Source organism: Lactuca virosa, chromosome 9, assembly GCF_052849685.1.
Source record: "Lactuca virosa cultivar CGN04683 chromosome 9, Lactuca_virosa_CGN04683_v6, whole genome shotgun sequence".
Classification (NCBI taxonomy): Eukaryota; Viridiplantae; Streptophyta; class Magnoliopsida; order Asterales; family Asteraceae; genus Lactuca; species Lactuca virosa.
Window position 1 is genome coordinate 114,183,497 of NC_136434.1, and position 64,377 is coordinate 114,247,873.

The window sequence follows — 64,377 nt, forward strand, 5'->3', positions numbered from 1 at the left end:
CATAAATATAATTTAAAAGTTACATTGTTGAATACAATACATGTCTCAAAATAAATTACAATATGATGATTTAATATGTTTTAAAACTGACGTCTTAGCGTCCCTTCTCCAAAAGCTGATGTTTTACCTGTATTACTGAATCCCTGAGAAATACAAGTAGGTTTGAAAAAGTGTCAACAATTAAGTTGGTAAGTTTATAAGCGTTTTTGTATTAGAATTGTATGCCTTTCTGTATAAAATAACTGAGTTTGTTGGTGAAGTCCTTGTAAGTACATTCCCCGGAACGACCCTAGTTTTGGCCATTAGTAGAGCTATTTATTCCTCCTTGATGCGTGCAAATAGCTACACCTAATTTTATTATTTATAACCTAACTACCTTAACTAACTAATTGCACCTAGGCAGTGTACCTAGTCAAAATTATAGAATAGTTGGGTAAGTCGGGTGTCGATCTCAGGGAACGGTTTTGACTAATTAATTTATCTACTATTAAATTGACCTAATTTTAGAGCAAAGAGGGGGTTTTATCTGATTTTGCAAGACCAGACGAACTTAAATCACAAAATTCAATCAATTAATTAAAAACACTCCTGTCTAGTTTGAATCCACTTCTTCATTTATGTTTAGCTAATATTTATGGATTATCAAAGTTGGTCACCAATTATTATGTAATTAGCAATTCAAGCCCAAATTTACTAATCTTTTTACCAATTCATGAACTACCTTGTATGGTCACACATAAGCAAAACACAGAATTAGTTATTAATTATAAGTGAGTTATGTAAGATTTATCTAAGCAAACACAATTATGGTCATAAATTATGTCCTCTAGCACAGCTAAATTAGTTACTTTTATCACTTATCTAAGATTTTGGTCGATCCTAGCTCTAGCAATTCAATGTTCACTAAATCACTAGGTTTCAAGTTCATGTAATTTAATGTTCACCAACTACACAGAACATGAACTTAAGCAACTAAGAAACTAAAATAACATGCTAGGTAATGATAATCCAACACAAGCAATTTACCAACTAATCAAATTCAATAGTCATTAAGCTAAAACATAATTCAGAAGCTTCATCTAGCTAGACAAGAGCTGCTAGATTCAGCTACTCATAGTAACAAGTAAGCGAAAACAAATCAAATTATCAAACATGTTCATAACTATCAAACTAATTAATTAATTGTGAACCTTTACTCCTTTTGGTGTTGAAAGCCTTTTTCAGAACTCTTTTTCTGCTTAAAATCGTCTTCAGGTAACCTTCCAATCAGCCAAGAAGTCCCCAAGTCGTAATGGGCAAGGAAATTTATAGTTTTCTGATTTCCCAAGTTCACGTCGTGAACCATACGGATTCACGTCGTGAATGCGATCTTTTCATATTCGACAAGGACTCTTTCACCCGGATGCATATCTTCTGGAATACTCTTCTCACGTCGTGAATCATGAACTATTCATGTTGTGAGTACGGTTTTTGCTGAGTTTTTCATCCTTCTTCCCTTCAAGCCTCCAAAGTTCCAAATGTTGTCAGTTTTGGTCCCTTACTTCGAAAATGCCTCTATTTTGGCTGCAAATAACAATTTATCCTTATAAGTACCATTATCCTATGCAAATAACCAAAATATTAATAAAAACGTAAATAAATATTGCCTAAAAATGTGTATAAATATGGCAATATCAAAATACCCCACACTCGTGCTTTGCTTGCCCTCAAGCAAATCTAATTATTTTTAAACTTAAACCTTCATCACCAACATCACATAGAACGATCCAACTCAAACTCAGTCATTATGCCAAGACCTCAACGCATGCATTTGTGTCTAAAATTTTTCCTAAGTAACCCCCCTCAATTCTAAATACTCACAATCCTCATAAACACTCGCCCACTTCTTTCGAACAATGCTCATTTTATGCAACCCTCCGAATCCATCCTCAGAAAGCTTTCTAACCTCAAGGTACTTTTGTAAAGCTACCCAAGCATACATAAACTAAATAATTACAACTTTTAGAAGATACCACAATATGGAGCTCTTGAATTCTTCACTTCTTGATATTTTGATATTTAATTTCTTTGAATTCACCAACTTTTATGTTTTATTTTGATATCTTCAACTTTTGAAACTTCAGAATTTTTGATCTTTGATCTTCATACTTTGATACTTTTATGCTCCAAAAATTCCTCAATTTTTCACTTTTTGGTAATTTCTCTCTCTTTTTTTTACATGTACTCACTTTTTTATATCACTCAAAAACTTACATGCTTAAGTAGGGGCGCTTTACTTCAAACCTTATTGGTTAAGGATATTAATTTTCCTGGATACATTTCAAGTTTAGGCTGCTAAACATATCGCATCCCTCAAACTAAGCAAGGTTGTGTTTTTGTCCCATGATTTCACTAGAATAAGGGAGGCCACAAATGCACTATAACGTATATTGGCTCAACTAAACATTTGGACCTTTATCAGATCATCCCAATGCAACACTAGCAACTTAAGTTCAAATTATTATTACTAGAACTAATATTATATTATTATTTCAAACCCATGAAAATTTTTAAATTCCCTAAGATTTCTAGCAATTTACTAATTTACTTTTTCTACCCCCTACCCCACACTTATTACATACAATACCCTCATTGTATGCATAAAATAAATTAAAAGCAATAAAAGGGAGAAAAAGGAACAGACTCCCCTGGGATAGAAGTGGCAAGATCGAACTCCAAACGTGTAGTTGACATGTGCATCTTGAATATGGAACTTCATCTAAATAGGAACTTGGACTTGAACTCACGAAAGATGTAAGTGAGCCAACAAGCGAAAAAGCAATGAATCGAAACTTCAAACTCCCATCAGAATGGTGTAAGTCTTCAAAATGTATAGAATAATGTGGGAAAGCATACGCCACTTTGTATAGTAGAGGAAACAGCTAGCATGCGCGTCATAAAAACCCCAATTATAGTGAAAATGGGAAAACTCACGACCTGAGTTATATAGGCTCACGACGTGAGGTCGCAGGAATGCGGAATCTGAAATCTATAATAACTCAACTCACAACGTGAATAGTGTATGCTCACGTCGTGAAAACTGGGCGACTGAAAAATGAGACTGCCCATTCTTCTTATTACTTTTGGCATCCCATTCCAATTTCTAAATTGTTAAAGACACTGCTGAATGCAGAATTTCTATGATTCCTTGCTAATCTCATCCTCTCTCTCGACTCACCCCACACTTATTTTTAATTGTGGGTCTCGACTCTTAACTCTAGACTTGTAATGACCCTTGACTAAACGATCACGACTTTTGACTCGACTTTACTTCCTTCCCAAGACTCCTTAGCAAGCTGCAATCAAACAACCAAAAGAAAATAAAAGTAACATAATAATAAACCAACAATTGTTCAACAATCCGTACAAAGTGCTCGAACCAAATAAACTAGAAACTAAAAACTAAAATAAATAAAACCAAACTAGCGATCAATCATCTTCCTCTTCATCCCGAGCTCCACTAGTGCCTGCCCCATCTCCTCCTTGGCCTCGATACTCGCTCATCCTAGGGCAAATTGGGTAATGATACCCTAAATGAGGAGGCTGCTCCACATGGAAATGTTGCACCAAATTCTCCATTGTCCCACCAATCCAGTTCATGCTCAAGGAAAGCTGGTCAAAATACCCTGTCATATCATCCCCAAAGTGTGATGCTACCATGGGTGCTGATTGGCGAACCGACTGTCCTCTTTCCCCTTGTCCTCTCACATTTCTTCTCATCGGCCTTGGTTGTGGCTGCTCCTCGGGTTGTGCACCAGGCTGCTCACCACCATCACCCTCATCATCAGTATGAACAATCCCCCAATGGGTCCCATAATTCTGAACAACCCTCATTGTCTCCAAGTATCCCATTGTGAACTCGTTACCCTCCATGCAAGTCAACGAGCGGGTAATGGCGGAAACGATTAAGCCATAAGAATGGGCCAGTCGAGTGATAAAATGGCCCCCACATATAGGGTTTCCGGGGCGGGAACTCGTAGCAGAATCCGCTAAGTAGCGGGCCAGAAAATAAGGAATGTTGCAACACACGCCCGGCTGTAAAATGCATCATAAATAGAACAGATTTTGCTTCGTGACCTTATCCCCATGGCGTTTATGATTGATCAAGAAAGTGATGAATCGGCCTATCAAACGGTGAATGAGGGATCTTATGCTGCTTTCAGGTGATACTCCAGAATTGAATATTTCGGATGCAATGTTGTTCCATAATTCGATCCCCGAAGCCCCACTTTCAAGTCTCGAGCCGCCTCTCTAAAAAACATAGCAAATTCTGGAGTCATAGCTTCCTGGACCGTGTATAACCCCATCCTCCAGGAAAACTAAATCAAGCTGCACTCACGATATTCACCCCCGAGTCTAAAAACTAAGGCTTGCGGGAATGTAGGGTCGCAGACATTCTCATGGAATACCACCGTAGCAAAGAATTCCACACACAATTCCTTATATACCCTTTTCTTGGATACCGAATAGATTAAGCCAACCCTTGCAAGTGAACGAAAACCCATTTCCCAAAAATATTTTTGTGAAAAATGGAGACAGCCTATCAAAGATTCCGACCTCCCTCAACCTTGTCCAATTGATTGTTGGGGCAACAGCAAATTCCCTGTTGTACAACCACCCTAGCCTATTATTGCAACGTGTGAAAATGTCTCGTGGCAAGGTGGTTGGAAAAGCATAAAATGGGTGTAAACATGCCACCCCTGTTAGAACTTCTCTTCTGGGAGCCATTTCTGGAATGGTAAATTACGTAAGCACAAGAGGATTAAAGAACGTACGTCGGCCGAAATCGAACAAGGGGGGACCAGTCGCCTCTTTCACTTCGTGGGAATAAAGAAATGTTTGGTCAAAGAGGGTTCTGTGTCTTTTAATCCGTGGTCCCGAGTATTTCAGGATTCACGTCGTGAATCCTAAAAGGTTCACGTCGTGAATTCAGTATGGGCTTAAAAACTGGGCTATTCAATCTATACCAAAATTGGACTGGACTAAAAATAATGGGCCATTTAATTTAATAGAAAATGGGCTAATTATGGATTAATGATATATTGTCCGTTTCAATCTGGACTCACGTCGTGAATCATAATGATTCACGTCGTGAATACTGTCTGATTATAAACTCCAAATTTGTCTATTAACTAAATTTTTTTTAATTATTACCATTTAATTTTTAGGGACCCCCACACTCAGTGTTATATCATGTATAGAGTGATTTGGATGATATGATCGACTTCCCGAAAACTAAAAAAAATGCAAAAACTAAAGAGAAAAAGAAAAACGCAAACCAAACTCGGGTTGCCTCCCGAGAAGCGCTTCTTTTTGAGGAGTCTTGAGCTGGACTCCGTGCCTCCTATGTTGATTCGTCAGAAAAGTCCACCACCAGGATCTTCTACTCCTTGAAACGCCTCTTGTAAGCTTGCACTCGACGAATATACGCCTTTTTAGAATTCTCTTTTTTAGCCTTGACTTCATTTCCATCGAGCTTGCGTTTGATACCTTGAGTCTTCAATTTTTCATCATTTTTAAGCTTCATAATATCCTCCTCCTCCTTCACCACTGGGCTAGTTACCTTTGATGTAACCTCCTCTTCATCACTAGACGTGTCATCACTTTCCTTACTCACCCAAGATGTCGGTGTTTTATAAGCAAACACTTCGAATACAAGTGGAACAGAAGCTCTTGGCTTGGTGCGCTTGATTTGCTGAATTGTTTTAATTTCTTCTTCCATAAGGTTCTCCAATTCTGCAAGCTCATTATCATCTTCAATATTGAACACTTCACCTTCAACATCATATCCTTGAAAACCATCTTGTAGTCCAAAAGTTTCTTCTTCATCACCAACCCTCAACGTGAGCTTGGATTCTCGAATATCGACAAGATACCTAGCAGTATTTAGTAAAGGGCGACCAAGAATGATGGGGACATTCACATCCTCTTTCATATCCATCACTACAAAGTCAACTGGGAAAATGAATTTCCCAATTTTAACTAGGATGTCTTCTACTATCCCTCTTGGGTGAGTCACTGAACGATTTGCCATGTGGATTGTCATTTTTGTAGCCTTCATCTTCTGAATATTTAACTTTTGGTAAAATGAAAAAGGCATCAAATTAATGCTAGCCCCAGAATCGGCTAAAACATATGTCTTCAAATTATTACCAAACTCACATGGAAGAGTGAGGCGTCCAGGATCTCCCATCTTCTTAGGTATCTCTCCCAATACAGCCCTTGAGCTTTGCTCACTAAGGATCACCTTAGAATTCTTCTTCAATTCTTGGCGAGTGTCTATTAGATCTTGGAGGAACTTCGCGTATTCTAGAACTTTTGATAATGAATTAATAAAAGGAGTATTAATGGGAATACCCTTTATTTGTTGAATAAACTCCAGATGTTCCCTTTCCAGTGGACTAAGATGTGCTCGAGACGGGAATGGTAAAGGTGGTTTATAAGCTGGAACGGATTCTGACTTCTTCTGTTCAGACCGAGCCCACGACGTGAGCATAGCGGGCTCACCACGTGAACTTGGTATTCCAGCAGATTCTTCGTTTTCGAGTTTTGTCTTCTTAGGCTTTGGTTCAGATGGCTTTGGCTCCACTTCTAAAGCTTCTAGGAATTCAGAAATCACCTCTTCTTCAGTATTAATGGCCATGATGTGAGATTGGGTCTTCTTTTCAGGAATTTGTGGAGACAATCTTGTATTTACCAAAGTAGTAAGTTGACCAAATTGAACTTCAAGGTTATCGATGGAAGCTTGCTGATTTTTTAATAATGATTGTTGGTCAATCATCATAGCATGATAATTCTTCATCATAGTTCTTTGATCCTCCATTGCAGTATCAGTAGCATCATTCCTTTTTTCTGAAGCTTCCATAAACTTTATTAACATGGTCTCCAGATCAACTTTCTTCTCAGCTGGTGGTTGCTCTCTTTGGTAGAAGCCCCGACCAGTTTGCCTAAATTTCTCTTCTTTTTGCTTCTTGCATTCATCGTAAGGCAGCCACTCCTTCTTTGGTTTTCTCCAATCTTCATCGTATTTGTCCCCACTTGAATAGAAAACTTGAGCTTTCTTGTTTCCATATTCATCCATATTGCAATCGTTTGTCAAATGTGGGCAACTACATCTCTCGCAACCAACTCGAATTGCATGAATTGATTGATCCATTTGGGTCAATCTCCTATCCATAGTGTTAAGCATTGCCATCACAGCAGCCATCTCTTCAGTTTGTGTACCTCCATTGCCTTTTATTCCATCACGCCTTGGGTTATGATATTCACGAGAGTGCTTTGCAAATTCTTCAACCAACACCTTGATTTGATTTGGATTTTTCTTTGTAAGCGGTCCTTGCGAATCAAGAAGTTGACGCGTCATGACATTTACTCCATCGTAAAATATAGATACTTCTTGTTGGATGTTGAGGTCGTGATGAGGATAATTCCTTAACAAGCCCTTGTAACGCTCCCATGCCTCGTATAATGACTCCCCTGGTTGTTGCTCAAAGTTGGCTATCGCCTTCTTGAGTTTAGCTATCTTGGATGGTGGGCAAAACTGATCTAAAAACTGTTCACGCATTTGAGCCCAAGTAGTTATTGTGCCAGGTGGAAGTGCCTTCACCCAGTCTTTTGCAGCTCCTTTGAAAGTAACTGGTAGCATCCTCAGCAAGACAGTATTTCTCTCAACATTTGGAACATTAAAGTAATCAGCAATGTCATTCACTTTGTCACACCCCCGGCCAAGGCGGAACACGCCGGGAGCGGGACTAAGTTCATGGATCACAGATAAACTGAATATATAGCACAAGTACAACGATAAACAAAACTGCATTTGTATTCCATCATTAAGTTTGAATACAGGGTTCTTACAGATAATAATAGTACAGTAGTTGCCTTAAACAGGTAAGCAGATAACAAAAACAAGCTAGCTAGGTCGTCTACAGTCCACGGCTAACCTTCTGTCTGAACGCCTGTCTGATGATCCCCTAAGAATACATGTAAGTTTGAAAATCAACACAAAGGTTGGTGAGTATCATAGGTTTTCTGCTAACGCAGTAATACTTTTAATAAGTCTAAAAAGTATTATCTTTGTATGTATAACAACAGTTAAAACAGTGTTTGCAATGAGTCTTTAAAAGCCAAAATGTATAGTTTGTATAAGTAAACTCATACGTAAAACTGTGTTTGTAATGAATCTTTGAAAGCCAAAACGTTATGTTCCATAAGTAATTACATACTTAAAACTGTGTTTGTAATGAATCTTTGAAGCCAAAATGTTATGTTCCATAAGTAATTACATACTTAAAACTGTGTTTGAAAGCAACCAAATACATGGTTGTACGGGTAACGAATAAAGCTTTCTGCCAAGGTTGTACTTAACAACCGCAGATACGGATAAACAAACATACGGATATACGGATACAGTTATCTGCCAAGGTTGAACTTAACAACCGCAGATACGGATAAACAACAAGCATATTTGATAAGCATACACGTAAAGTGTACGATACTTGTTTAAACAGTTGACAAAACTTAGTATAGTGTACACAAGCACATGTATGAGCCTAAGATACAAGTTCTATAACTTGTATAAATGCATAAACCTATATATTTATGTCATAAACAGACATACGGATATACGGATAAAGTTATCTGCCAAGGTTGAACTTAACAACCGCAGATACGGATAAACAGGTAATTGACAAGTATATTTGATAAGCATACACGTAAAGTGTACGATACTTGTTTAAACAGTTGATAAAACTTTGAGTACAAGCACATAAATGAGCCTAAGATACGAGCTCTATAACTCGTAAAAATATATGAACTTATATATTTTTGTGTATGTATGAGGTATGATGAAACTACCAAGTTGATGACTGGCTATACAGTCATAGCACAATTTTTAGTTGGAACGTATATGTTATTTTTATTAGTTGTATTATCTTTAACAACATAACATATGTAGCTATTGAGGTTTAAAACGATTTTGTTTACTTAACATGTAAGCGTTTAAACAATTATTTCTAAAACTGGTAAGTATTTACACAAAACAATGATATTTTTTTTGTGTATTTCGTATGATAAATATTACTTAATACACGTACTATCATGTACAGACGAGGGCCAGACATGAAACACCGAGGGCAGGACCATTTTGGCATTATAGCACTTCTGAAATCCAGCAACCCATTCGGCCCTTCAAACCAGATTCCCCGTACCGTAAATAGTAGCGTAATAAATACTATTTCCGTGTGATTTATATTGCATAAAAAACGATGGTGTTGTTTGTTTAAACAAAGTATTTATAAAATAGATATATACTAGATATACAAGTACTAAAACAGGATTTTAAATAAATAAATAAAGTTTGAGATTATTTTGTAACAAATTACGAAAACAGGATCGAAAGTATTTGAAATGAATTTGAGAAATTGTTTTGAATGTTTACTGATAAAAATAAACGTGTGCATGGGTTTCTTTTTGCTTTGTATACTTACTTAACAACCAAAAATGTAAATAATATTCATGGGAAGCTTGAAAGAATTAAATTGGAATCAAAGTTTATAGGGCTGATTTGCGAAAACCAACACAAGTCAGAGGTTTGTTTTAAATAAAATCAATGGAGGTTTGAGGAGGAGTCTCCTCCTCGCGGTCACGTACGCAGTTATACAACAAACGAAAAGAAAAAAAAAATTGGGTCTCGTCTAGGTTGATTTACTAACAACGAAAAGAAGCACAAAAATAAAATCGAGGGGCGATTGAAATGATACCTACTGCGGTAGCAAAGCGGTGGTGGTGGCTGGTCGGACTTCCACAGTAGCGGCGGCAGTGAGAGGTGGCGGAGCTGCTTCTGGCAGCTTTGTTGCCTCCATTTTCTTCCTTTCTGTTGGCTAGCAACGACGAGGGAAATAGGTAGCAATAGTAGGGAGTTTTTGGAGGAGCTTGGCAGTCGTGTATAAGAGAAATAGGGTTTTTTGGGTGGTTTTAGTGGTTTAGGGTGGTGGTGTTAGGATGGTTAAAGGTGTAAATCGGGAGAGCTCTTGGAGAGAGTCTAGAGAGAGAGAGAGAGAGAGATTGGGATAGAAAGGGATAGAAGAGGAATGGACATTGGTGTGTTGAAGGAGGAACCCAAGCCTCCTATTTATAGTAAAAGCATACACACATGCATTTTGAAGCCATACCTTGTACTTGGAAATGGAGGAGTGCAAGTAAGACGGTGAGGAGAAGTTGAAGAGAATGTCACGTGGGTTTGATCAAATGGGGAAGCAAGAGGCGAAATGAGCTGGCCATTTCCTTGTATGCAAGTTATGTGGGGTCTCACAAAGTAATCTAATTCTTTAACTTGTCCAAAACATTCATAATTGATGAATCGAGATTCCGACATCGGATTGCGTTTTAAAAAATTTCTTATGAAAAAGGGTAATTCAAGGATTCCAGAAACCCGAACGGATTAATTTTTGGAGTTACGGAACTCCGGGAAATTGCGTTTGAAGTTTTGCGTTTAAACGGCTCGCGGTATCCGTTTTCGCGACTTTTGTGAATATTTTCGTAACAATTATTTTGAGTGTGAAATTAAATAATAGACTATAACCTGAATCCGAAAACGCTCTCGGAAATCCCGTCGGCAAAGTGTAAGTGCCTCAACGGATCGATTCGGTTTTACGCGATTAAATAAAAATAATGTTTTACTGTCTGTTTTTCTTAAAATTGTCGTATCTTTTGCATACGAACTCCGTTTTGAACGTTCTTTATATTTTCGGAAACAGGGAAACATGTACTATAATATTTTAATGTTTGTTTTTCTCAAAACTGCTTAATGCAAAATTTTAGTTTTTCAGATGCATTGATTAGCGTTGTCGTTTAAGCGGTTTAATTATGTTGACAATTTACACACTCGAAAGCAATGTATCATATGACATCATATAATAATTGGAATAAAATTATTTGTTTTACTTTAGATGCATTAAAAATCAGTAATTCGGATAAACAAGAGATTCACGGATAGAATGTCGGTTATAATAATAGCCCTAAATTTCGGGTTGTCACACACTTCATCTAAATGTTTGAAAGCATCCTCGTGATCTTTTCCATAGAAGGGAATATCTTAAGTGCAGTAAGGATCAAAGGATGTGTCCCTTTAACTCGAATGTGGCATTGGCAGGAATTGTAGGGTGTACTAAACCCGACCCCACATCATCTCGAATGCGCTTTTTGTAGTCCCCCATGGCCATCTCATCAATGTTCGCCATTTCGTTCTCCGGCTCATTCTCGGGTTCACTCGTATAAAGTCCAAATTATGTTTTTGATTCGTACTCGGACTCGTGTGGATTAGGAATTTGATCGAAGACTTCAAACTTGCTCTTTGAGGCTGAACTCGATTCTCCCGTTTTCTTTCCTGACTTCCTTGAAAAGGCTGATTTCAGTTCTTATAAAGGCGACTTCTTATTATTCTTTTTGTGTAGCGTAGACTCCGGATCTTCAAGCGGTGGCACCAAAGGTGTGTCGGATCCTCTGGTCATCAACTCCTGCAAAACAGACAAAATGAAAAAACGTAAAACTGAACAAAAACTAAATAAAAATTTCCTACAGACTGGCCACCACGTCGTGGTAAAGACTACCACCTCGTGTTGTCGCAGAAAAACTAACAGAAAAGAAAATCGTAGAAAATCTAAAAATTACTGAACTCGCGTCGTGAACTTAAGGTTCACGTCGTGAGCCTAGTACTGAAAAAAACTAAGCTAAAAAGTAACTTTTTGCAGGTTTTACCCCACAAAAAGGATCAATCAACCTAAAGCAAATACATCAAACAAATCAAATAATTCGTTCCCCGTCAACGGCGCCAAAAAACTTGGTGCGTGCAAATAGGTACACTTAATTTTATTATTTATAACCTAACTACCTTAACTAACTAATTACACCTAGGCAGTGTACCTAGTCAAAATTATAGAATAGTTGGGTAAGTCAGGTGTCGATCTCAGGGAACGGTTTTGACTAATTAATTTATCTACTATTAAATTGACCTAATTTTAGAGCAAAGAGGGGGTTTTATATGATTTTGCAAGACCAGACGAACTTAAATCACAAAATTCAATCAATTAATTAAAAACACTCCTGTCTAGTTTGAATCCACTTCTTCATTTATGTTTAGCTAATATTTATGGATTATCAAAGTTGGTCACCAATTATTATGTAATTAGCAATTCAAGCCCAAATTTACTAATCTTTTTACCAATTCATGAACTACCTTGTATGGTCACACATAAGCAAAACACAGAATTAGTTATTAATTATAAGTGAGTTATGTAAGATTTATCTAAGCAAACACAATTATGGTCATAAATTATGTCCTCTAGCACAGCTAAATTAGTTACTTTTATCACTTATCTAAGATTTTGGTCGATCCTAGCTCTAGCAATTCCATGTTCACTAAATCACTAGGTTTCAAGTTCATGTAATTTAATGTTCACCAACTACACAGAACATGAACTTAAGCAACTAAGAAACTAAAATAACATGCTAGGTAATGATAATCAAACACAAGCAATTTACCAACTAATCAAATTCAATAGTCATTAAGCTAAAACATAATTCAGAAGCTTCATCTAGCTAGACAAGAGCTGCTAGATTCAGCTACTCATAGTAACAAGTAAGCGAAAACAAATCAAATTATCAAACATGTTCATAACTATCAAACTAATTAATTAATTGTGAACCTTTACTCCTTTTGGTGTTGAAAGCCTTTTTCAGAACTCTTTTTCTGCTTAACATCGTCTTCAGGTAACCTTCCAATCAGCCAAGAAGTCCCCAAGTCGTAATGGGCAAGGAAATTTATAGTTTTCTGATTTCCCGAGTTCACATCGTGGACCATACGGATTCACGTCGTGAATGCGATCTTTTCGTATTCGACAAGGACTCTTTCACCAGGATGCATATCTTCTGGAATACTCTTCTCACGTCGTGAATCATGAACTATTCACGTCGTGAGTACGTTTTTTGCTGAGTTTTTCATCCTTCTTCCCTTCAAGCCTCCAAAGTTCCAAATGTTGTCAGTTCTGGTCCCTTACTTCGAAAATGCCTCTATTTTGGCTGCAAATAACAGTTTATCCTTATAAGTACCATTATCCTATGCAAATAACCAAAATATTAATAAAAACGTAAATAAATATTGCCTAAAAATGTGTATAAATATGGCAATATCACTCCTCCTGATCCGTTGTTACTCTTTTAAGCCATTGCTGCGGTTACGGCAACTGTTACAGCAGCCTGAAAGGTAGCATTATCCATTGATGGAGGTGGTGGTGGTGGTGGAGGTGGTGCTCCTGTAGTATTGACGCGTCGTGGATTCCTCCTTGACGGCATGATTCTGCCATAAGTTAAAAGACGAATTATTGATAAGTCTTCAGAAATGGTTATAGAGAGTTCTAGTACTATATGCTTTATGTTCTGAACATTATTGAATTTGTAAGTTAATTGCCAAGATGAAAACTTACAAAATAAGCACATGATTTCTTAGTATTTTTAGACATTAACGACAATACCCAATGAATTAATAATGCGTGTCAATCTCATTGATATTAATATTAGATACAACGATCAGGAAAATTTGACCTTACATATGTCTAGGGTATATCAATGAAAGCGGGAAAAATTTGACAGCATTTAGACCCCCGAATTGTGTACACACAATCCGACGGGTTTACATTCATAAAAGAAAGAGTAGCACCAACGCTCACTCGATAAGTCTAATCTATAACATAGTGCAAGCAGTACGCGTTCTACTCCGAACGAGTGGTACGCTGCGGACCATGGTATGTGATCGTGGAAGTCTGAGCTCGGGCTACTTGACGTTCAGCCTCGATGACGCGCCTTTCCATTGCGGCTTGGCTTTTACGGAACCCCTCACTTCGTCCCTAGCAACAGTAATGTCTTTCTGAAGGGAAAAGGTGTGCTCTATTGTTCGCTCATGCTCTTCGTCCAGACGACGAAGACGTACTGCAGCGGTGGCGCCAATGTCCAAGAGTCGGTCGGCGTTCACTCTTGCTTGCTCGCCTTGGTTGGCGATGCGACGAATCATGACAGGGAGTGCCCTGTCAGCTGAACCTCAGTTGTTGAGGTTATAAAAGCCTTGTCCGATGCCGTAAGGTGGGCGTTGTCCTTGTTCCCTGCTCCATCGTTTCAAATCCATAGCCTAGCGGGGCGCCGGGCCCTGAAAGTTTCGTCGGGGAATTTGCTGCTCCCTGGGGAGGATTGTAGACCTCTGGTTCCGAGTCAGTGCTCCCACCATCTCCTTCCTCTTCTGAATTCTCGTCTGGGTCTTCCTCGGGATCCTCTTCGGAATCCTCTTCTGGCTCTTCCTCGGGAATCTCTTCGGAATCCTCTTCTGGCTCTTCCTCGGGAATCTCTTCGGGATCTTCTTCTGGGTCCTCCTCGATCCAACCTCTATTTCCATGGTTAGGGTAGTAGGGATCCCCGGGAATGTGAAATCCTGCCATTTCGTCTGATCGAGAATAGAGGTAAGAGAATTATATATAAAACTTGAGAGTAAAAAGATAATTTTTGATAAGCATAATTCTATTTATTTGACGATTCCTAGTTCTAACTAAATATCGAGGTTCGCGCGATTATTACAGTTCTTATAGTACTATAAAATACTCCTATAGTATTTCAAATTTGTAAGTTTGATTCTAGTATTTTCTTTGGTAAGTTTTTGACTTGTTGTTCACTATTACTATTTCTCGACATACGTTGGTCACATCTTGGATAAATATAGTTGATCAGGCTATATTCATCATCGATCTGATTACATACCCCGAGGCCTAATCGTAGTGTCCAACTTGTCTTAATACTTTTGTATAGTTTTGACTATGATACTAGACCGATGTATGCATGTACTTATACTTTTATAAAACTAGCATTTTTTTTTATCAAAAGTATAGTTTGTAAAAACGTTTTGTCAGAGGGTTTTAGTCCCTTTGCATTTATAGTTTGTATATCTTATGTGGTTCGATATACTTAGTTCACTATAAAGAATGCTCTGATACCAATCGGTCACACCCCAAACCAGAATGGCGGAAACATTCGGGGGTGGATGACTTCATGTAGTATCATAACAGTTGAATATTTGTAAAGAAAGTAAACACGACCATCATAAATATAATTTAAAAGTTACATTGTTGAATACAATACATGCCTCAAAATAAATTACAATATGATGATTTAATAAGTTTTAAAACTGACGTCTTAGCGTCCCTTCTCCAAAAGCTGATGTTTTACCTGTATTACTGAATCCATGAGAAATACAAGTAGTTTTCAAAAAGTGTCAACAATTAAGTTGGTGAGTTCATAAGCGTTTTGTATTAGAATTGTATGCCTTTTGTATAAAATAACTGAGTTTGCTTCTAGAAAATCCAATATTTTCCATAAATATGTGGTAGTTTGAAAAGTTCCAAAGACTGAAATGCATAAGTATTTTTCATACCTAAAATAGTGTAAGTAGGTTTATATATGTATATATAATCACTAATGCGCTTGATAGCCTCGTAAATCAAAATTTTTTGATACTACATGTGAGTTTTATAACCATGCTATTGACCCAGACTGCCTGTAACAACGTTCTTTAGGCGTTGAAGTGTTATGACGTTTGTCACCCTAGACCTGCCGGTCTAACTGTAGCTAACAGTTTAGGTGCGGGATTGTCAATCCCGTATAGATCTATATACAAGTATCACGCTCTCCCTACAAGAGATTATGGTTTATAATACAGGACTTGAAATGCGTACTTGAAAGTACGGTGAAGTCAAATGTCTCACCAAATTTAGTATCAATATATTTACGGAATGAAAAGTCCATTTTCCTTGTAAATGCAAGTATTTCCTCTTTATAGTGTTTATAGTATGTAAAATGTCATGAATAACTCGTAAACTATACCTATTATAGTTTTTGAAAATGTGTTTCATTAAAATGATAAAACTTGGTGTATTACTAACTTCGCATGTAAATTGTGACATTAGTGGTAATATTGTTTAACATTTATAAACAAAAATGTAGACGAAGCATTTGAAATCCTATGTAACGATAACTTCACTTGTATTCCCCCCCCCCCCCCAAAGTATAGTAAAACCGTGAAAATAAAGGGGTATGAACTCACTTGGAAAGTGTGGTGATTTGAAGAAAACGAGATTTTTCTTGGGAGCACTTCGACCGGAAAGTGGTAAATTTTTCGGGAATCTCGGAGCTTCGGACCTTCGTCAGAACTTGGATACGGAACCGGGGCGTCGGAGTATCTTCGAAAGGCTCGAAAGTGAGAAAATGGGAGAGAAATGGTGTAAATTAGCAAAAGAAGCTGGAACTCTCGCATCTTATTTATAGGGGTGGAGGCTGGTCTCGTATCTGGGTGTACTCCGAAGAACGCGGGGAGTTCCTCGTACGTTGGGCGTACTTCGCGTACGTTGCGCGTACGTCAGCGATGATGTCACCCTTGGACGCCGGACTTCGGATGGGACGGGCTAGAAGGCATAGGGGAGACGTGGTCGATCCGAGGCCCTGCATTTGCGTACGCTGGGCGTACCCTCGTACGCGGGGCGTATCCCTTTGGATAAGCCTCGAAGTGTGTGCCCAAATCTTTGAAATCCGTAACTTTCGCATACGAGCTCCGTTTTTGATGTTCTTTATATCCACGCGTAGGTGAGATTATACTGTACAACTTACGTTTAGACTCCATCGGCTAATTTCGACTTTATTTTTAATATTATATTTTTAACAGGCCGGGACAGGAAAAGTCTGTTAAAAATTCATAACTTCTTCATCCGACTTCCGTTTTCATGTGTCTTTTTATCGTTGTACTACTATTGTCGAGATCTTCAATTCCCGTTTAGGTTGCGCCGGCTAAACTCTAGTCAACAGTCCAAAATTGACCAGACTCCGCCTATCACATGGATAATATTTCTAATCAATACTCCCCTCACACTCAGTTACACTATTCGTTGATCTCTCTTACACTCTTAATCCCTTAAATGGGTAAAATACCATTTTACCCTCCCTGACTTTTACTACTCAATTGACCAGACCATACAGTCAACAGAAGTCAAACTCTAGTCAACAGTCCAAAATTGACCAGACTCGCCGAGTGCACTTGTGCGACTCATCGAGTCCCATCGTTTCTCAGTAACCTCAGGAAGGTCCAGCTCGTCGAGTTAACCCCTAACTTGGACAAGAAATGCCAATATCATGCCTTATATACACAAAAAGGAGCCCTAATATCCCAAAAATGTCATCTACTTAATTAGAAGGAAAGGTTCGAACTTGATACCTTTAACAGAAGCTCCTGGACGAGTATTAGCAGATCCAATGCCCCTCCTTTACTCCTTGCTTGAAAACTCTCTTCTCCCTTCCACAAATGCACCAAAGATCTCAAAGTTAGCTCTCTCTCTCTCTCTCTCTCTCTCTCTCTCTCTCTTTCACTCACTCTATGAGCTCCACGGTCGTTTAGGGTTTCTCAGGGAAGTGTGGCCGCCAAAGGGAGGCTATAAGTGCCTTTATATAGGCCTCATGCCCGCTAAATTAGGGTTTCCCTCAACAGTGCTGACTCGGCGAGTCGGCTCACAGACTCGTCAAGTCCATTCATTAATACACGTCACAAGTCACGACCCTACTCAACGAGTTGAGGCGCCAACTCGTCGAGTCTCTCCAGGATTCTCAAATTAAATAATGAAAATAATATACCTGGAAAACCGGATGTTACAACTGAAATACCCACAGGTCCCCAACCATTGGGCTAGATTACCCTCGGCCCAACCGGTCATCGAACTGGAATACCAATATATCATGGGTCCACTCAGTTATCGGACTGGAATACCCTCGGGTCCATAGCCATCAGATTGGAATACCCCCAGTCTATTTACTCACGCACATAACAGTAAAGTCTCAACCCAAAACCATAACATGTCGACATATACATAACAAAATAACACATAACCAGTCAATAGACAAACAAGCAGATCTATAGATCATTACCACATAACAACATCCTATATACCAGGGCACATATCTAACATATCACCACATCATAGCAACATCTGGTATACCAGGATACATAACCTAGTGGGCCGACATTGGTGCCTTCGACCCACAAGTACAGTGAAGAAAACTCACCTCACAGTCCGACGAATCGCCGAACAATACTCTGCTCCAAAATACCCTTTAAGTCAAACGTGGTCAACCTCAGGTCAAGGTCAAAGTTAATGAACCTTAACGACAAATATCCATCCTCACGTCGTGACCAGGCCTTGGTCACGTCGTGATAGTCCACTAGGTCTGAATCTAATTCGACTCGACCCAACCTAGCCAACTTAGTCAAAGAAATCACCTGAGCTGACATCACGACATGAGCACTCATTCTCACGTCGTGAGCTCCAAGGATCCTAACAGGAAACGAGGGATTATTCAAACCTCACGTTGTAAGATCTTAGGTCTCACATCGTGAGCATAGTCTGAACCTAAAAGTCACCATTTTAAGTCCTTGCTCCATTAATTCATCGGATCCATCTCATCCAAAAGTTAAAGGGGACTCCTATAGTCCATAAAAATGCTTCCTTTATAGCCGTGCTTGCATCATGCATGAACCAACCCATTCTAGGTCAAAAGTGAAGAAATATGCTTCCAACTTTCATGCATGCCTCTTATACCTCACCAACTTCCAGATCTGAACAATATGATGATTAAGGAACTCTTAGAGTCCATAAAGTTGCTAAATTTATGGATTTACTTCACTAAAGCATGTTTAAACATAAAGAAAGGTGGACAAAATCCTAGATCCACCCATGAAATGTAATAAAGTTTGGATCTTTGATACTTAAAAAGGTCCAACAACAAGAAGAGGTGATGATAATGTTGCTACTTGTCCACTACACCACTAGATTACTCTTTTCCTCTTCTTCTCTCCTTCTTCAAGCTATAAATGGCACCAAAATGGTTAAGAACTTCAAGGATGATAAATCTCAGGGTTCTTAGGGGCTTAGAGTGTGAGAGAGGCATAGGGTGAACAACCCTAGCCCCCTATTTTCTTAAAATACCGAAAATTAGGGTTTTTGGTCCTCAGACTGATCTCACGTCGTGAGCATTGGATTTGCTCACGTCGTGAGCCTCAAAATGACGCACAAGCCAAAATACTCCTCACAACGTGAGTAAGCATTCCTCACGTAGTGAGAAATGCCAAAATCAAAAACTTTTAACTCCATAGAAATAATGTGCACCTGACCCGAGTGTTACAATCCTCCTCGGACAAGTTGTCTCCCGGGTTAATAAAAGCTTTAACGCACGGTTCCTTTCTTTTATCGCACAATTCCTTTCTTTTATCTTTCCCAATTCCAAAAAACCCTCAAGCTTATCGTCCAACCCTTTGATGCCACTTTTTATCTCCTCCACTTCAGTTGATGAAATTTGTGCTCCTTTCAGGTTTCTTTTTGCTTTGTCTCATCCCATAGGAAGAGTTGGGACTTCATATGGCTCATCACTGTTGAGGTCAATATCTCCGATACGTGCATCAGAAGATTGACTGTGGGTTAACTCCAAAGTTTTGCTTCTTTTGGACATCCCCGCGTGATTATCAGGACTTTTCAGATCTATCCATTTTCGATTGCCTTTCACAAAACCCCAAAAATACTCACTGGAAAAAGCTCTTCCGACTTTCGCCTTGTAAATTTGACGAACTTTAGCCATGACATCCACCTCAGTTACACCGCTTTGGGGGTTGCAGATTGCGTTCAGGTAGATACCGTTGAACTCCATTGCTGCTCGGTTGGCGGTCATCCATTTCGAGTAAAGTGAATCGAGATTGCGGTACTTCCTCTTCACGCGTTGACAAAAATTAAGCCAAACTTTTGCTTTGAAGGTTATTGAGTCTTGGTTGTTTCTGTGGATCGGGTCCTCGACACATCTACCCATGATTGAGCCAGTGCCCTCTATTCATCATCCATCCACCCTCTACATTGATCCCTCCTTTTTTTCTTTTTTTGTGCTTTTGGTTTGACTTCGGGCTCTTGAAAAGATTCTTAAACGGGATCTTCAATGGGGCATTCATCGGAAGAATTGGTTGACTCGTTGGGTAGGCAGTGTGGTTGGGATTGAAAGTTAGTTTGTGGTTGAGGTTGAGAAAATAATTGAGTTTCTTGAACCTTTTCAAACAGATCTAGATCCACATTCGGATGAGGTGTTGGTTTAGATTGGTTGTGGTAAAATCTCACTGGTTGAGAAGAGAACGGATTAAATGGAAACATTTGCGGAGCCATTGTAGGAAAGTAATAGCTAGTGAGAGAGTGAATTGGTTGATCAAATGATGGTCGATAACATGGCGATGATGGAAGGTTTGGGGATGGAATGTTTGATGATTGAGTGTTTGGAGGTGGAAGGTTTGAAGCTTTCATTTTGTTGGTTCTTGGGGTTTTCTTTGTTTGAGATGAAGACATTTTTCTTTGGTAAATTGAAAGAATTTGTGAGAGAGATAATATTTTGTGTGCGTTAATTGTTGAGTGTGGTTTGATTTATATTAGTTGAATGGTAGTTGACGATATATATATATAATTAAAAACGTTTTTTTTGTTTAATTATTCGAGGGAGTTGGTGAAAATTAAAAGTAGAATTAAATTGGATGGTAAATGCAATTGAATGATAAGGCAGGTGGAATATTCGGTCAAATGAAATTGAATTACAATCCACTCCAACATTGTTCAACCAATAACAAGCCCTGCATCTCTTTTCTTTCTTCTCACGAAGAAATCGACGATTAAGTATTAGTCCCCCCCCCCCCCCCCCACCCCCACCGCTAGGGGTGGTGTTCCAACCCCATAGCGACCATAGCGAGTCTCTAACGAGTCCCACTTCGTTCAGTCTTAGGCCATAATTATTTTTAGATGAAATTTGAGACATATCACAAAGTTACGATGAAGACTCCACCGTAAGAAAATTCTGACAAGTTTAGAAGTTATTATTTATTTTTATATATTATGAAAAAAGAGGACGAACATATGTTTTTATGTCCTTTTTCTTCTAAAAAACATTATTTTTTTAATATATGTCTACTTTTGCGTAACCATAAATGACAAAAAAAATATTTTTCAACAAAACAAATACCACATTAGTCCCATCTTTACAATCATTATTTTTGTCCATCTGTGTATCTCTCCATCTGCTTGATTTTACATTTATGTATTGGATTTAATCTGACTCAAGCCGGAGAAACTTATTCAATGATCAATGCTAATTTGGTTTGGGTTCCGAATCTTTACTTATTTTAATATCCGTTAGTTAAATATTACGAAGTAGGATAGGTTCATGATAGAGGGTTGAAAAAAAAATTATCATTGTTGATTCCTAAGATGAGTCCATGAAAGTAAGTCCATACATGTTAAAGTTGTAATTTTTTTGGAAAGATAACTTCCCTAATGAGAGTTTCCGAGCCAACTTTCATGCACCGATTAATACCCCCGCTGCAAACACGAGGCTATGTCTCATGTCCCGGAGTTACTGTATGCAAACCTCCATGACCACATGGGCTAAGTAGTGCCAAAATTTGAACATGGGTCAATAAATTATTCATCATATCTTCCACACACCCCAAATGGTCAAATTGTACTTTGTTAACTATACTACAAATGTTTTAAGTGAACATTGTAGTTTGTTAACATATAACAATCAACTTTGACGATAGATCATAGTAACATTGAGTTTGTTAATTTTCTTAAACTTTGCTTCTAGCTTTATAAATCACATTTATATGTTGGCATTCTAGAGTCACAAACTATATAAATCAGGGGCGGATTTACTTTGTTGCATGGACTACCCTTCAATTTTTTCAGTCAAATGTAAATTTAGTGAAAATTCATCAAAAGCTGTTACAAATCCGTCACAAATCCATAATTCCGTCACAAATCCATCATGAATCCGTTGGCAATCCATCACAAAGTCTGATAATTGTGAATTTAATGTAAATTTTTCGGTTTATTGACAATTTTGTGATGAAGACTGTCTTCAGAAATGATTTTTTTCTACTAATGCAACCCCTAAAATATTTATACAACCCCTGATTTTTCTTTATGAATCCGCCGCTGATATAAACCGTATGTGAGTTGATTATGTTTAGTAATGTTTCTAACTTTCCTCATTTTAGTAGACTTTAGAAAATATTTTGTGAAAGAAAAAATTGTAGATAATATTACTAGCGATTATAATTCATTTCACATGTATATCCACAAATTAAATACGATTTACAAAAAACAATAATGTGCTTTGAAAGTGAGTTGGGCTAATACAACATAACTGGCCCACATTCGCCTGTGTTTGGGCGTAGCCCAATTAACAAACAAACAAAATGTATTAAAAATTAAAAATTCTTTAATAAACAAAAACCCTAAACCCTGTCCTTATAAAATACACAATTCGCCGCTCTGCTTTCCCATCCACCCCATAAACCCTAGAAATTTTCTCTAACCCAAAAAACGCCTTCAGCTTGGAAGTATGAGGGCACCAATGAGAGGAGGTATGTTCTTCTACATCCAATTCAGTTATTTATCTTTATTTTTCAGTTAACTAATTTGTTGCTGTTTGATTTACAGGACGTGGAGGTGGAGGTTTCAGTGGAGGACGTGGTGGTGGAGGTTTCAGCGGCGGTCGTAGTGGAGGCCGTGGAGATGGAAGCGGTAGAGGAGGAAGGGGAAGAGGAGGATTTGGTGGAGGAAGAGGTGGTGATATGGCTCGCGGAGGTGGAAGAGGTGGCGGCAGAGGCCGTGGTGGAGGTCGTGGTGGAAGAGGCGGTGGAATGAAAGGAGGAAGCAAGGTTGTAGTTGAGCCACATAGACACGAAGGTGTGTTTATTGCTAAGGGCAAAGAAGATGCTCTTTGCACCAAAAACATGGTGCCTGGGGAAGCTGTGTACAATGAAAAGAGGATCTCCGTTCAGGTATTACAATAGAGCACTACCGACGATTTAAACTGTTCAATTTAGCGCATATATTCTTCATTTTGACATGCATCAATTTCTTCTCATCAGAACGAAGATGGGACAAAGGTTGAATACAGAGTATGGAATCCATTTAGATCAAAGTTGGCTGCTGCTGTTCTTGGTGGAGTTGACAACATCTGGATGGTATGTTTACTTCATAATCCATTTATCTGATATCTATGATGCTATTATTGTATTAACAGTTATCTTTTTATTTGGTTTAGAAACCTGGATCAAAGGTGCTATACTTGGGAGCTGCATCAGGAACCACCGTCTCTCATGTCTCTGATCTTGTTGGACCTGTAAGTAATTTTCGATTTACTTCGAGTCATTTCATATAGCAACAGTCACCATTATTGTGTTATTTACTTGTTTTTGTTCTATCAACAGACTGGAGTTGTGTATGCCGTTGAGTTTTCTCACAGAAGTGGTAGAGATTTGGTGAACATGGCTAAGAAGCGCACGAATGTGATTCCTATTATTGAGGATGCAAGGCATCCAGCCAAGTACAGGATGCTTGTTGGCATGGTTGATGTCATATTTTCTGATGTTGCTCAACCTGATCAGGTTTGCTTTTACATCTATTAAAACCTCATTAATGCGACTTTTGGTCTATGTTTATTAAAAATGAAATCTTTTCAAGTTGCATCACATTAATCTTTAACTTTCCTGACAAAATTTACTTTTTTCAGTTAATAGTTTATCTACCGAGTTTTTTTGTGTCTTCCTTAGCATTTCGTTCGTAAATTTGAAATATTTTTCTGTTTGCTTTCTATTTCTCCACTTTTTAAAGATTTTTCAACATGTTAAAATGTATTTTTTTTTCAGTTAGTTTTTAAAGAGTTTTGTTTTGTTTTCCTTTTTGAGTTGCAATGTAGCATATGATGAGCTTACTCGGATTCCCCTTCAGGACATCTTGGATGATGCAAAACCGAGTTTCTGATGCATCTATTGATTTCTAGATTTATATTTTGAATGTTTTTTTGTAGTTCACTTTAAAGATCAGTTTGTAGACTTTCTGTTTATTTTGAAATTAGTTCCTTAAAAGGAAGTCAATTTTGACTTTAAAGTGCATGATGAATTAACTCGGATTCCCCTTCAAGACGTCATGAGTGATGCAAAATCGAGTTTCTGATGCTTCCATGATGAAATATTAATTTTAATTTCTTCATATTTTCTGCCTAAGTTTTATGATTGGTAACGAATTCTGTAACTCTGATTATCCTCGTGCTTATTATTTATTCACACATCGCTACTTATTTATTCATGTCCTTTTTGTAAATACAGGCAAGAATTCTAGCACTGAATGCTTCTTATTTCTTGAAATCTGGAGGCTATTTTGTTATCTCTATCAAGGTTTGTTTTCTATATATATTTTTTGTTATTTCAACTTAATTTAGTTTTTGAGTAAGTAGTTAATTAATTTGGTGGTTGATGTAAAATGGTGTAGGCAAACTGCATTGACTCAACAGTTCCTGCTGAAGCTGTGTTTGCTTCTGAAGTGAAGAAGCTTCAAGCTGAGCAGTTTAAGCCAATGGAGCAGGTGACACTTGAGCCATTTGAGAGAGACCATGCTTGTGTTGTTGGAGCCTATCGTGTCCCAAAGAAACAAAAGACTGCAGCATAATAGATTAATGTTTTCTTGTTTACACCAAATGTAATGAAACTCTATGGGGTTTGTGATTTTAGGTTTGTGGATTTGGTTTCGTTTTTGTGAGTTTAATAGTGTATCAGAATAGTGGATTTAATTTTTGTCTCTACTATGTTCTTTGTGCTGAGAATGATGGAAATCTTGTTATGCCAAGCCACCTTTATCATTTTATTGTTGTCATCAACTCCCATTGAAATTTTCTTTCTAATGGCGTCGACTCCCATCACAAAGTTTAAAGAATGAGAGTCAAAATCTAAATTCAAGTCTCTACTTTGTAATAATAGGAATGTCAACAATGTTGTTTCTGAAACAATTGGGTAAATATTTGACCTTGAAGCGATTAGTTAAAAGCTTTTAGACATGACTTTGAACATGCAACTAATAAAGAGTAATAGGCCAGAAGTCTCTAAGGGAGATAGGATCACCAACTTTTGGGATTAAAGGGATGAACGGAGATTTATGATTATCTTTATTGTTTTAAGGATCTGAATGGCCTTTTTATTACAACAAGCCAAATCGAATCTTGATTTCCAAGTCCAAGAAAGGGCTGTAGATAAAGGAGCTTTCGGTATAACGAAATGGTTTTGAAGAGAGAGAGAGAGCGAGCTAACTGGATTTGGTCTAGTGAAGGACGGTTTATATAATAGGGATAGAGAATATACATTACAGCCTCATCTAAGCTTAGGTACTAAACTTCTAAAATATGTCGTTTTAACATGCTAAATATACCCGATTTGGTTTCACTTGGTAAATATATCATCTTCCATAACATTTCTTTCTTTCATTATCGTTTTACCATCTCTGTTTTCTTTCCTCAATTATCGTTTATGATTTCATCCAAGTGAACATTACTAAACCTTAAACTTAAACCCTAAACCCTAAATTTAAACCATAAACCCTAAACCCTAAACCTTAAATCTAAACCCTAAACCCTAAACCCTAAACCTAAACACTAAACCCTAAATCTAAACCCTAAACCCTAAACCTAAACACTAAACCCTAAATCTGAACCCTAAACACTAAACCCTATTGTGTCGATCTTGAATTTACATCTTGAAGTATTAATCGTGAATCCATTAACCGTAATCTTTATATAGTAAAACAATGTATTTTCAAGAGGTTTAGTACCTAAACTTAGGTGGGGCTGTAATGTATATTCCCTTTTCCCTTATATAATTTGGTAGGGAAGAATCTCCAAATTCCATCTTTTACCTAATTGGATCAGACTCCAAACCCCAAGTACTTCAGTTCTTTAGGGTGTTGGATTCTTTGTTGTCATATAAATAAAAGGATTAGAGAAATTCTTAACCTTGTAGGGAAATTTGGTAATTTTAAACTCAGTTTTTGTCCGGTTCAATCCTAGTATGTTCAGTCTCGTTCCATTATGTACTATTACCCAACGCACACTATCTTATGGATTTCAGGCCTTTTCATCTTGACAATAATGATAAATCTTGATCTTTAAGTTATATTGAAAATATTATTTTTAACAATTACATAGAGAACAAGTACATAGAAACCAAATAAGTAATATTTTTAATGGGAACTGATTCGTACACAACAAATTTTTTCCATACACAACTATTTGTGCATGAAAGTATTGTATTGTACAACTCCATAAAGCATGAATTGTTGTGTATGGATAAAAATTGTTGTGTACGAATCACTTCCCATTTTCAATGATTAAATAAAACATGATGCACATTGTTCTTTACATGGTACCATTCTTATCATCAAGTAAGAAATAAGAAAATATATACATCATTTGGATTTGATCTAAAACTTTAGATAGATAATTCTGGATAGATAGATATATATAGTAATCATGGATTTGGATATTGTACTATACGATTTGTATCTTATTCATTTGAATTAATTATTTTTTATTGTCACACCGATATATAATTATAACAAGTTTTTTCTAATTTTTTCTATTTAACATTCTAATTAATAGCAAGATTATGACACTTGACAAAATCAACATTTCTTTTTGACAATTAAACTCAAGAATAGTTGTCTATCATAAATTTTACCTAAAGTAAATAAAAAAAAATCTTGTTCATCTGTTAATTAAAAATAAATAAGCTGTTGCGAGTTTTTGACATTTATAAAAGTAGGCCCAAAAGCCCATCAAGTATGTAGCCAATTTCAGTATCTCCTAAATCTTGCCAGACGACGACATCAATCATAGGGTTTAGGGTTTACGTGAACTTCAACTAGTCGACGACATCAATTATTCACCTCTCTCTCTCTCTCTCTCTCTCTCTCTCTCTCTCTTTTTGAAAACAAAATGGGAAAGAAGCGAAAGCACAGTGAAGTGGTGGTGCCGGAGGCGAAGAAGGATGAAACGGCGCCGGAGAGGCCTAAAAGGACTCTTTTGGGTTGGAAAGACAAGCCGGAAAACCCACAAGACTCTACAACTAATACAGTTTTTAGAAACAGAGAGAAAGTTCTTGTCACTTGCTCTCGTCGCATAAATTACAGGTTAGCTGTTTCTCGATTTCTTCATTTTATATTGTATTACTCATCTTCTTTTTTATTTGATTGATCGGTGTGAATTACTTTAGATATCGCCATTTGATGTTGAATTTGGTATCGATTTTGCCTCATTGCAAGAAAGATAACAAAGTTGAGTCCAAGGCTACCAAAGGAGCAACCCTGAATGAGCTTGTTGAACTTAAGAGCTGTTCATCTTGTCTCTTCTTTGAGGTTAGTTTTTTCCTCTTCGTGTTATCTTTGTTAATGGATCACGCTGTGCCTGTTTTTTTAACCTCAAAAACTGTCATAAGCTGAGCAATCTTGCAATTCATCCTTAAAACCATGGTAGATTTAAGTTTTTGATTGAAGGTTCTTTTAATCCTACATTCATTATTCCAGACATACAATACATTAACAAAACTAAAGTAATTGAAGCAATCTATTTCTATCATCACAAGAAACAGAAGTTTACAAGTGTTTGATTGACGCCTTCATTTTCAGTGTAGGAAACACAAAGACTTATACTTGTGGATGTCCAAATGCCCAAATGGTCCATCTGTGAAGTTTTTAGTGAATGCAGGTAATTTTGTTCCCAAAAGTTCTCATTGATTCCATTATGTATCTTGGTTCTTAATCGATTAAGTTGAAGATATGGTTATATTTATTTGACTTGTGAATGTTTTATAATAGTTCACACAATGGAAGAGTTAAAACTTACTGGAAATCATCTGAAAGGGTCTCGACCTCTTCTCACATTTTCATCAAATTTTGATAAAGACCCTCATTGGAAACTTGTGAAAGAAATGATCACACAGGTATGCACTCCTTTTCTTCCTATTAAACAAATACTTCCCACAATATTTCTTTTTATTTTGGTGCTCATTTATAAATTGTTAAACAGATATTTGGAACTCCTAAAGAGCACAGAAAGTCAAAGCCCTACCATGACCATGTCTTTGTGTTCTCAATTGTTGATGACCACATTTGGTTCCGTAATTACCAGGTTTGCTTTTTTTTTTTGTAATAAATAAAGATTTTATGTAATTATTTAAAATGCAATTTAAAAGTAATGTTTTTTTTTTGTTAAATCTTATGTAACAGATATCATGTCCTCATACTGGAGCAGATAAAATTGATCGTGGAGGGTTGGAAAAGATGACACTTATTGAGGTTTGTAGTAATGTATTTTTATTTTTTATAAATATTGTAAGAAATTTAATAGGTAAGATTAAAGATTTATAAATAATTGTTACAGGTTGGTCCAAGATTTTGTTTGAATCCAATAAAGATATTTGGTGGTAGTTTTGGAGGTCCAACTCTATATGAGAATCCATTCTATGTTTCACCAAATCAGGTGATTATTTATTTATTTGGTTGGATATTATTAAAGAAAGCATATTTATGTTTTAATAATGCTAATATTAAAATAAATTTATGATGAATAGATACGATCTTTGGAGAAGAGACAAAAAGCTGGGAAGTATGCAATGAAGGTTAAAGCAAAGACAAGAAGAAAAATGCATGAGATGAGTAATCCACTTGAGACTGATGAGTTTGTAGACATGTGGAAGGAATGATTGATTATTAATTATTATGTATTTTTAATTTTGATATGTAGGATTTAATGTTTTAAAGAGTCATGTTGTTGAATTTTGTTATAAGAGAAAACTTGTGGATTCTGCTTTTTGGATGCATGTTTTTGTACACTTACAGTTTTTAGGTGTAGTTAGATTATCTTTAAAAAATAAAAAGTATGTAAGCTATTGTTTGTTTCTTTCTAGGCTTATTGAATGACCATTATATCCTTGTGCGTTTCAAAAGAAACAAATTTCATAATATAGATCAATTATAATTTTAATGTGAGGGGAGGGCAAATAAATAGGTAAAGGGTTATTGTCTTAATACATTATTAAGCCATACATGTTTTTTGGCTTAACCAAATAAGTCCAGATTATTATTAAGTAAAAAGGAAAGAAACAACCATGTAATGTATAGCTAGCTGTTTAGATTAAGGGCTTAACCTATTAACTTACGCCCATTAAGTCAGAGATGTCGATTTTATTATTAAATATTTTCTAAACATTGACAAAACACTTTTAATGGAATTATCAGGTTTGTGGTGCAAAAGAAAAGGGTAAGTAGACAGATTTCCTTCTTCAGATGCAGATGCCTGCTTTAAAGTCTCTGCATTATTTTATATTTTGTTTAATTTGTATGAAAGATATTTGATATTACGTGTGTGTTTATACTATAGCATAGCATATTCATTTGACACATGTCATCCATCAAACAAGAATACCTCCCTCATAATTGCATAGAGGAACTTTTCAGAATAGTTCAAAGAGGTATGTATACCTTCATTTTTGTTTAAATCCCATGAACTTCTTGTCTGATATGTGCAAAAGACATGAATACCCTTCTTGTTAGTAAAAAAATTATGTTGTTCTTTTAGATCATTTGGTAATTGGTATGATCAAGCAGTTTGACATCTCAATACAATAAACACTTGGTAAGTTGATCGGGAGCATTGTAACTTAGTGAGCTTTTTACAGGGGTAAAACCGTAAAAATCCCTCTTGACGTGTGCTGAAACATAGATGCAAAAGGTATTTATCTTGATCTCATTATTGATTCTATATGGTGTTTGTCTGTGATTTTTTGAGCTTTTGAACACGTTTAATTCTTTATAAATTTGCTTTATATTTGTGTAACCATGTTGTTTAATGAAAGTTTTATGATTTGTTAATGTCTAATGTTTTTTTTATTAATCGTGTTACAAGGCTGGATTGAAAGACAAAACTTTGTTTAGAGAAAACGGATGTGTTTGTTTTTGGCATTAATTGATGAATAAGAGACTTAGATTGTGTGTGTCATAATATTTCGTTAACTCTTGTGTTTGATGATAATGGTAAGGTTTAGAAAAAAATGTGGGTGGGTGTGCGGTGGGGGTGGTGGTGGGGGTGGGGTTATGTAATGTGCTTGATTTCCATTCTAATCCAATAGCATAATATTAATCACTAGAAATGAAGATGATGAAGCTATATTGACCTTTTAAGCACTTGTATTGTTTGTATGTGGAATTATAACTCCAACATAAAACCTTGATGAAGAAATGGGTTAGTTATCAAGTTTTTAAACCATCTTTGGGGTGAAAAAACATAATATCTAATTAGATGACTTGAGGTGGTGGATGCTTAGGAGTTAAGACATGTGATGGGATGATATATGGTTACTTGTTGGTAACCGACTCTATTAATGAAATAACGAGTAATTGGTTATAGGGATGAAAATGGGGTGGGGTTGACTATCTATGTCGAGTGTCTAACATCGTCCCCATCCCCACCCGTGAAGAATGCAGGGAATCAAATCTCCTCCCCTTTAGATGCGGGATTGACCATCATTCCTAACCTATCCCTAGCCTGTCCCCGATCTATGAACATAACAAACTCAACTGATGCAAAAAAGAAAAATCCAAGTTTAATAAACGATCAAAACTAGAGGCCATAATCAAACTCTTTTTACAACACTCGTAAAGTTTAACAAACATCAAAAAGAGATGTGACGATTTGGTATACCGACCGTCGAATGAAGTGACGACCGACAAACTCTTGGAATTCGGAACGTAATTTGATATATGGACTTTGTCTCTGATGGTCTAATATATATCAATTCATGTTTAATGGACTTAATTCAAGTTCATAAAATTATATATATATATATATATATATATATATATATATATATATATATATATATATATATATATATATAAAAGTTCAATTGAGAAAAAAATAAAGGTCGAGAATGAAAGGATCATTCTCACCCAATCATTTATTTTTGCCGCAAAAGGCTTCCTCGTACCGACGCGACGAATGATAAGTAATATTCATATATGAATATAAACACCACCTCCCTTCCGCCACAACCACTGCCGCCAACCACCACCAACAACCATCGTCGTATTCATATATGAATATTCACGTGTTCATATACTTATTCATACATGAATATATGTATTCATATATGAATACACTTATTCATGTGTGTGTGTGTGTCTATATATATATATATATATATATATATATATATATATATATATATATATATATATATATATATATATATATATGTCACAACTAGCATTTTGGCTAAGAAATTTTGTCCTCATGTAAGCGATAACTATTGTGAGACTTATGCTAACACATTAAAAGTGTACATTATGGTTCCTAATGAACCATGTAAAGTTAGAATGCAAATCTCTCCAAGTATGTGAAATATCTCCCAAATCTCTCCAAGTATGTGAAATCTTTCCCAAATCTCTCCAAGTATGTGAAATCTCTCCCAAATCTCTCTAAGTATATGAAATCTCTCCCAAATCTCTCAAAGAATATGAAATATCTCCCAAATCTCTCCAAGTATGTGAAATCTCTCTCAAATCTCTCCAATAATATGAAATCTCTCACAAATCTCTCCAAGTATGTGAAATCTCTCCCAAATCTCTCTATGTACCTCCCTCAGTCGAAAACAACCCAAAACCGAAGGAGAAAACCCCAAAGGACCCTCTTGGTCCGGAACCCTCTTGGTCCGGAATGCCCTAGTCACTTCGGAACTCCTCTTGTATCGGACAATCTCGCATACTCCAGAAGGTTTGACTCCGGAAGGACCTCACTTAGGACATTGCTTCGGAATTTCTAGTCGGTCCGGACTGCTGGCTTCGCTCCTGAATTCGCGCCTGACTCCGAATCCGAGGGAAGTGCTCCGGAACTTAGCAAGCAGCTTCGGAACTCGCCCAATACCTTCGGAACCCACCTTGTACCCACTTCGGACCCTCGCAGGCTTGACCCTCCACTCCGGAATTTGAGATATGGCTCCGAAATTCACCTTTTGGCTCCAGATTTTGGACCATTTCAGACTTTTTCGTCATTTTAAGACATTTTGACGTCGGGAATTCCTCTAAACTCGTATTTTTCATGTCTTAAACCCCTTAAACCCCCATTTTATGCCAAAATTATTATTTAAACATATTATATAAAATAATACCCAAGATTTTTAAAGGGATTCTAAGAGATAAGAGAGTTGACTCGATGATGCGACATTTCAACAAGTTCCAAGAAAATCGCGGATAAACATGCAATATCCTCCAGATATCCAAGCACACATCAAATCAACCCCCTTTCCTTTATTCAAAGGAAGAACTCTATCTTACTGATCCTCACTTTTACTCCATTTTCACTCCCTGGAGATTTCATCATTCTTGAAGAGTCCTTTCCTCACCCACTTAACAAACTCTTCAAGAACAAGTGGATGCTCCCAAGTACATTCAAGTTTCAATCTGATTTCTTTCAAAGAAATTTCCAAAATTCTTGTAAGTATCTCTTAATTTGCTAAGTGATCCTTCACATTATTCTGTTAATATCACCATATTTACACATAAAATTATGTGTTAATATTCTTAGGAAATCCTCAAGCTCAAAGAGTTTATCAAACTCTCCAAGGGTAGAACTTGGAAACTCCTCATCAATTAGCTAAATCACCCACCAAAACAAACCAATGTGAGCTTCATACCCCCACTTTTTTTCGAGATTTCTATTGTTTTTGGGGGGAGAATACAAGTCAAAGTCTTGTGCAAATCATGATTATTTGCTTATTGTGTATGCATGCCATCTTACATGTGTTTAAGTATGAAAACTCTTATAAATAGTCCAAAAACTCGAGATTTTGGTTAAGTCTCAAGAGTTTGGATTAAATATCTCACAAATCATGTTTGAAACAAGAACTAGTATGTTACCAAGTATAAGTCACGAATTTTATAACAACAACTATAAGGATTTGCTTCAAGATTTACTTAAACAAGTTGTGGGACAAAATATTTTGAAAGTGATTAAATTATGGAAATAATAATATTTTGGATCACTTTTAGCCAAACATAAATACAAGGGTTATCTTGGAATATTATGTCATACTCATGACTTTTTACCAGATCAACCAAACTATTTGTGATTATTTATGAATATTTAATATAAATAATTTTATCAAGAAAAGTATACGAAAACAGAGTTTTCATGACAAAATAAATTGCATGTCATAAACTGTTGTCGTAAAACCTTCAGGAACATAAGTAATGTTCTATATGTCATAAAATAGAAAATGCGTGTCATAACCTGCAGTTATAAATTTACTCAAATTATAACTTGAGAAAAATACTCAAATTATAACTTGACACTTTTTCTCTTGACTAATATGGGTCTGAGCCGACAATTTATAGAAAAGAAAGACCATTTTTGCCAATCCCGATAATGTTGGGTCATTTTGATAAACGTTCAAAATGGCTTATTTTTTAATAAACGAAATGAAACGAACACGAGCACCCAGTTAACAAGCACAATAAACGATATGGAACGAGAACGATATTTCTATTCAATGAGTACGAATTTCATTATTTATCTAACAAATAATGGATTTCAAACGAATACTCAAAAGGTTGTTAATATTCTAGTCAGACAAACCTCAAAAGTACATAAATATAAAAATATTAGTGTACGTCTAAAGTCCTGTAAGGAGTTATAGCCAGAGTCTCCTGGAGGGAGAGCGGGAATTTGTGTATAGATCTATACGGGGTTGACACCCCGTACCTTCGCTGTTCGCTACAGCCAGACCGGCCAGTCTAGGGTGACAAATGTCTTTTCCAAAAACAAGGGCACCTGAGAAACGCCAAAACAGGTTTCCGTCATATTAGTATGGTTATAACGACTCACTAAAATAAGTTATGTTATCTAGAAATTTATGCAAGGAAAAACCTCATAAATAAATTTTGGCACATTGTGTTGACTGTCCTACACATGATAAGTGATGGTCCGCATTTGTCGCGTTGACTGTCCTTTTTCATCGCGTAGAATGTCCACAATTGCCATGTTGATTCTTTCATCTAACAAGTATGGAGTCCTAATACTGCTATCTTACAAATCAGAAAACGTAGGACTTTATGGAAAATATTTGTAAACGATTTTTGAAAACGATAAACTAACACACACATATGCAAGTTTACACAGTTGGAAACAGAACTTACGAATATTTTATAGCAGAAAATATAGGATTTTCTGGAGAAAACAATTCTATACGATTTCGATAACGATAAACTAGAACGCACACTCGATTTTACTCGATAAGAAAAACAAGATTTACAACTATATTCTCTTTTGAAAATAGGGGCTTTTTTGGAAACGGTTGACTATTACTACATAAAAGAACTATTCTCGAACACAGTTCGCCTTTACAAATTACACTAATTTTCATAATCACTCCTTATAAGGATGAACAAAAGTAACGACATGCACACATATATCCATGATTTCAAAGCAAGGCTTTAAACGATTTCATAGAAAATATCGGATTTTCTAAAAGTACAATGAGAACGATTCTAAACAAGTGTAAAACTATCTTATACAAAAATGCTTATGAACTCACCAACTTTTTAGTTGACGCTTTTCAAAACGACTTGTATTCTCAGGGATCTAGTAAGCAGGTAACAAGGGACGTGGATGCATGACTATTTAGCTGTAGTTTGGAATTTTCTGCTTATGTCTCTTTTGTGTAATTCGAAGGACAAATACAACATGTAAACAATGTAAGTTTGTTATCTCAATGTATGATGTTTGGATTGCTCTGTTTCTTTTATATTCAATTGTTATGATACTGCACAATGTAGTCCCGCCTCCGGACGTTTCCGCCGTCTGGTCCGGGGGTGTGACAATATATATATATATATATGATATGTTTCGTTGGACCAATACACTAGAACGTTTAAGTGACAGATTTGAAATGAGTGGCACAGATTCATTCCCTTGTTCTCAATTTTTTTTCTCAATTGAAGTTTAAACCCTCCCCCCCCCCCTCTCTCTCTCTCTCTATATATATATATATATATATATATATATATATATATATATATATAGAGAGAGAGAGAGAGAGAGAGAGAGAGATAGAGAGAGAGAGCTAGGTTCAAATGTTTCTAGCAACTATTGTGTTTCTAAATGCACCAATTACAATTTAGCAAATAATTAAATAATTAATTAAATCAAAATGGGTATTTCTGGTTTTTTGCACTTGCAATTAAGGAAACAAAATAAATATATGTTGACCTAATATCTCTTATTTATAACCATCTCTAATCAATTCTATTCCATGCGTGTATGATCTGTACTCAAAACCCTAGGCGAGTGCTCCGATCATGAATTTGTTGATATTGCTAGGTTGCGGCTGGTGAAGATCGAAGAAAGCTTGGCGAATCAACTTGAAGAGGTCGCTATGTCCGATAAATCTTCTTGAAGCCTTTGGGAAGCTTCGTATGTTGGTTTTTCTTAAGATATCCTCGAATCAACTTCAGGTTAGTCTAATAATTTCATCACCATATCATATTTTTTTCATTTAATTGATTTATGTACTTCAGTGATCTACAAAAAGAATTTCAACCCCGAAAACAAGCATTGTAGAGGAGAAACAGAAATTAGGGCTTGATTCTGGATATTCATGTTGTTGTTTATGCTGCTGTTCCAGGGATATGTGGTTGATAAATGATAATCATTAACATTGCCATCATCTTCAACTTCTCCCGATGTTGAATTGAAAATCATAACCAAGCGTAGGGAACCATTTGGGTTATTTCTCCCTTTGCCTCTATCTTTTCTTGATTAAAATAGTGAAGTTGGAAATCCATGTCAGGTGGTGATGGTGAAATTAGCAAATTTCAGGAAATAAGTTGTTTCTGTAAGTCCTTTATACCTCTCTCTCCTTTTGCAATTTTGATTCTTATGATTAGATAATTACCACAAATTTTTGATTATGGGTGTATCTGACAGCAATTCTTCCGGAATGGAAGATCAAGTTCTAATTCTGTCGGAAAGGAAGATCAAGTTCTAATTTTGTCATAATGGAATCTCGATTTTATGGCATGGAATCTCAAATTACTCGTTAGTACTTAAAGGTATACACTTTTTTATTGTAAATTTAGTCACATTCATGTATTTATTAATTACATATGTTGTATGTTTCATCAAATTGAGTATAAAGATATGGGCATCTGATTTTGCCCGCCAATTGTTTGCTAAAATGCTTGAATCAAATATTTCAGCCAATTTTTTTTTTGTAATCTTTGAACTATCATATCTCTCTCATACTAGCTTGGAATGATTTGAAATTTTTTTATGCATGTTCTCCTTTATGTTAGCTAAAAGTTAGGTTTTGAAGCCATTTTAATTGGATTAACATTGGCTAAGTTACAGTCCTTCGAACATTGGATGTTACAGCTATATTTTTAGCACTTCTACTTTGTTCAGAAAATTTTTGTGATCTTTGTACTGTCATATCTCCCACATTCTTGCTTGTAATTAGATTAAGTCGATTATTTTGATCTAGTGACTCGGGGAATACTTGATCAAGTGACTCGAGTATTACATTCTGTTAGAATAAATTAAAAGTCTTTAATGTCTAACACATTCTATTAGAATTTATAGTTTTATTCTTTTAGAATATACTAAAAGTTTTAATATTTTAAAGTTGATTATGTTTTCCTTGTAGATATAGATTTTGAAGAGGCTGTCATTGATATGGAAAAAGAAGAAAACATGGAGAACGAGAGTATTCTAGCAGAATGTATTATGCTAAAATGTATAAAGTGTTTCTTAACAATAATATTCTTTCAGAATGGATTAGTGTTTTTGTTAGATTTTGATGTTTTTATTTTTATTTTTTTAACTATTCATAGTTTTAATCTTTAAGAATAAATGTAAGTCTTATTTTTTACGAATTAATGTAATTATTGATTCTTAAAAAATAAAATTTGTATTCTTTAGAAAATGTTATTCTTGATAGAATGTTGTATAATTCTTGAAGCATGTTGATTATAAAAACTATATTGAATGAACCATATTCTGAAAGAATAAAATCGAAAATATATTTACTAGTTTATGTTTGACTCTCTGTCATTCTGACAGAATAATATCGGTTAGTATTAGAAATTATAATAGAATTAAATTTGAATTAATTTAAAAATATCATATTTAAAAAAAGGAAATTAATTATCCTTTAAAATCCGCAAATTTCTTTTTTTTAATATAGGTTAATTGACCAAAACACCCGTTCTGCTGAAATTTGTGTGATTATATGGTATATGTTACTCTATTGTAATATCGTAGACCTTCAGATCATGATCATTGATTTTATTCATCCATTGGTCTAGAATTATGCTTACGGGCACACAATAGATGTAAGAAACAAAATAACATAGCTATATATATATATATATATATATATATATATATATATATATATATATATATATATATATATATATATATAATGTCATCAAAGTAAGGGCGGGCGGGTTGGGGATTGGTATACTCAACCCCGACCCCATACCCAATATCCGTTTTTGAAAGAAATACATGTCCCTGATTGGGACGAGTCAACCGGATTCCCAACTGGGTGAGGTGAAATTTTAATGTCTAATTGGTTAAAGTTGAATTTATTTTGATAAAAAAAAATCTAAAACGAAAAAAATACAAAGATATAAGGTCTTATATTAAATAAATCCAATTTACTTGTTGGTAATATGCTTTGTTCATAAACTAAAAAGAAATATATAAAAATTAGATTTTGTTTAAAATATAAGTATTTCTATAAATAAAAAAAAAAAAAAAAAAAAAAAAAAAAAAAAAAAAACTAGGCTTTGTATTAAACCCTTGTTAAGATCCTTTATTTACATGAACGGACAAAATTTTGTGGGAAAATAAATTGATGTAAATAATTGCCACTCCAGGGGCAAAACAGTAAAAAGAAAGAAAAAATATGACCGTTGTGAGGGAGTCTTCCCCCTCGTTTATATACCGAAGGTTTCGATAAAATATTTACAAAAAAATCGTTTTCCATCAAAGAAATTTTGCAGTTCAAAGCACAAAATCTTCACTCTCTTTCGCTCGATCGCTATACTAATCTGTAAGTATTCTTCTTCCAAGAAACCCCTAATTTAGTCTGTCTGTATGTTAGTAGTTGAATTACAGATATCGATTTGTTCGTTTAATAACTGATTTCGATTTTTCGTGTTTAGTTTCTATTTTTCGTTGATTAAAATATCTATCTGCAGCGCATTATCGCATTTATTAGTGTCGAAAACGTCTGTAGTTTCTCGTAGGTGAATTCGGAAACGGAACTTCAAAATTTCAATGAATCTGACCTATCAATAAATCCTCTTTGTTAGGGTTTCAAATCATTTGAAATCGCATTTATTCTGCGTGTTTTACATTCTCGAATTTGATTCACCAATTTCCCCATAAACGATTTATCAATCCGTGTTTTCTTCATCAATGCCTGAAATCTGTTTTTGCCGACTGCAGGAAATCAAATCGAGATTACAAAAGATGGCGATGAATGTTATTCAAGATCAGAATTTCAGTGTTCACTTCAACGGTATGTTTCCTGATAAAATATTTACAATCTTTTTACTTTTTCCAGTTTTTGATTGTAATCTAATATCCATTTTTGATATGATTGTTCCTTTCAGGTGTTAAGACTGTTCAAAAGAACAGAGTAGGGGGTCTTGGAGGAAGGAAAGCACTTAACGACATCTCAAACTCTGGAAAACCACCTGCACTCAACACATCAAGAAAACAAAATCCCAAGAATGTGATTCCAATTGGGGAAGATCTCGGTGTCTCCAAGAAGACTCAAGTTAGTGGCAGGAAAGCACTGGGTGACCTTACAAACACGGTCAAACCATTGACTCAGCAGCAACAATCTTCAAAGAAAAAGAATCAGGGAAAGAACTCAATAGCTGTTGCAGAAGAACGATTCCTTCATAACCATGATGAATGTGTGAAATCACAGAAGAAATCTTTGGATTTGGATTTTGATCAGTTCTTGAAGAACATTGGGCTACATGAAGGTATTGTCATAATTTTCACTTTTTTTCATCTATTTTCAATTGCAAGTAATTAGCTAATAACCTGTTTATATGAATTATAGATGTTTGTTGTGAATCTGTGAAACGCAATCAAGTAGCAAGAAAACCAAGGGATGAAAATGTGTTTGTTGAGATGGAAATGGAGGAGATACTTGAGCCGATAATAGAAGATGATGCATTTGGAGAAAGATCCCCAATTTTTGGAAGCCCTAATTCTCCAAGAATGTGGTCATACATGAAGAAGGATTATGATGAGTTTCCTAGCTTCATCTTGACAGAGACACCAAGAGGAAGAGGGTCAAAGTAAAATGGGATTTTGTGGTTAATAGTTTTTGTAATAGTTGTTATGCAGTCAAGCTTTTGACTTGTATTGTAGTGAAACATATTAGGATTTATGTTTCTTATGTTTTGGGCAACTCGGTGGTGATTAATGGATAATAATTCTTGGTTACTTGAAATGGCATGTTATTTAAAGACTATTTTGTATATGAAATGGCATGGGTAAACTCACAAATAGGATTCTAAAAAATATTGCAAAACTCTATGTCTAATACTAACTTAGACCCTTAGATAATTGTAAATTTGTGACTCTACATGTGCAACACTAGATTTTCTTCCTTTACACTCACTCCGACCTTTATTAAAATTTACAACATCAATTATCTTTTTCAAACGTCTTGCACAATTAAATTCATAATGTGTGCACAACACCTAACATGAAAGTATGATGGCCTTAGAAAAGCGAATCAATTTCAGTTTTAAGAAAATCAACCATCACATCGTTGGAAGAAGCATTATCCAAAGTAATTGAAAACATTTTTTTTATAATTCCCCAATCCTTCAAAAGGCTAAAAACATGATTACTCGTAGCAACACCGGTGTGTGATAGAGGCAAAAAAAATGAAATTAAGGATTAGTTTTTGCAAGCACCAAGAACTATCAATGAAATGGGTTGCCAAAGATAGATAGCAACCAATCCATCGGTGGTTATAGATGCCAACAGTCCGATGTTATTTCTAGTGGCTAATACACTTTTTACACTTATAATATGTTTCACCATTTCCATCAGGTTTGAGAAAGTCAAAGTGGGGCAACACCTTTCATAAGCTTTTTATGTGTGAATTGTCATAAAATATAAAAACTAGAAGCTAAAAGTTCTTCTAAAAGCTATCAAAAATCATTGAAATTAGTTTTTAGATTATGAATTTTTCATATAAAATAAAAACTTCAAGTTTGTACTTTCAAACGAAGATTAATTCGAGTTTTTTTCTTAAAAGGCAGAAGCTAAAAGCTCTTAAAAACTCTCAAAAACATGTTGCCAAACATACCTTTAGTTTCGAGTCATTACAAAACTCATTGTTTGACATGAAGTTAACATGTATTTATGCCATTTAGGATCGTTTAAAGGGTCAAGACCATTTTCTTATAATATTGAATAAATTACAAGATAACGTTTTTATCAAGTATTTTGAATGATCACATCTCAAACATGCCTTAAAAGCGACATAAGCCCTAAGGATCGGTGCAATTCACATTATCAAATGTAAAAGACATCTAATAAACTGTTTACTCCCTCCATCAATCAACCTATGAAAATCTTCGACATTAATTTCAATAGATACTCATCTTACGTTAACATAATTTCGAATAACAAACAAAATAAGGGAATGTGCAAAAACACCACATAATTTGACTAGTCTTAAACCTAATGTGAATTGTCATTTTTGCCCAGTGTGAAAGCAAGCTCCTAATTTGTACTACAAATCCCCTCTTGAATCTAAATGTTTCCAGTCTGACTACTAATTTACCAAAACGTCACACCATTTCTATATTAAAGGGTCTCTTGCATTTCACTTCTTCCATTCAACAACCTCAAATACACACACGCACACACACATTTTCAAGAAACAAATGGAAACAAATATTCGATCTTTAGAGCATACACGTACAAACAAGATGATTCAACTCACAATAAAGGTAATGGTGATCACCATCTTCTTAGGGTACATAATGATATGGGTGATGATGCCTACAAACACATTTTGGCTACATTGGTTACCTCGTATCCATTCTGCCACTAATTCATCCTATTTCGGTCAACAACAAGGTTCGTGTAAACCTAGTAATTGATAGATACCATTAAAGTAATTATCTTAATTTGCTTCAAATATATATATATATATATATATATATATATATATATATATATATATATATATATATATATATATATATATATATCTTATATTTTCAGGTGGAAATATTGTAATATACACAACCCCAATCCTCATAATTGCAATTATGTCATGTATATACCTTCACCTTCAAAACAAGCTTTCACACCATCAAAGTACACCCAACAACTTATGGGGACAACTAGCAATTGTGAGAGGTCCTCTTGGGATCATTAGTTGGACAGAAGTGTCATTTCTCATCATGTTTGTGGCACTTTTGGTTTGGTCTTTCTCGGCTTACTTACATGCCATGTTTGCCAATATCACTACACAATCCGCATCTAAAATGGGCGAAAAAGTGTAAGAAAATTCAAAATCTCACATCCATTTAGAGTTAATGATTTATAAGGGTTGTCGTTTTGATTGTACACAATAGATCCTTAAAGTTAACATTCTTGTATAGAATGTTAAACCAGTAATAACGGTGAGTTTAAGGTTCTATCGTATACAATTAAAACAACAATTTCCAAAAGCATAGTTTCTTACGTATATTTATAAATTTTAAAAACTATCATTCATAAATAATTACCATTATTTTAAATTAAATATAATATCTTTAACCAGGTGGGAAGTGAAGTTAGACAGCATAGCATTGATGCTAGGACTTATTGGCAACATATGTCTCTCCCTTTTATTTTTTCCAGTGACTAGAGGGTCACCGGTGCTCCGGCTACTTGGTCTCACATCAGAATCCACCATCAAGTATCACATATGGATCGGAAATCTCACTATGATGTTCTTCATTGCTCATGGTTTATGTTACATCGTCTTTTGGGGTACAACACACCAAATTTCACAGGTAAGACAATCAAAACCCCAACCCCTAAACCTTAAACCCTAAACAATCAACTGAAAATTGTGTGTTGATGTAGATGATGAAATGGGAGAAGATCGGGATATCGAATGTGGCGGGAGAAGTCGGTTTATTTATAGGAATTGTCATTTGGTTAACAAGCGTATCGCGTATCAGAAGAAATATATTTGAGCTCTTTTTTTACTCACACCACCTTTATATTCTTTTTGTAGTGTTTTTTATACTCCATGTTGGATTTTCTTATATTTGGATCAGTCTCCCGGGTTTTTACCTCTTTCTGATAGATCGAATCCTACGTCTCCTACAATCCCAACAAAAAGTCCGTTTAGTTTCAGCGCGAGTTTTACCATGCCAAGTTGTAGAATTAAACTTCTCCAAAACACGAGGTAAATCGAAATATTTTAATAAATTTTAACATATAAGTTGATTAAATTCTTCTTTTTTTTCAGGGCTTAAATATAATCCAACGAGTTTAATTTTTGTGAATGTACCTAGTATATCAAAACTACAATGGCATCCATTTACAGTGACTTCGAGTAGTAATTTTGATGATGAAAAGTTAAGTGTTGTTATTAAAAGTAAAGGAAGTTGGTCACAAAAGCTTTATGAAAAGCTTTCAATGCCTTCACCAATGGATCATCTTCAAGTCTCGGTGGAAGGGCCATATGGACCTATTTCAACCAATTTTCAACAGTAAGCAAACCATCAACTATTAACCAATTTCTATATAAAATGATCAAAATCGAGAAACTTCCAAAACTTTTATGATTTATTTAACAATAAAAAAATTTAAAAATTAACACAGGTATGACAAGCTTGTGATGTTTAGTGGTGGAAGTGGGATCACTCCATTTATCTCCATAATTCGTGAGCTTCTTCACATGGAAAACAACAACAACAACAACAACACACCACAAATTCTCCTTATCCCATCTTTCAAAAAATCTGAAGATCTTGCGATGCTACAACTTATCCTTCCTATTTCACCCACTACACTTGATATATCTCGCTTGAAATTACAAATCTGCCCTTATGTAACACAAGAAATAGGGCACACAACTGAAGAACAACACCTTCACAGAACAATATGGTTCAAACCGAATCCCCTTGATGCACCGATTTCTCCAATTTTAGGGCAAAATAACTGGATTTGGTTGGGAATGATAATTGTGTTCTCTTTTATCATTTCCCTTGTGTTTATCGCGCTTTTCACAAGATTTTATATATACCCGATTGATAAGGGTACAAATATGATATATTCGTATTCTATAAGGTCGGTTTGTAGTATGGTGTTTATATGTACAGCTATATCTATAACTGTATCTATCGCTTTTCTGTGGAACAAGAGAAGGAATTTGAAAGAAATGGGGCAGATTCAAATTACGGATTTACCCTCGCCATTGGCGTCTCCAGGTTTGAGTTCTTGGTGTTATAATGAGGATAGAGAGATGGAAAGTCTTCCTTATGAATCTTTAATCGGGGCTTCTACTAATGTTAACTATGGAGAAAGACCAGATTTCAAGAGTAAGAAAACTAACTAAAATTATTAATTTATCACTATGAGTTAATTTTATAATCTTTTATTTTATAATGCAGAAATACTTACAAAATGTGAAGGATCTAGAATTGGAGTTCTTGTAAGTGGTCCAAAGATGATGAGGGATGACGTGGCAGCGATTTGCTCATCTGAGTTGTCAAAAAAATTCGTTTTTCAGTCTATCAGCTTTACCTGGTGAAAGAAATGGGAATATTTCTTTATAAATTATATAACATTATGTAAAAAAAAGTTTTAGAATATAATGAAATATACCTTTCTTTCTTGAATTGAAGTTTGCATTGTGTGTGTAAAGAAGAAAAGTAGAAGTATTTTAAGAAAATAAAGTTCTGCCTTGTGTGATTAATTTTCTCAATTTCACATATTACAATAAGAACAGAAACTCAGAAGACAATACGAAAATTTGTCCTAAATACCCCTACCAAGTTCTAAAAGTACTCAAAAAAAAAAAAAGTTATAGTAAAGAAAACAAGAGGATCAACAATTAAGAAAAGAAAAAAAAGTCTCTTATATACCAACTAATAATCCCCTTGTGAATCAGAAGCAATCATTCCACTCCATCTCCAACTGGATCTTTGAAGTACCTATTTTCATTACGAGTGTATCTGAACCCATTATCTTTATGATAATACCGAAAACGCCCTCCGTATTTTTCATCATATTGACCACTTCCTTGTGGTGGATACCTTCCTGAACGTGAAAAAGTAGGGTAAAAATGATCATTTGATGACTTCATTCTTCCAAGATTATTCCTATCTCTTGATTCACCATTGATGTTGCTATTGTATTTATCAGTCTTATGAATATGAATATGATCTGGGCTTTCTCTTTCTCTTTCTCTTTCTCTTTTTGTATCCACTTTGCTTTTCTTCTGAAAATTCCATGCAATTGGAGACTCTGACCTTGATCTTGACCTAGATCGTCTTCTAGATCTTGAAAGATGGGGCCCACGGGTGAAATTTGGAGAAAAGGAAGAGACTTTTCTTTCTTGATCATGACCATTGTAGTCTTCACCTCTTCTTGAACCTTGTTGATGAAACCCTAATCCACCTTTAACTCTATCACGACTATAAACACCATATGATTCATTTCTTTCTGGTTTTGTGTTAAATGTCTTGTAAGAACTGGATCTTTGATTGTAACCTCCAATCACATGTTTTGGCCTGTTATTAGAGTACCTGTGATTCTGAGTGTTTCTTGAATCCCAACCATGGTAAGATACTCCATCTCTTCCCGTTGACTTTTCTTGACCAAAATCCCTCTTACCCCTTGAATAAGAATCTTGAAAGTTTTCAGATCTGAATTCAAGAAAAAAAAGAATTAGAAGATAGAAAAAATTATGAAATACTGGATTTTGTTATTTGTAAAGAACATAAAGTTTACCTGTTTCTATGAACACCAAAAGACGAAGTTCTACACTTTTCTTCTGATTTGGAAGGTTCCGGAAGCTGATTTGATATACTTGGGATGTTTTTCTTATCATCTTGTTCGATTTCATTGTTGGGGAGTGATTCAATGACTTCATTGTTAACTGATTCAATAGCATCAAAGTTATCTTCATATATGTTATCTGATTCATAGTCTACACACTCCATTTCTTCCACTTCATTCTTTTGCCACGTGTCTCTTAACTCACCATCTTCAACAGGAGAATCATAGCCTCCTCCTGCTTTGACTTTGTTTGACCCACAGCAATCACTGAGACGATCTTCTGAAGAAACCTTATCATCTTGACATGATCCACCTTGTACTACTTCAGAAACAGCCTGAATACCTTCAGACTTGTCTATTGCATCTGATTTCACCTGTTGAGAATTTCTAGTTTCATTCTGTGAATCATCATCTTTTAGATACCCTTTTTCAGAATGAGGATCAACAAGAATATCACAACAGGGTTCTTCCCATTCATCCATTACAGTGTTCAAATCCCAATGCAACCTAACATCTTTTGAAGGAACAGATGTTTTATCACCCTCACTATTCCCATTATCGTTTGTAATAATAACTGGGAATGTGTTATCTTGAACTGATGAATCATCTGAGTCAACAGGGGCAATATCGTCTTTTACAATTACACCTTCGGTGTATGATTCAACAATTTTTGTTGTTGTGTGTTCTTCGACTGCAGAAGACTCCATGGGAGTAGGGGTGTCATAAACAGAGGTATGGCATGCAGCAGCTGCAAGAAGTTCTATACCAAAGAAGTCATTAAGATCAGGAATCTGTTTCTCTATCAGTTTTGACTTCATTGAATGACACTCTTGTTTCTCATGATGAGGAGAGGGAGGATGAGGTTGAGTTGACCTATTAGCCCTTTCATTGCTGAGAGATGGAGACTGAAGCATAAGAATTCTTTTCTTTATAGGAACATCAACTACTTCTTCACCAAAGTGTTGACCAAGAATGGCTACACCAGACTACAAGAACACAAACAAGAGTAAAAATCATGTTGCTTTATAAAGATATATGAACAACAAGTAAATAAATATAAAATACCTTCTCATAATCAAAAGCTACAGATTCCTGCATTTTAATGGCTGAACTGCTTGCTGCTGGCTTCCTTGGGCGCCTCATCATGCTCCTATGGCCCTTTTTAACAGCATTCCATGTAAGATCTGAGTTGATAAACTTCACAAGTTCCAGGTCCATTGTAGTTGAAACAGGTTTTGTACCACTATCAGCTTCTGTTACATGGAGACGACTTGTTATTAAACAAGATTCAACCTTGTTATAAGTCACAAGATATTATTCAGAACAAATCAATCTACCCAACATCAAGGACCCACATATGTAAAATTACTACTTCAGCTTTAATCATGGTGTCTAAAGGAGATGGTTGTGTGTATAGAGTATTGACCAGATTTATTAAAGCTATTGGAGGATGATGCATCAAGAACATTATCGGAACTCCAGAAGAGAAGTTAGAAAGTAAATCCTTCATTCAGTTCTTACGAGATCCGTTCATGTGCAAGATATCCCATGAGGTGTTTTGACAAGGTTTAAATATGATTAGGTCTGGAAACCATATGTGCACGCCAATCAAAGAAGTAGAATTGACGTCAATATGATGTTTCGTTAATGGAAGATAGAGGACGATTTTTTTTATGTGTGATTACAGCCATCCATTAAGTTCTTTATAGATCTGGGAGACTGGCCCAAAAATCCAGAGGAGTTGGAGTTTTCTTAATCCGATCCTCAAAACACGATTCGATGGGTCAGATTCTTCTACGAACAAGTGATGAAACGTCGCAGATCAGATCGAGGAAGTAAATCAAAGTCAAAACGACGTTCATATATGAGACAAAATCACAAGTTTTTTGTAGTTCATCGTGGATCCGTGCCCTATGTAGAAACAAGCGTTCCTTCGGGAACCCCCTTTAGCTGCTTTCGATGTTAGGATATTTAAATCGTAACGCACATCTTTAGGTTCTCCAGTTCATCGAATCATCAAGTAAACGACGCATCTTCGGTAAACACATCCGGAGACGAACATACGTATCAGATCTAATCACTGGAGGTCCGTCAGATGTTTATGTACATCGATCAGACAGCCGCGAATCCTCTTCGTTCATTGGGAAATAAACCTAAAAACACTGAAAATTACAATACTTATGTGTTCTTTCAGTACCTGTGTTCAATGTTTGAGCTGCCTTCAGATCAAAACCCCAAATTAAAAACGTCTTCTTTTCTTCTGATTTGAACAAATAACACTCCGTCGATCTTCAAGTACATCCAGTTAAGAGAACCCTCGAACTGGTAAACGATGGCAGAAGACGATCTATATATCTCTTAATTCAAACAATCGTGAAAATCCTTGAAGTGGTACGCGAAGACAAACGATTCATGGTGATGTTAGATCAAACAACCGTTCGATTTGCTTCAATCAAACGCCAAAATCAGCCGATCGAACGTCGTTTTCTTCAACCGGCGATTAAGTTTAATACTCGAGAGATCCGAACCTTTGAAAACTTGTGAGGTTGATAATTGGCAGGCTGCGGAGTTGATTGGAGAAATCGACGTATTTATGGGCGGAGGTGTTGGCCAGATACCCTTGAATTTATCGTGAATATCGAAAAAATTGAGCAACCTCCAACATCTACTAGAACAGGTCTTATGTTGTATTTCATATGGGTATTTATAAACTGATTTATGTTAGTATTAAATAATTTAAATTAAATTGGATAGTTATTTTTTAAAATTATACATATTATTCATCTAATTGTATGTCATCAAAAAAAAAAAAAATTTAAAATTTATAATGTAGTTTGTAACTACAATTCGACTTTTTTGACCATCTAATGAGTGAATATGTATAGAATGTTGGTAAAAGAATGGTAAATAATTTATTTTTATTTTTATTTTTTGGAATAGTTGGAATGTAAATTGGGCAAAATGCCATAAAACCCTTTATATTTGTAAGTTTTTGTTTATCTTACATAAAGTCCTATTTTTGGTTTATTAATGTATCAAATTTGCATTTTTTTTTATTTTATCTTTTTTGCAAATTTATCAGGTAAAACTAGGGGTGATCATTGTGCGGTTTGGTGCGGTTTTAGGGCCAAACCGAACCGCAAACCGCAAGGTGCGATTTTTGAATTCTAGAAACCGTTGTGTGCGGTTTTTCAATGGTTTGGTTTTGCGGTTTTTGAGTGCGGTTTCGGTTTGTACCGGTTCGGTGTCGGTTTTAAACCGAGTCAATCATATGGTGCAGTTTTTTTATGTTCACCGATATGATTTTTTAACCGTAGTGTTCATGTGAATATTTATGATTGTATGACATGGTGTCATTTCGTTTCCTCACATTTAGAAGCTGTAATTTTGAGTTTTTTATTGTTAATAAGCTTGCGGTGCGGTTCGGTTTTGGTGGTCCGATTTCTAGATAAAAACCGCACCGCACCAATAAATTCGGTTTTTCAAAAAAATAAAATCCGCACCATCGGTTTTTGCATCGGTTTCGGTTTTCCGGTGGCGGTTTATTGCGGTTTTTACGGTTTTTCTTTTATCGGTTTGGTTTTTGCTCACCCCTAGGTAAAACTGAAAATTTATATCAAACTTAAGAGTTTTAATAAACCAGAAAACCAAACTTAAAAGACTTTTATAAATTAGAAAAAGATAAAATTGAACATTCTTGTCAAACGTAAGAGATTTAATAGCCCAAATGGTAAAATTAAAAAACAAATTGCAAACATCAAGTTTTAATGAACCTAAGTTCTACAAAAGGGTAAAAACCAACAAGAACTTGCAAACTTAAAGGTTTTTATGTCATATCCCATGTGAATTAAGTAAAACTTATCTTTGGTTAACAAACTTAATTATTATATATATATTAAAGTTGTGGAAGAAAAGAATAGTGAAGTTGGGATACTTTGTCCAGGTTTGGTCCCTTGATTTATATATCCGGTCCCTGTACTTCTTTAACTGATTTATTCATGTCCTTTTGTTTGTGTTCCATTCAACTTCCCATTTTTTTGGCAGAATTGGTCCCTGTATTATTGTTGGAAGTTAGGAATACTAAATTTGGATGTTTTTTTGGCAACTTTGCTCATTATTCTTTACCCATTTTGACACTTTTGGTCCTTGCAATCAATATTTTTACACTTTTTTGGAACCTTTTAATATTTAAAGTTTGGCCACAAAACTTTAACGGTTTGACAACTTTGATCCCTTTTCTAAAAAGTTGCTAATTCCTACCCCTTTAATTCTTTAGCCATTTTCACACTTCTGGTCCTTGCAGTCAAAACTTTTATATTTTTTGTCCAGGGCAAAGCCCAGACTTTTCATCCTTGCACTTTCTATGTCTGTCATATTTATCAATTCGGAAACAACATTGAAAGCTTCTGGCCCCCGCATAACGGGGGTAACCTTTCTAGTAGAATTATAATCATAAAAAGGATTATTGAATTATATGTTTTAATGAATTCGACATTCTTTGGCCAAGAACAAATATTTTATATTTAATTTTATATTTTTTATTAAAAAAGATGTTTTCACAACTCCCTTTTATTTTATTTACTATTTATCAAATCAAAACACATTATAATCATCTCACACATCCAACCATATATATTAATCCTACCATATTTTACCACCTCACTCACCGTGTCACACCCACTCATTTTTATTTTTATCACTATTTATGTCAGACTTAAATATTTTAATGAACCAGAAAATCAAACTTAAGGGTTTTCATGAACCAGAAAAATGATAAAATCGAATATTTCTATCAAACCAGAGGGTATTTTTTTTATGCAAACATCGGGTTTTAATGGTAAAACCGACAAAAACTTGTAGACATGTCATTATCCCATGTAAATCAAATAAAACGTATGTTTGGTTAACAAAATTAATAGAATTATAATTATAAAAAGGATTATCAAATTATATGTTTTAATGAATTCGACATTCTTCGGCTAAGAACAAATATTTTACACTCAATTTTTTATTTTTTATTAAAAAATGTTTTCTTAACTCCTTTTTATTTTAGTCACTATTTATCAAATCAAAACAGATTATAATCATCTCACACATATAACCATACACACCCATCCCACGATACCTTACCACCCACGATACCTTGTCACACCCACCCTCACATCCATACACCCCAACCCTTACCGCTGGCCTACCTACCTACACACATATCTCATCTGCCCATATCCCATCCATCCTACCTCATTAACTCACTCCACCTTACCACCTCAATCGCCTTATCCACTTATCATACCTCCGGAATATGCACATGCCTACCAACACACCTACACAAACCCATAGCATGCATACCCATTATGTTACTCCCACCTACACCCTCACCATACTTAAACCTACCTCCATACCTCCTCGCATATGCCAACCCACTTCCCCCCCCCCCCCTCCACACACACAGACATATATACCCCCTCCACCCCCTTCCAAACTCCTAATTAAGTGACCATAAATCTAGCCCCCAAATTAAGATGTGTATTAATTGTTTTTATCTGGTATAATTATATATTTTTGTTTTTTAAAGCTATATTTTTTGCAAATTCAATAAAAAAAACCATAGGTTTGCACGGATAAGAGTTCAATAAATATTTTTTTTTTCCTTTTTTTATTAATAATAGTAATAAGTTTAAAAAATAATAATAAATAGTATTTTGGTCATATTATTTAATTTAATTTTTAGTTTTTTTTTGACAAATTTGAAAACCAAACATAAAAATATATTACATTTTTATGTCAACCAAACGTATAATTGATTCTAATTAATTCGGATTTTAATTTCTTATACATATTTCATTCCTTCAAATATTATGCCGCCACCGAACACTCATTAAGAATCATTCACTAAAGTTACCATAATGTAACGCCCGTAGATCCGGGCTAGTCAATTTAGAGACGATAAGCATCAAAAAAATGATTTTTTGATGGAAGTTTATTTAGAATGAATAATCTTAACCACGTTGAGGTATATGTCACAAGGTTTCCAAAAATATAAAGAATGCCGAAATCCGAGTTATAACGGAGAAGTTATGACCTGTCGAAGTTTCGCGACAGAACCGGCACGACACAACGCGACGTAAATAGTGAATTTATGTTAGAGCGATATTTGGCCTTAGCGATCTAAATGAAAGTCGTAGAATACGTTAAACCGAGAGCGTGCATAAAAAGAACGTCTAAATCTGACTTCGTATGAGGAAGTTATGATTTTTCTAAGTTTCGACTTAGCGGTATACAGCCCAAATCTCGAAATTGAGATCGAGTGATATTTGGCCGAAACAATCTAAACGAGAATCGAAGATCTCATCGTTAGTAGTCCAGCGGTAAAAAGACAGACAGAAACGGACGTCAAATGAAGAAGTTATGATTTTATAACGAAGTTTTCCTGTCCCGACCTACTAAAAATAATATAAAAATAATAATAATAAATTCAAAATTAGCCAACGGAGTCTAAATAAAAGTTGTAGATCATAGTCTCACCTACGCGTGGATATAAAGAACGTCGAAAACGGAGCTCATATGCGAAAGTTATGAATTTTTGAAGATCGTGGCATGCATACCAAAGCTTATCCGAAGGGTACGCCCCGCGTAACCTTTGAGTACGCCCAGCGTACTTCGGTGCATGAACCGCCTCGGACTCGAGTGCTCCGATGACGTAAGCGATGACGTTTCCGAAGCATTACGCCCCGCGTACCGAAGCATTACGCCCAGCGTAATGCGAGGCTTCAGCCTCTATAAAAGGGCATGCGAGGGCAGCCGATCCTTTTGCTCAAATTCTCTTCTCTCTCTCTCTCGTTTTGCATCGTTTTGTGTGCAACTTTTACCCCGAAGCCCCGGTATCATTCCCGAGCCCCGAAGCAAGTTCCGAAGTCCCGAAAATCCCGAGAAGTAAAGTTTCCGAGCCGAAACTCTGCCCGCAAGAAGCCCGGTTTTCAAGAAAAACATCCCGGTTTTATCGGAAAAGTTTATTTTAAGAGACGAGGTGCTGTCCGATCATTGTCTTATCAAGTGAGTGTATAGTTACTTTCTTCTAACACATAGATATGAAGTATTTGCTATGAAATACGTGTTATGTGTTTATATATATATATATATATATATATATATATATATATATATATATATATATATATATATATATATTGAGATGGATGTTGGATGAATGTTTTATACAGGTTTGTATATGATTTAAACTATATACGTAATTTATATCTACAAATATGTTGAGTAGAACATGAGTAGATGAAATAATTGGTGTGAGAGGAAAGATTAGTTTGAGGATGAGATGAAAGATGATATAGATCATGAGATGAGGGTGACAGGTGAAAAATGAGTGAAACCTTTACCCAAACGATGGCCCCCGTCATTCAGCAGAGTAGGGATGACAACCACGGACTATTCTAGACAGTCCTGTGGAACACTAGCAAGCTCGCAACTTGTAGGTGTTGTGGACTTGATGTTCACCGGTGTACTCTAAAAACCTTGGTAGCTATGGATTTAGTATCGTATAGATGAACCTTGGTAGCTATGGATTTAGTACCGTATAGATGAACCTTGGTAGCTATGGATTTAGTACCGTATAGATGACCCTTGGTAGCTATGGATTTAGTACCGTATAGATGAACCTTGGTAGCTATGGATTTAGTACCGTATAGATGAACATTGGTAGCTATGGATTTAGTACTGCGTGGATGAACCTCGGGCAGCAATGGACTTTGTGCCAATTCCTTAGTTCAATCCTTAGGAACGAAGGAATGAATGATAGTGGATTCTTAAGGTAAGAATTTAAGAAATAAAGAAGATAATGGGGATGGGTAATTGGATTGTTTGTTTGATGATTAAATATAAAAATTATATTATTGTGGGTTGAAAACCCTATATGCTCACCAGGCTCCCAAGCCTGACCCACTCAGTTTTCTTTGCATTACAGGTAATGGCACAAGAGTATAAGTTGGTGGACTTGACGAGAGATTTTGGATTATAGGCCATTAGATATAAATAAATGTTGTAAGGCCTATATGGTACTGTTTATGCTTTTGATCTGTATCGGAACATGACATCCCGAGATTTTATTATTTAATGAAAAGTACATTCTCTTTGAGAAATGTTTTGATAAATTTTTATCATATCTTATTTGGGAACAAATTCCGCAACCGTTTTCTTTAAAAGATTACTCTGATTTATAAAACAAAGCATAAACAAATCGGTCTTTTCTGGCCGAGAAAATTGGGGATGTCACACATAATAAGTGCTAGTGTGTCATTATAAGAAATACTTTGTTTCGTATTTTTACAAAAATACTACAATAATTACAAAAAATTGTTTGCACGCTTGCAAATATACTTTTCAGACACAAATCAACATCGTTAAACAGTTGTGAGTAGGGCTATAAACGAACCGAACGTTTGGCGAACCGTTCGTGAACTGTTCGGCGGAAAGTTCGTTTATGTTCGTTTATTTAATAAATGAACGAACATGAACAAAAATTATCGTTCGTTAAGTTAAATGAACGAACATGAACAATGGTCTTGTTCGTTCATTTATGTTCGTGAACGTTCGTTTATGATGTTCGTTTATGTTTGTTTGTTTAAGTTTATTTATATTTAATTTGTTTATTATATTGTTATATTATATGTTCGTTTATGTTCATATATGTTCAATTGTGTTTTTTTTATCTTTGTTCGTTTATGTTTGTTGGTTTAGCATGTTCACGAACATAAACGAACGAACATGAACAAGGTAATTTGTTAAACGAACGAACATAAACAAGAAAATCTCATTCGTTTATCCGTTCGTGTTCGTTTGTTGTTCGGCTAACTTAAACGAACGAACATGAACAAGACCTTGTTCGTGTACGTTTGGTTCGTTTACAGCCCTAGTTGTGAGGAAAACTTATGGCTCGCAAAAAAAATCTACGAGAAATAGCGTTATTTCAAAATTCATGCTAAGAAGCTTGATGAAGAATTGCAAGTCACCTTTTTCATCATTAACAATAATCAAACAGGTAAACAAGTTAACTTTTACTTCTTTTTCCTAAAGTATATAAAAAAACTTGAGCGGTAAAACATTTTATTTTTTTAAGGAATCTAATTAAAACACACTTTAAAACTTGTCTAGTGCTTAATTGGATTGGTTGTGTTAAGTGTGACTTGAACATTCAGAACATTTTTAATGGGGCATTTAGAGTTCAATGGAGCACGTGAATGAACGTGGAGCATTTGAGAAGGGATTTGAGCATATGAGAAAGCAATAGAGCATATAAGAAAGGAACTGAGCACCTAAAAAAAGAGAGGAACACCTAAGAAGGGAATGAAGCATCTAAATACTACTTAATAACATTAACCTTTAGAAAACAACCACAATTATCATGGTTCGTTAAATGTTACAAACTAAAAGTTTCATATTATTATGTTACATGTGATATTACATTACAATCATTCTTACATTAAAGTAAGATCACGATAGAAATAAGTTAAGAATACATGTAGATTAAACTTTTATATTTATCAAGGTGAAATAGTTTAAAACCAAATTGATAATTTTGTTGGGATCACAGAAGTAAAAGACATATTATTAACTACTAAGAGCATCCTCAATTCACCCCGAATGCCATTGTTTTTTTTTTTTTTTCATTTTTACCTTCATTCCTATCTAACTCTACATTATCATTTCTTACCCTATTTTTGGACAAATGAATAGTAACACTCCAAATATGGAGTAGCATATTAATTTTCTTTAAAAAAAACAGAAGTTGAAGTTTCAATATTAGATTTTAGTCAGAGTGAGCGGACCATCCAGACCCTTGAAGATATGTTGCGGTCCTATGTCATTGATTTCGGTGGGAGTTGGGATTCCTACCTACCTCTTGTAGAGTTCTCCTACAACAACAATTATCACTACAACATTGATGCCCCACATTTTGAGCTCTTGTATGGTCAGAGATGTCGTATCCCGATATGTTGGAGAGAGGTTGGTCATAGAGTCATGGGAAGGACCGAAGTAGTCCTTCAGACCACAAAGCTTATTCAACAGATTAGGCAGAGACTGCAAACCGCTCAGAGTCGGCAGATGAGCTATGCCGACCGGCGCCGATCAGAGTTGGAGTTTCAGGTCGGCGATATGGTGCTCCAGAAGGTCTCACATTGGAAGGGTGTGATACGCTTCAGGAAGAGGGGGTAATTGGGTCCCAGATATATTGGACCTTTCCGTGTGATCACCAGGGTAGGCAGGGTGGCTTACCGGTTGAATTTGCCTAGCAAGCTCAGTCAGATACACAACACTTTCCAAGTCTCTCAGTTACGAAAGTGTGTGTTGGACAGCAATACAGTGATTCCTTTAGATGATATTCAGGTCGATGAGCGTCTGAATTATATTGAGAGACTGGTGGCTATTTTGGAAAGAAAGATGAAGGTTTTGCGCAATAAGGAGATACCTTTGGTAAAGATTTAGTGGCAGCATCGGTGAGGCTGCGAATGGACCTGGGAGCCGGAGACTGAGATGAGGGAGCATTACCCCGAGTTATTCGCTGCATCAAACTTCGATGGCGAAGTATAAGTCAAGTGGGGGAGAATTGTAACATCGTTTTTTGAGGTATTTTCTGTTGGATAAGGTGTATAAGTCCATAACTATTTCTGGTATGTACTTGATCCGGTTGGCATGGTCCATTTGGCTTGCATGACATTGCAACACTTGGATAGACTAAATGAGAGAAAGGACACTTAAGGATTATTATTATATTAGAAGTTCTAATATATTAATAATATTATTTAATTAGTATTGATCAAAGAATTAATTTGGAATTAATTAAGTGATCAAAAAGAGACTAATTAAATATATGGGGTTGATTGTGTAAATCATCTATTCTTGTATAGTGGGCTAATGATCCATGGTTTGTATGGATTGGGCTAAAAGCCATAAGGTGCTCCATGGATAGTCCATGGAGGTTACAAACCCATAGATCATGGAATATGGAAAGCCATGACAATTAGGGTTTACATGGTGTAACCCTACTTGTGTCACAACCATATAAAGACCCCTTGTCTAGCAAAATTGGCACTACTACAAGCAAGTAAAGAGGGCTAGCCGATTTTGAGGTGTTAGTGAACTTCTCTCAAGGTTATTCCAAGTGTTGTGGTGTTGCGTGAGACATTTGAGGCATCACACTTGAAGTGCTAGGCTTATAAGGTTCTCAAGGAATCCAAACAACAAAAGGTATGTTCTTCTTCTAGCATTTATGTTTAAAAGTTCCTCATGCTATGCTAGATAGATTAAGAACCTTGGAAATCAAATTTGCATGTATCTTAGTAAAACATAGATCCAAGGTTTCTAGGGTTGCATGTACACCTTAGGAGTGTTAGAATGCTCAAAACCCTTCAGTGGTATCAGAGCCTATGCTTGTTTACTTGATACTTGATGCAAACTTGTTTTTCAAAAGCCAAAAACTGCCCAGACAAGAAAACTCGACGAGTTTTGGCCAAAAACTCGCCGAGTTCATGAGTTAATACATGAACTCGACGAGTTCCTTTGAGAACTCGACGAGTTTGTCATCCAGTGAGCAGTTTTTCGAGTTTTGCTGCTGGAAATGGACTAGAATCATTACCCTAAACTGTTTTGGACTTATAAAATCTGTTTTTGAAGTGGTAATGATTATGCTAATCCATATTCAATGGTTATTATCAAATTTCAAGTTTTATATGTGTTAATATGATTCTTGAAAATTGTTTGATATGAATGTTTATACTTATGAGTTTTAGAAGATCATAGGAATTTTGTGTAACTTGCTTATTAGTATGATTCTTGATCTTAATGCCTAATGATGGAGTCTATAATTTGTCCTCAAGTTATGGATAACCAAAAGTCACTTCTTTAAAAGTGTTATTAAAGAATAAGAGGTTACATAAAACGAAGAGTCTTCATTTTAATGGACCATTAAACTCATAAGTTATGAAATGAAAAGTCTTGAATAGTTTCAATACTTGCCCTCAAGTTTTGGAATTTGTAAAGTCTTACACCCTAATACTTTAATTTCCAAATTGAACCTTAGAGTTTTAAAAGTTTAAAATTCAACCCTTATACTATTATTATATTAAAAGTTTAAATATATAGATATGTATAAGAATAAGCCAGCCTTACCGTTAGTAGGCCTCATTCACGAAGCCGGTCTATAAGGGGGGTATAAGGTTGTTGCCTATAAAATGGTAGCTTAATGGGTGTCCACTCTCACCCACCGCTTCCTTGACTGGTGGAGGGTCGTTAGCCGAACGGGTAGGATAAGACCTTAATGCTCATTAAAAGTATAATGAAATTATAAAGTAACTATACTTTAATAATTCCCAATCTTAGTTACTATAAGAAAAATGTGAAATAGGTGCTAGCCCATGAAATTTCACTTTGTACCTTACCAAGTCATTAGTGGAGCGCGTGTGGTTAACCGGCACACTAACAAGGACCAGTAAGAGTGGCAAATGGTAACTTAATTTTATCATAGATGGGTGGAGCGCGTATGGTTAACCGGCACATCGATTAGGTGATAAAAGTTAAGGGTACCAAGTCAATTTGCATGGTTATTCACACATTGTTTGTGATCCTCGGCATCCCAGTCACAAACTTGAGAGGGCACATTCGAGATTCAAACATGCCATTGAAAGTTCAATGTATCTCAAAAGATCTAGGAATTTCAAATCCAATAAAACTTAATAATCTATTTCGTTTTTGTGGTGGAAATTGGTAAATCGTCATTTACCTACCTTCAAATATTTTATAGCTTGGATTACGACACCCCTCTTCCAACTATAAATAGTTTGTTGGGTTATAGCCTTAATATTTCATTTGGGTGATTTATTAAGGACTCTTTATCTAATAAAACTTGTCTTTCTTTCTTTCAGATGTCTTCCAACACTGCTACTGGCTCAAACCCTACAGGCTCCTTTTCCCTAATGAACTTGTGTGGGAAAGTCACTTTTAATGGTTCAAATTTCAATGAATGGATCAGGAACATCAAAATGATTACTCGCTATGAGGGCAAAGAGTATGTCCTCGATAAGGAGCTAAAGGTTATCGATGAGTCGACTGCTACTCCTGAGGAGATTGCTGAGTACACTACCCATGAGAAAGATGCCACTAAGGTGTCTTGCATCATGTTGGCCATAATGACAGCAGAACTCCAGAAATCCTATGAAGATTTCTACCCTTTGAGATGCACCAGGATCTGATGGATAGGTACCATCAGAGTGCTCGTCAGGAAAGGTATGAAATCATTTCCTCCATGATAACAACTAGGATGAAGGAGGGAGAGTCCCTCACCGGTCACTTGCAGAAAATGTAAAGGTTCGTGGACCGGTTATTGAAGCTTAATGTGGACTTCCCTGAGGACATGGCGATTTACATCATTCTCCATTCCTTACCTCCAAGTTATGATCAGTTTCGTATGACTTATCATATTAACAAGGAGGAAGTCACACTAAGTAAGCTTCAAGGACTTTTAAGGACCGCTGAAAGTGGCCTTAAAAGCAAATCAGCTGTTACTCCTACTCCTACTACTGCTCCTGTTCTGGCAATTGGGCAGGGAAAGGGGAAGAAGAGGAAGACCCCTTCTAAGGGTACCAAGGGAAAGTCTTTTGATGGCTCCTCTTCAAGTGGAACCAAGAAAGGTTTCATTCCTCCTTCTACAAACCTAAAGGAAGCACAATGCTTCTACTGCCAGGAAAAGGGGCACTGGAAGCGAAGCTGCCCCAAATACTTGCAGGACGTAAAGGATGGGAAAGTTAAACCCACCCATGCAGGTATTTACACTATATTGTCTAATAACTCATTGAATACTAACTCTTAGGTGCTTGATACAGGTTGTGGTATTCACATTTGTACTGATTTGCAGGGCCTAAGAAGAAGTGAGAAAGTGGAGCACGGGAAGATAAACTTAATCATGGGGAATAGGAAAGCATCGCCTGTTACCAAGATAGGAGTTTATTCTTTATTGCTTAATAATGGGTTAATATTAGATTTGAATAAATGTTGTTACTCGTCTGAAATGGCGAGAAATATTATTTCCTTTCATGGCTTGTACAAACAAGGGTTTACTTTTTCATTTGATAATGATAATGGTGTTATTAATGTTTATTACAATGATGTATTTTACTTTAAAGCATTACCTTGTGATGGTGTATATGAAGTTGTGAATGTTATAGATAATCTAGGAAATAATGTGTTGTGTATTGATTCTTCAAATAGTTCAGACAAAGCACACTTGTGGCATTGTTGTCTTGAACATGTTAACAAGAAGCGCATAGGCCAACTCCAAAAGGCTGGAGTTTTGGAATCATTTGACCTAAAGTCGGATGATAGTTGCGATTCTTGTTTACTTGGAAAAATGACAAAGTCACCATTCACTGGTACTTGTGAGAGGGGTGAGGGTTTGTTGGACCTCATACACACTGATGTGTATGGACCCTTCAAAACTGCCACAAGGGATGCTAATCGATATTATGTGACTTTTACTGATGATTATAGTAGATATGGATATATCTACTTAATCAAGCATAAGTCAGAAACCTTTGAAAAGTTCAAAGAGTTTAAGCAGGAAGTGGAGAATCAACTGGGCAGGAACATCAAGATACTCCGATCCGTTCGGGGAGGAGGGTATCTTAGTATCGAGTTCCTTGACTATCTTAAGGAATGTGGGATTGTCTCAAAATTGACACCTCCCAGGACACCGCAGTTGAATGGTGTGGCGGAGAGGCGTAATCGGACCTTGTTGGATATGGTTCGTTCCATGATGAGTCGAGCTTCGCTACCAATCTCATTTTGGGGGTATTCCTTAGAGACTGTCGCCCATATCCTTAATCTAGTCCCTACAAAGAAGGTTGCCAAAACACCTCACGAGATGTGGACTGGAAAAGTTCCCAATCTACATCACGTCAAGATTTGGGGTTGCGAGGCTTTTGTGAGGCGCGAGACTCACGATAAGCTCGAACCTCAAAGTGAGAGGTGTATTTTCATCGGCTACCCACAAAAATCATTTGGTTACCTCTTCTACAGACCCAATGATAATGTGGTCTTTGTAGCGAGGAGGGGAGTCTTTTGAGAGAGAGAGTTCATAAGCCAAGGAAACAGTGGGAGGCAAATTGACCTTGAAGAAATTCAAGAGTCAAGTGGTGAAGGAACCTCAAACCCTAGCAATCAACCTGAGGAGGAAACTCTTGTTAATCTGACAGACGAGTCTGTACCTCTAAGGCGTTCCACGAGAGTTAGGAATGCACCTGAGCATTACTATGGTTTCCATATTACTGCGGAAGGTGATACACTTATCAGTGATAACACACTGGTAAGTCTGGATGAACCTAACAGCTACACGGAAGCCATGGTAGGCCCTGAGGCTGCTAAATGGAAAGAGGCTATGGACAGCGAGATACCGTCCATGTATGACAATCAAGTTTGGAACTTGGTTGACAATGTACCAAGTCGTAAAACAGTCGGGTGCAAATGGATCTTCAAGAAGAAGACCGACATGGATGGTAATGTACACACTTATAAGGCACGACTGGTTGCAAAAGGCTTTTCTCAAACTCCGGGAGTTGATTATTATGAGACATTCTCACAAGTAGCGAAGATTAAGTCTATTAGGGTTATGTTAGCCATTGCTGCATTTCATGACTATGAAATATGACAAATGGATGTTAAAACCGTTTTCCTTAATGGGAAGTTGGCTGAAGATGTTTACATGAGTCAGCCAGAGGGTTTTGTCAGTACAGAGTACCCTAATAGAGTGTGTAAGCTTGAGAAATCCGTCTATGGATTAAAGCAAGCACCTCGCAGATGGAATCCTTGTTTCGATGAGAAAATCAAAGAGTTTGGCTTTTCGAGGAGTGAAGATGAATCTTGTGTATATGTCAAGGCTAGTGGGAGTATAGTTAGCTTTTTGGTACTGTATGTGGATGAAATACTACTCATAGGAAATGACATTCCAACTCTGCAGGAAGTAAAGTCCTGGCTTGGGAAGTGTTTCGCTATGAAGGACCTTGGAGAAGCTGCATATATCGTAGGGATAAGGATTTTGAAAGACAGGATTAAAAGACTAATTGGACTTAGTCAGAGTACCTACTTGGATAAGGTGCTGAATAGGTTCAGCATGCAGAATTCCAATAAAGGAGAGTTACCTATCCAGAGTAACGCCGGACTGAGTAAGACTCAGAGCCTGAGTATAGAGGATGAGATAGCTGAGATGAGTCGAGTACCGTATGCTTCCGCTGTGGGCTCAATCATGTATGCTATGACTTGTACTCGCCCTGATGTGGCCTTTGCTTTGAGCATGGTCAGTAGATATCAAGGGAACCCTGGCAAGGCTCACTGGACTGCGGTAAAGAACATTCTCAAGTATCTGCGAAGGACTAAGGACTGGGTCCTTACCCTTAGTAGTAGTGATGACTTGAGAGTGGTAGGGTATAACGATGCTAGCTTTCAGACTGATAGGGATAATTTCCGCTCTCAGTCAGGCTGAGTCTTTATCCTAAATGGAGGAGCAATTACTTGGAAAAGTTCCAAGCAGGAGACGGTAGCTGATTCAACTTGCGAATCAGAGTATATAGCAGCAAGCGAGGCAGCAAAAGAGGCGATATGGCTAAAGAACTTCATTGGAGACCTTGGAGTTGTACCAGCTATAAAAGAGCCAATGGAAATTTTTTTGTGACAGCGAAAGTGCGGTTGCTTTAGCTAAGGAACCAATGGATCACGGGAGATCCATACACATTGATAGAAAATACCATTTCATTAGACGTCGAATAGAAGAAGGACTCCTCATGGCAAAGAGGGTATCATCAGATGAGAACCCAACAGATCCCCTCACGAAGGGACTGAGTAGGGTTAAGCATTTACAGCATGCGAGGCGCATCGGGCTGAAGGATGATATTAGTTTTAATAATTAGATAGTTTTTGAAACTTGTAAAATGTAATTGACATTTGATGATTAAATAAAAGTTGTTGTTTATTTATGAGTAAAGTGTTACTATCTTATGTTAATCGTTTATTATTGTTTCAACTTTGCATGTTTTGACTTCCAGAATAATTATATTATTCAAACTCTCCACAGTCAGTCATACTTTGGAAGTAGGTATTGAATTAAGACTGTCATGAATTGGGTTTGTAGATTGTCTAAAGTGTATTAGACATATCAATGGTTGTTGCAACATTCATGAGTGCTCATAAGGTCTGAGTATTGGACTCAACCCACGCTCACTTGTATCACTTCATTGAATTTATCTCGAGTGATCGTGAGAGGGTAATATCATATAAATCTTCAAACCTAGAGATATGAGTTGTTGACTATGAGTTGGTTATACATTGATTGTATGAAAATGCATTGGTAACTCGATGTTATAAAACGTGCTTTTGTGCATAATTCAACATGTAGTCAGTACAAGCATATGAGTCGAAGTTTATCTGTTCCTTCTAGGATTAGAAGCGATATCTGGTCCCCTCGATGATTTTGTTTTGACCTATGTATCGGGCCCGGTCAGAACCTAATTGATGTGTTCAATTTAGTTCTATGTCAAACAGATCAAAGATCGAGAAACAAATGCTGGACAATAAGTAAGACCATGTTCCATGTATTTGTCCGGCTGATATCTTGAGAGCAGAGGATTATATGATCACTTATCTTAAATGGTGTATCATCATCATCTCAGTTACGCGAGACCTTGAAAGAGCTACGATTGCTGATCGGTTCCTGAAGTCATACTTGCAGTTATAGTTATTAGACTTATCCAAGTGGGAGACTGTCGGATAAGGTGTCTAAGTCCATAACTATTTCTGGTATGTACTTAACCCGGTTGACATGGTCCATTTGGGTTGCATGGCATTGCAACACTTGGATAGACTAAATGAGAGAAAGGAAACTTAAGGATTATTATTATATTAGAAGTTCTAATATATTAATAATATTATTTAATTAGTATTGATCAAATAATTAATTTGGAATTAATTAAGTGATCAAAAAGAGACTAATTAAATATATGAGGTTGATTGTGTAAATCATCTATTCTTGTATAGTGGGCTAATGATCCATGGTTTGTATGGATTGGGCTAAAATCCATAAGGTGCTCCATGGATAGTCCATGGAGGTTACAAACCCATGGATCATGGAATATGGAAAGCCATGACAATTAGGGTTTACATGGTGTAACCCTACTTGTGTCACAACTATATAAAGACCCCTTGTCTAGCAAAATTGGCACTACTACAAGCAAGTAAAGAGGGTTAGCCGATTTTGAGGTGTTAGTGAACTTCTCTCAAGGTTATTCCAAGTGTTGTGGTGTTGTGTGAGACATTTGAGGCATCACACTTGAGGTGCTAGGCTCACAAGGTTCTCAAGGAATCCAAACAACAAAAGGTATGTTCTTCTTCTAACATTTATGTTTAAAAGTTCCCCATGCTATGCTAGATAGGTTAAGAACCTTGGAAATCAAATTTGCATGTATCTTAGTAAAACATAGATCCAAGGTTTCTAGGGTTGCATGTACACCTAAGGAGTGTTAGAATGCTCAAAACCCTTCATTTTCATATTTGACCCTTATATTGAGAATTATTGCATTTTGGTCCTTGTAATGTACGACTTGTGGATGGGAGGGGCTGTTTGCGACACTTTTGGATTTTTGGGGCGGAGCGCTGTACACTTTGTGTACGCAGGGCGTACGCGCTGAAGTCCCAAACCTTAATCTTTAGGGTTTGGACCCTATTTATTCATCATTAACTCCCAATCTTGGCTCCTTCCATCAGCCTCCACCCTTTCAAACGACCTTGCAACCCTAATCCACCTTGTGAAACATTTCTAAGCTTGTGTGTGTGTTTTGTGCCCTTGAAGAAGAAGGAAGGAAATAGAGACCATCTTGAAGGAGTGAAGCACTTTAGATCCAGAAACACACCCTCATTTGGCATAACTTGGAGGTATAAAGTTCTGAACTTGGTGAAGTTTCATTTAGATCTTGTTTTGGGCATGGTTTTAGGTTCTTTTTGTCCCAAGTGTGGTGTTTCATGAGCATAGCATGTTCTTGACCTAATAAGTCGTCCATTCAGAGCTTTAGAAGGGTCTTGAGTCATAAAAATGGGGTCTTAATGGGTGGTTTTTCTCCATGCATTCTTTAGAAGGAATTAATGTATTAAGATGTTGAGTTAAGCACGTAATGGACATGTAAAGTCATAAAGTTGGAA

At 36.0% G+C, this 64,377-nt stretch overlaps 6 protein-coding genes and 3 non-coding genes across 10 annotated transcripts; 7 read left to right on the forward strand and 2 right to left on the reverse strand.

Annotated features, from left to right (window-relative positions):
• Positions 1 to 1,014: 1,014 nt before the first annotated feature.
• Positions 1,015 to 10,127, reverse strand: LOC145141016 (uncharacterized). 2 transcript variants are annotated; one of them, XR_013722397.1, is made up of 2 exons: positions 5,319 to 10,127; positions 1,015 to 4,769 (listed from the first exon to the last, which is right to left on the reverse strand). XR_013722397.1 is itself a non-coding variant. In XM_079074377.1 (2 exons), the coding sequence occupies exon 2, from the start codon at positions 7,853 to 7,855 to the stop codon at positions 5,423 to 5,425; it is 2,433 nt and encodes an 810-aa protein (XP_078930503.1). In that variant the 5' UTR covers positions 7,856 to 8,009; positions 9,798 to 10,127; the 3' UTR covers positions 1,015 to 5,422. The 2 variants fall into 2 exon arrangements, 1 of the variants encoding a protein (XP_078930503.1); XM_079074377.1 differs by having other exon boundaries at positions 1,015 to 8,009; positions 9,798 to 10,127.
• LOC145141594 (small nucleolar RNA R71) lies at positions 7,449 to 7,555 on the forward strand. Its single transcript, XR_013722787.1, has one exon. It is a non-coding gene; the product is annotated as a small nucleolar RNA R71 (small nucleolar RNA).
• A 12,308-nt stretch (positions 10,128 to 22,435) lies between the features above and the next one.
• Positions 22,436 to 24,837, forward strand: FIB2 (fibrillarin 2). The gene is made up of 7 exons (XM_079071439.1): positions 22,436 to 22,558; positions 22,635 to 22,978; positions 23,069 to 23,164; positions 23,245 to 23,322; positions 23,411 to 23,587; positions 24,308 to 24,376; positions 24,471 to 24,837. Exons 1-7 carry the CDS (start codon positions 22,537 to 22,539, stop codon positions 24,645 to 24,647), a joined length of 963 nt encoding a protein of 320 aa, XP_078927565.1. The 5' UTR covers positions 22,436 to 22,536; the 3' UTR covers positions 24,648 to 24,837.
• Positions 23,896 to 23,967, forward strand: LOC145141486 (small nucleolar RNA snoR60). The gene has a single exon (XR_013722693.1). It is a non-coding gene; the product is annotated as a small nucleolar RNA snoR60 (small nucleolar RNA).
• LOC145141487 (small nucleolar RNA snoR60) lies at positions 24,088 to 24,159 on the forward strand. The gene has a single exon (XR_013722695.1). It is a non-coding gene; the product is annotated as a small nucleolar RNA snoR60 (small nucleolar RNA).
• Positions 24,838 to 26,848: 2,011 nt separating the features above from the next.
• Positions 26,849 to 28,843, forward strand: LOC145135668 (ribosome biogenesis protein BRX1 homolog 1-like). The gene is made up of 8 exons (XM_079069921.1): positions 26,849 to 27,155; positions 27,239 to 27,380; positions 27,651 to 27,729; positions 27,840 to 27,964; positions 28,051 to 28,152; positions 28,251 to 28,319; positions 28,405 to 28,503; positions 28,595 to 28,843. The coding sequence occupies exons 1-8, from the start codon at positions 26,962 to 26,964 to the stop codon at positions 28,724 to 28,726; spliced, it is 942 nt and encodes a 313-aa protein (XP_078926047.1). The 5' UTR covers positions 26,849 to 26,961; the 3' UTR covers positions 28,727 to 28,843.
• A 9,218-nt stretch (positions 28,844 to 38,061) lies between these two features.
• Positions 38,062 to 39,559, forward strand: LOC145138154 (uncharacterized). Its single transcript, XM_079072288.1, has 4 exons — positions 38,062 to 38,137; positions 38,536 to 38,608; positions 38,703 to 39,083; positions 39,164 to 39,559. Exons 2-4 carry the CDS (start codon positions 38,560 to 38,562, stop codon positions 39,406 to 39,408), a joined length of 675 nt encoding a protein of 224 aa, XP_078928414.1. The 5' UTR covers positions 38,062 to 38,137; positions 38,536 to 38,559; the 3' UTR covers positions 39,409 to 39,559.
• A 1,380-nt stretch (positions 39,560 to 40,939) lies between these two features.
• On the forward strand, positions 40,940 to 43,885 carry LOC145138116 (ferric reduction oxidase 2-like). Its single transcript, XM_079072258.1, has 7 exons — positions 40,940 to 41,208; positions 41,356 to 41,635; positions 41,900 to 42,134; positions 42,208 to 42,535; positions 42,599 to 42,842; positions 42,955 to 43,673; positions 43,746 to 43,885. The coding sequence occupies exons 1-7, from the start codon at positions 41,013 to 41,015 to the stop codon at positions 43,883 to 43,885; spliced, it is 2,142 nt and encodes a 713-aa protein (XP_078928384.1). The 5' UTR covers positions 40,940 to 41,012.
• Positions 43,886 to 44,015: 130 nt separating this feature from the next.
• Positions 44,016 to 47,820, reverse strand: LOC145138117 (uncharacterized). Its single transcript, XM_079072259.1, has 4 exons — positions 47,333 to 47,820; positions 46,201 to 46,388; positions 45,088 to 46,121; positions 44,016 to 45,002 (listed from the first exon to the last, which is right to left on the reverse strand). Exons 2-4 carry the CDS (start codon positions 46,351 to 46,353, stop codon positions 44,252 to 44,254), a joined length of 1,938 nt encoding a protein of 645 aa, XP_078928385.1. The 5' UTR covers positions 46,354 to 46,388; positions 47,333 to 47,820; the 3' UTR covers positions 44,016 to 44,251.
• Positions 47,821 to 64,377: the final 16,557 nt, after the last annotated feature.

Excerpts from the sequence above, each read along its gene's own strand:
- LOC145138154 (XM_079072288.1), top strand. The coding sequence starts at position 38,560 with ATGGCGATGAATGTTATTCAAGATCAGAATTTCAGTGTTCACTTCAAC. Across the intron at positions 38,609-38,702 it reads TTTCAGTGTTCACTTCAACG|GTGTTAAGACTGTTCAAAAG; the intron begins GTATGTTTCCTG and ends TGTTCCTTTCAG. Across the intron at positions 39,084-39,163 it reads GAACATTGGGCTACATGAAG|ATGTTTGTTGTGAATCTGTG; the intron begins GTATTGTCATAA and ends TATGAATTATAG.
- LOC145138117 (XM_079072259.1), bottom strand. The coding sequence starts at position 46,353 with ATGGACCTGGAACTTGTGAAGTTTATCAACTCAGATCTTACATGGAAT. Across the intron at positions 46,122-46,200 it reads TAGCTTTTGATTATGAGAAG|TCTGGTGTAGCCATTCTTGG; the intron begins GTATTTTATATT and ends GTGTTCTTGTAG. Across the intron at positions 45,003-45,087 it reads TTTGGTGTTCATAGAAACAG|ATCTGAAAACTTTCAAGATT; the intron begins GTAAACTTTATG and ends TCTTGAATTCAG.
- LOC145141016 (XM_079074377.1), bottom strand. The coding sequence starts at position 7,855 with ATGCAGTTTTGTTTATCGTTGTACTTGTGCTATATATTCAGTTTATCT.
- LOC145138116 (XM_079072258.1), top strand. The coding sequence starts at position 41,013 with ATGGAAACAAATATTCGATCTTTAGAGCATACACGTACAAACAAGATG. Across the intron at positions 42,843-42,954 it reads ATTTCAACCAATTTTCAACA|GTATGACAAGCTTGTGATGT; the intron begins GTAAGCAAACCA and ends AAATTAACACAG. Across the intron at positions 43,674-43,745 it reads AGAAAGACCAGATTTCAAGA|AAATACTTACAAAATGTGAA; the intron begins GTAAGAAAACTA and ends TTTATAATGCAG.
- LOC145135668 (XM_079069921.1), top strand. The coding sequence starts at position 26,962 with ATGGGAAAGAAGCGAAAGCACAGTGAAGTGGTGGTGCCGGAGGCGAAG. Across the intron at positions 27,381-27,650 it reads CATCTTGTCTCTTCTTTGAG|TGTAGGAAACACAAAGACTT; the intron begins GTTAGTTTTTTC and ends CTTCATTTTCAG. Across the intron at positions 27,730-27,839 it reads GAAGTTTTTAGTGAATGCAG|TTCACACAATGGAAGAGTTA; the intron begins GTAATTTTGTTC and ends GTTTTATAATAG.
- FIB2 (XM_079071439.1), top strand. The coding sequence starts at position 22,537 with ATGAGGGCACCAATGAGAGGAG. Across the intron at positions 22,559-22,634 it reads GAGGGCACCAATGAGAGGAG|GACGTGGAGGTGGAGGTTTC; the intron begins GTATGTTCTTCT and ends TTTGATTTACAG. Across the intron at positions 23,165-23,244 it reads GAGTTGACAACATCTGGATG|AAACCTGGATCAAAGGTGCT; the intron begins GTATGTTTACTT and ends TATTTGGTTTAG.